Source organism: Amphiprion ocellaris, chromosome 13 (genome assembly GCF_022539595.1).
Source record: "Amphiprion ocellaris isolate individual 3 ecotype Okinawa chromosome 13, ASM2253959v1, whole genome shotgun sequence".
NCBI lineage: Eukaryota > Metazoa > Chordata > Actinopteri > Pomacentridae > Amphiprion > Amphiprion ocellaris.
The window spans coordinates 5,543,559-5,615,647 of record NC_072778.1 but is presented as its reverse complement, the minus strand read 5'-3'; the positions used below and the strand labels follow the sequence as shown (position 1 = coordinate 5,615,647).

The following is a 72,089-nucleotide window of genomic DNA, read 5'->3' as shown; positions in this document are numbered from 1 at the left end:
CAGTTAAAGGTCAGCCTGTTTAGTTAGTAAAGGGAAAAGATGCTTTCCAGACACTGTAAAATCCAAGCGTTGGAGTACTTGTTAATGCTTTTTCCTGCTCGATGGCCACAGTGCTGCGTTGGTTAGCGCTGTCGCCTCACAGCTAGAAGGTCCTCGGTTCAAATCTTGATCTTGGATCTTTCTGTTTGGAGTTTGTATGTTCTGCCTGTACCTCTCACCTCCCACAGTTCAAAGACATGCTGAGGTTAACTGGTGATTCTAAATTGTCCATAGCTGTGAATGTGAGTGTGCTGGCTTGTCCGTCTCTGTCACCCTGTCAAGTTAGCTGAGATACTGTAATTGCATGCAGAACCATTGGATGAAGTAGCGTGCCATTAATGTAGCTACACTTATGCAATAATCAAACTAAGAGATCTCCGTTTGTGTTTTGTTCAGAGCCACTATAGAGTCTTAACCACAATATTTAAACTAGTTTGACCAAATATGTTTGTTAATTTTTACTGGATAGCACATTGGTGCACTGGCTGTTGATTTAAATGTGTATAAATAACGGCAACTTGACTTTTGTCTTATCTTTACCATACCTTCTTTGCCATGTGCACACATAGCTCACTAAATTAAACATTCTGGCCTCATCACAGGTTAAACAAAAGCGGTCTGATATCAGTGTCAGTCCAAATCAAAAGGATTAACAGTATTCCAAAACAGGACATAAAACAGTGGAGGTAGAACTTTTAGATCCATTTCAGCTAAAAGTTGTGACTAAGAGCATTTGATGCTGAAATTCAGCCCAGTGTGAAAACAGTGGAAGATAATACCAAAAGTGACCGTGAGAAGTTGGAGCTGAAATTTACAATCATGTGACAACAAAGTCAACAGCAATGGCAGCATCACAGAGATAAACTATGAATTTATATGTGTATGTTACGGCTTCTGGTGACCTCTATGTGGGAAGATAATTGCATGAAACGGATCCTAGCTGGCTGAGGATCATGCTCCAGACCCCACCTGGGGGACATCAGATGGTTAATCTGGAGCTCCAGACCTGCTCTCCAGCCCTCGTCCTTCTCCTCTTCTGGCCGATTGGTCCACAACCTGGTTTCCTCCTCCAACAGGACTGCAGCAATCCCCACACCTGCACACCTGGCTATAAATCTATATCCAACATGGCAGTCAGGTTGGCTGGGGTTTAACATGAACAGTTCACCCTGGTGCCGTTTGTGTCTTTGTGTGCAAGTTGTAACTTTGGTTGGCTGCTGTGAACTTAGTGGGGAAGTCATTTGTGCATGAAGATGTAACTTCTGTTGGCAGTTGTTTAGTTAAGTGTAATTTAGCGTGGAAGTTACCTGTGTCTTGGTGAAGACTGGAACTTCAGTTAGCAGCTATTTAACTCAGTTTAGGAGTTACTTGTTGTCAGTCGGGGGGTATGTATTTTGAGGCATCTGTTTGTCTAATTTCTTTTGTAGGTTATGGGTGTTGCTGTTTTATTTAAGTTTGACTGAAGTTGTTTGGTTTTTGTCCAGCTGGTTTTAATGAAGTCTGTTTGCCTTAATTTGGTTTTATTTGGTTCATTGATTTTAGCAATACCAACTAGCTTGGTTTTCTTTGTATCATCACCGTTTTGTTTGTTAATTTTGTCACTAAGCAATGAAATGAATTTTCTTTAACCAATAACACCTGTTCTTTTGTTACACCTGGCTGACACTAGAGGCTTGGTTGTAACTTAAAATGTGTCACTACTGTGTTGACTGGTTCATGTGTATATATGCTGCTGAATCAATTACATCAGCTAATCCATGCTGGTTTTATTGTAGAACAGTCTTCGTAGTGGGATTTAAGCCAGAAGGGGAGATCCACAGTCAGGGGGCAATTGGTTAGATGGAGCAGTTTACTTTGACTTTTAGCTTGACTATTGTACTCGTCTGCTCAGGGGAGCTGAAAGTGAGAAGAAAGAAGTGCAGGAAGAGGGTTGTTTGTTTTTAAATCTGGAATTTCCCCCCTCACATTTTCCAGATTTGTCTGCTGCTTTAAGTTCAACACTTGGATAATTAGGACAGATCGTAGGTGTGATCAGATGATCACCTACTGAGAGCAGGTGGCCACGAGGAGGCACATTCAAAGACAAAAGAGAAGACTGAAAAAAGAATAATGGCAGGACGACAGCTGGAGTTTAATGAAAAACCATTGTTCCCATATCTGACACACTTATTGAAGCATTTTTAGATGGAAGTGAAGGCTCAGCAGACATTAATCCAACACATTTGAATGTGACAAATGCAACTGTCAACATGAACTGACGTGAGCTAGAGTCATAATAAATCATTTTAACATTTGTGTTCATTTGTAGTGATTATCTGGTTGAAAAACAGGAGTGTGAGCACTGTTTTCATTTTAAACTACTGATAATGTATAGTACAATAGCAGCGCACATATAAAAGCTGGAAAGTTGGGATTATGATACAAAAACCTCATTTATACATAAATAAAAGTCTAAATACTAATCTGCAAATTAAAAATATATATTTTATAAATAGACCATGTGTGATAAAATAAATATTTTAGTTGCAACATCTTTAAGGTTTTCGTTTTTTGAATGTTTAATACTGCTGTGTTTAATGTGTAGATTCTGTGATGTTTATGCTGTCATTTTGAAAAGCATTTTCTTGTAAGAGAAGCAAAAAGCACAGCAAAAAATTCAGTTGTGCTAAAAGCATTGAGAAATCAACACTCCTGTGCATCACAACAGTCTGGTTTTTAACTTGTCAAGCATCAGTGTGGGTGAAGATCTTAACCGAAGCAGCAGACAATATGGCCTGACGAGTGAGTCAGCAGCCTCTATGCTGATAAAGTACCCTGCAACAAAGGCATAATCAAGTTCAGAGGTACTTTATGGTGGATTTGGCTGGTTGTCCTGACTCTGGGGAGGGAACAAGGGCGCCTGGTTTGATCCATCTGTCTCTGGATCAGGTCATCCAACAAATCTGAGTGAAAGATGGAGGATGAGCCGGTAGGAAAAGAGGAATGGTGGGGAGGGAGGCGGGCTTTACTGGCTGCCAACTTGGCTGAACACAGCAGCACTGCAGAGAAACACATCTGTGTATCCATGTGGTCATCTTTATTGCTTTAGTGTGATGGCAAGAGGAGGATAATCAGCAGTGCTTGGGTTTTCACTCCTCCATTCTACTTGAGTTCTTGGTCGTAACAAAACCCAATTTTGTTGAGCTGCGCTGGGGATTAGCGAATCATTTGAATATTAAATATAGATGAGATTGTTAATGCATATGCTTCCTGTTTCTGAGTGAGGGCTCCATTAATTAACCCCCCCTGTTTGCAAGTGTATTGGCTGCTGGTGGGTGTTGAGTTGCAGATGGCAGGGGAGACATCGAGAATCCGATGTGGGCTATTTGGAGCTGCTGCGTTGGCGAATTTACACTCTCACTTCGTACCCAGGTCTTCAGGAAAGCTGTAAATCTTCACAAGGAAGCAATAAACAGGTGCCACATGTACAGTAGAAGCGAGCTGGGCTTGAAATTTCTATAGAAACGACTGCAAAAGAGGTTGATTTCTGTATATTAAGCATTTATGTAGCTGTCATTCATGCAGGACCTTTTCTAATAAAGCTGAGTCTCCAAACCTCCAGATGGCTTTTAACCTCAATGTTCTCAAGGGAATCTCTGTGTAGAGACTCTAGTGATATTCTGACTTTCTGTCAAATGCACAAACTAAATGTAGACAAAACTTTGTGTGAGACATTATATCCGACTGTCCACAGATGTATGTGTGCTAATAAGCTGCATTCATATTTCAAGGATCCTACGTTAAACTTTTTTAACCTACAGAGTTATTAAACTCTCCATGAAACAAGCTGCTGTGTGTTCTTTGCTGTGTTGAGACTTTACAGTTCAGAAAGCAGAGGGTTGGAATATTTTTCAGTGAGAAGAGCACTGCGCTTCAAATGAGAGCAATTGTATCCATGGCCAGAAATTCCCACATGCATCCGTGGAGCGTTTTGAGCTATACGAAAGAGGTTTCCGCTAGTTTCAAGGCTTATTGAACCTCAGTGGCTCCATCAATTGAGCAGAGACCTTCAGTATTGCAGGGTTCCGCTTCTTAAACTCCCACTGAGATGTCAGCTTTACATCTGGGGCCATTTCTGCATTAAGACCTGATGTAGATGAGAGCGCTTGGAAACTTCTGATGCTGAATAATTAGCTGGTAATATGTAACGCTGCAGTGTTGGCAATATATTTCCTGTCATGCTGAAAAAATGGAGTGTGGAGTTTAATATACAGAGGAGAGTTTTAAAGAGGATATTGCGCAGACACTGATGTTTGGCATCCTGGGAGCTGGGCAGCAAGTCGGTGTTGGTCAAAGGGAGTCTCGGCCTTCTGCTACAAACTTACATAACACCATTAATGACACGCCGCTGCTCCATGTGCTCTTATGTCGTTGGGGGTCACTCTGTCATGAACTGTTAGGCAGCAGGAATGTACTGCCGCTTGTACCTGCTGTTTTACTGCCTGTCTCCATGTGACCTGGTCAAAGCTGCTGTGGGTGGAGGGCATGTGTTTTGCGTTGCATCATTGCATTGTCTTGCAGTTGCTGTTTAGCTATTATATTATAGGTTTAACAGGTTTTAAGCTTCTGCTCCATCTTTGGGTTATCAGGATAATGAGTTCCACCCTGTTTAATATACTGTATGATTGGCTGGCTGTCAAGGAGTGACATTAAAGCAATAAACGACAAAGATGCATATTTGCAATATGGCACAAGTATTATGAGAATGCAGTTTAATTGCATACAAAAGTAGCTGATGTGAGACAAAGTCTTTGCTTGGTGCATTGACTTTAAATCAAAATTGTATTTTAGAAAATGTGTTCATGTTCTACAGATATGTGGGTGGTTCTGTGGTTGGATGGTGAATGAGTAGGGTGAAGTCAGTTTGTAAGGAAAGAGAGCATGCTCAGTGCATTGTTTGTCGTGCTGACATCGTTTGGCGCTTTGTGCTATTTTCAATTAATTAAAATTTTATTTATATAGCATCCATTCGTAACATCTATCCTCTGATGGAATGTAAGATAGTGAGGTGAAGACCTTACAAGTTTTAAACAGAGACCCGAATAATCTGAAGTTCCTTTTGAGCAAGCAGTCATTGACAGTGGGAAGGAATCAATACCTCCCCATTAACGGGAATGAAACATATAAAAACGTTGACAGAACCAGGCTGAGGGACGGCGGCCATCTGCCTCAGCAGGAAGGCAATGATGGGGTTGGCGATATCAGAATAGCAGATGGAGAACAGACAAGCAATATAAAAGAACAATGAACATGTCTGCTGTCCTGTCAATAAAGCCAAAAAAGGCCAAAAAAAGAGTAAAATTGGATGTAAAGTGCAGGACTTTGTCACCAGAGTCCTGCATGTGCTTAATTTAAGGCAGCAAAACTACATCAATTAGGATTAAGAAAATACTGTGGCTCTGAAATAAATACGTCTTGTCTCATGCTTAAAGTCACAGACTTCAGTATTTAACCAAAACCACACTCCTTTTCCAAATACCGTAATTGCCAAACCATAAAATGCTTCATTTGCTGCAGTATCAAATCAAGAAATAAAATTTGAGTGAATGTTTTGTAGAAATGTTGTGTAAAAATATAAGTATGCTGCTTGAAAACGTCTCCTCCACATATGATTAAGTCTTAGATAAGAGTCTCTACATTCATGATAGACTGAGACACTTTACTGAAAAGCTAAATATGCTTGAAAATAAAAAGGCATCAGTAGATCACCAAAGTGATTGGGATTCATCTACAAGGCAGGAGAATACAGAATTTATAGGTGACAGGGGGATGGTTTATGTGTCAAACATGCTGTAGAGTTTAGTAAGTGTTTAGGATGCTGCACAAACTCATCAACAGCATTGATTCAACCGATATCTCTTAGTGTGTCTCTAATTTAAGCCTCCGTTTGTCCCCCCGTCTTCTGTTGGAATCCATTTTCAGCACCACTGTGCAAACAGCTGTGATTCACAAGCTGGGTGGTCTGAAAAAAATGAAAGGAAACATCTCCCAGCATTGTGTTGCCGGGCAGAATGCAATTAGCGACAAGGATGCTAAACATAATTGGGTGTGACACATGTTAATAGCCTTTCATTTAGACAATTTTGGATCTACAGTCTACAGCTGGACGCGAGGGCAGAAATCGGAGTGGATGCTCTTGGAAAACAACAAGTCATTATGCTGCTGTGCGAGCGCCTGCTGCCAAACGTGTGTGAAGTCACAGCCAAAGGAGCTCGCAGCCTGATTGCTGCCTTGCAAAAATATGAACCAGGCTGTTAGCAGTGCACCTGCATCTCTGAGTCAACGCTTGGAAACTGCATTCATTTAAAATGTGAACGGAGCACTCGATGAACAGCTATACTTTGTTGGAGTGAAACCAGCGGAGGTTTGATGAATGAAGCTTTTATAGGATAAACTGCAGAAACATTTAGTGAGTCAACACCAGAAATAAATTATCTCTATTCAGTGGAGCAGAGCAGCAAACGGATCGTCTTAAAAAGCAGGTGAACTTTTCCCAGGAGCTGAGCAAGCAAAACAAAACGCATCTATTATGCTTTAAAGGTGAACATTGCGGCAGGAGAATGTGACGAATCCTACATCACGCTCCCCTTTGACAGCAGTTTATGGAGGAAGTCAAAAACTTCTCATACAAAAAAAAAGTCCTGGAGAGAATATAGAGCTGAACGTGTGGAATCTGCTTTAAGATTCATGCTGTAGCAGTGTTTCATGTCCACTCACGCTGTGCTGGAAAATGATGTGTCTGACCCAGTGAGGCTCTGTGCATAGGGAGCAGCAATAAAGGCAGTCCAGTCTCTCTCCTGACTCCATCCACACAGGGAACATTCATCTTTACATAGAGATTTCCCCATCCTCTCATCTCCTGCATGTCATAGATATGAAGCTTGTTTCTCCAACAGAGAAGATGTCACTTAAGCCACGCAGGCAGGTTTGAACTCTGGGTCAAGCTGATTTGATGAGATAAAGGAAGACCTCAGTTCATTGCTGAAGGCAAAGTGGATGATGATAAAGAGAATGACTTGATAAAGTGACAGGCAGATTGAAAAAAATGTCTGCTACTGAATGACATGAAGACTTTCATACTACAACCTTTGAGATTGATGCAATATGTAGCATTTGATTGGCTGCGATACAAACTGATCACAGAAAATTTGTTCTAACTTAGCGTAGAACTGGACAACAAGGTTTCTAGCATGTTTGATTTGACTTTATGGTGAGATGAGACAACAGGTGTCACATTGAAATCGCTCAATCTTAAGACAGGATTTGAAAACACTCAACAACTTAAAAGTAAAGAGGACATATGAGCAACATCATTATCATCCGAATCCACCCAACAGTCCTTTTTCTTGTTTTCCATAATTTCAGCACTTCAAAATAGTGTTTACAATGAGCGAGCTTAAAGTTTTGTCCATTATGTCCCTCTTTAAAAGATTACAGATCATATGCTGAAGTAATACCAATAAACAAATAATAAAGGCAGCCAATTTAACAAGCATTTTTTAAGGGGATTTAGATACTGACTTGCTGCTCTGAAGAGCTGCTGAAGTAGAAAATTAGTAAGAAATGTATTTTACCCATAGAGGTAATATATCTGAAATGGAAAAACACACTTTTTACTGTATCTAATCTCTGTGGAGTATGAAATGGCCAGATAAGAAACCAGAAACTGGATTATATACAGTTTTGTAAGTGAGTTATGGAAGTTATGTTATGAAGTTGAGTTTCACATAAAACTTTTGGGGCTAATTAGAACTACAAACATATTTCAAACAGCTTTATGGAGAGAAATGTATGAGTAGAGAGTCACTGCCTTTTGCTTTAACATGCATAGTATTTAATCTGTCCTCTAACACACTTCACCACACATTCATCTGATGATCACTTCTAAGACACATCACTAATTGATTATAATGGGTTTTGGACACTGCCCCTATAGTGCTAATGTGCTGTCGCAATCACGTTCTCACCACTAGTCCCGGGTTTATGATTTGAGGACGGAGGCCAAATTGTCTTTTCTCTGTGCAGGAAAGTGTGAGCCAAATTGTTATTGCTGCATCTCACACTGTGTCGAAGGTAACGCGACGTAACAGCTGCTGTTTTCTGCAGCAGTTGAGAAAGTTCCTTCTGGAGTTTTGCAGCCTTAAAGCCAGAGCTCTGTGAAACAAAGACATCAAATATTCATGTAAACCTTGACTCCAGGGTCAGCTGTAGTCAGTTTATAGCAGCTTTCTGCTCTGGTTTGGAGCAAAATATCTCATTTCTAAGCTGCACTTGATAGACTTTAATAAGTTATATAGCACCATTCACTTCAAAGGAAGGTTGCAAAGAATCGAGAGATAATACAAACAGCACTGAATAGAAAAAAAAACTGGCCGCAGAGACAAAACATTTTAAACCATGTTATTGTATTAACTTTTTCGATAACAGCACAAAACAAGTAAAACTACAGAGCTGACATCTGTGTGCCCAATCAATAGGCCATCATTATTAAAAAATACAACAATGAACAAAAAAAGCAAGCAGACACACTAAAATACATGCTCTTTACTCTCTCTTTTAATGACCTTTTTTGTACAGTAGAAACAAAACTTGAGCAGAAAAGAAAGAACAAGAACAGCACTCAGAGAACGCAGTACTCCACCAAAGCTGTCTTTGAATCATTTCGGACGGATGAAATCTTTAATAAAAAATGACACTGCGCTGAGCACAGGCGTGTGTTATGCATGTATACGTTATGTACGGATACTGAACCACGTGACCTAAATATGTAGCAGGCGGCGGGAATTGATCGGACTCAGAAACACCCCCACAATTTAATCAGCTGTTCCTTGTATCATTTCTGATACGTCCTGGTGGATTTGTAGTAGGATCGCAATCGTGATCATCAGCAGGCATGTAGTGTTCACTTGTTGTCATAGTTACAGTGACGCCGTGCTGCTATCTGGCAATGATACAGAAATCTTTAGCAAATCCATGGATCCAGACTACAAGCCGCATCACTGTCAAAGCTTTGGTGCCACCAGCATCCATATTAAATGTGATAGACATTTGGGAGTTTTTTTCATTTTAAAAGAGCCTCATAAGAGGCTACAGCATACTGGGAGCATAAGGTAGACGATTTCCAACCAGAAAATTTAAGTTCTGTGTAATTTTTGTTCACTTTCTCATCTAACTTTGTGACCTAAAAGTTGTTTTCACTCACTGTTTGTTTTCATTTTCACTTGCTGTTTGGTCCAGTTTAAGCACCAAAAATTGCTTGGTTAGGTTTAGGGTAAAGATTGATCTTCAGTGATGATACCAGCAGCTATGCACTACTGGTTTCTGTTTTTGAAGTTCAGGGATTTTTTTAGATCTATTGAACTGTCGGTATTTTGGAAAATAACACTAATATGTACTCAATGTGTTCAAGTGAGATGCTAAAGGTTCCTGAATAGGCAGTTGTAAGTGGTGAGCCCAGGCTTGTAGGCTTTTTTTTTTTTTATCAAGCTTTCTCCTTGGCCACGGTTTCTATGCCACTAAACAGATCAGTTGACTGGTCATAAAGTGTGTCCTCACTAAGAATAAACTTTGAAGCCTTGATTATTTTTCTAAATCAATCGTCTAGTAGAGGTTAGACAGACATACTGGCTATGTGCTGCAATATTCTTGTGTAAATCCACTCTGAATACAAAGCAAGAAGCAAAAAAAAAAAAAAAACAGACTATGGAGCTGCGGGAGGCTAAAAGAAGCAGGTAATATGATCTGTGGCAGCTTGTAGCAAAATAGCAGAGTCTGAATCGAGTGTATAGTTAGCCACAGCATGTAAAATACTACCTGGATACTATGAACAAAAGCTCAACACAGTTCAAGGGGCCTTTTGACAGCAGCCACTTGGGAAATCAGATCTTGGTATTGTACTCAAACGGAGGTTTCCAGGGTGGAGGAGCACAACGCCAACTATATCACCACACTGTGAAGTGGTTTTTAAGTCTGCTCAGCGACAAAAGGATGGCGTATTTAATCATAAAACAGTCATCGTTTAGCCAAAAGACACGTTTCCTTTATAGTTTTTTCTTTTGCTCCAATTGGCTGCCTCACTTGTGTAGGAGGCTGTCCTGTTGTGCTAATGATGTTGTATTAATTCCTGCCGGCCCGATAGAGGCCACAGATCACATAAATCCCCTTAAAAACAGGATCCGTACTGTATTTACAGGAGCAACCTCAGGGAGAACAACAACCACATGTTTGCTGGCCGTGTAGCTCTACCACAGTTTGCCTCTGAGCAGCTCCTCCAAACCGATTGGGAATAAGTGGATGAAACGCACATTAAACACGGTAGTTTCCTTTCATGCTTGTTGCTCGGCATTAAAAATAATTACAACCAGTGATTATTTTCCTCAGCCTTCATGCGATCTCAGCGTCTGCGGAACAGGCTCAATGCACATAAATTAAATGCATTCACACGGAGATGCTCAGTTCAGCAGCGGTCCTCTCAGTGCTAGTAGCAACGTATCTCACAACACCAGCGTCTGCAGCCAAGAATTTAAATGTAATGCTGGCATGTTGGGATTTGCTTCCCTCAGCTGAAAAGACATTGAAAGTTTCTGCTCAAAAAAAGAGACAGGCAGTAAAAATGCTCTGTTGGTTACAATGGATCGAATGATGTTTATTATGATGAAATTAATAGTGATAAATTGAGCTTTGAGTGCTTCCAGTTTTGCAGGTATCAGAATGTTTCAATAACATTAATGGAACTTTGAATCTGTTTAACTGGTTATTCTCACTCGACTGCAGCAAATAGTCGTGCTGCTGATTTCACTCCAACCTCAGCTCACCTGCAACCCAGACTCGTTGTAAAAAAGACACTGTAGGTGTTCAAAATTATTGAGTAAACCTCGAGGGTCACTCCAGACCTATTATTGCTTTTTGTACTGTGGATTTCATTAAGATTTAATATTTCCCAGGTTAAGGTAAGCAGCTTTCATTGCTGAATGGATGAGTGCTATCTTGACCTGCAGTATAAAGTTATATAATTCTTTCATGACTGCCCTGTTGAACCATTTAATTCCAGTGCAAGTGGTAGAGTGATATTCACACAGCAGGAGGGAAGGTGGATGGTTCTCCAGGGCAGCAGACTGCAGCACTCGGCCTCGTCTCATGCCAGAAGTCACATTTGCAAATTTAAATATGACCCACACAGACTTGAACCAAATTGCGAGCTTGACTTGTCTTGCTTTAATCCAACTTCAGGTCCCACAGTAGTTTCCATTACTGGTGGATATTATACGTACCAGAAAGTGAAAATAAGTATTGTGAATGCAGATGAGGTGACAAATTAAAGGAAAAATTTGGACACTTGACTCCTACAGTGCAAGGATCCGGTGCCTCTGTTATGTTGTTGGGGTCATTTTGCTGATATGATGTGGGTCCACCACTGAAATCTTACTAGGTCAAACTTTATAAGACTTACAGATTAGTTGCATTAGTGGTTGGCACACAGGTTCGAGGAATGGCATTGTGCTGGAGGAACAAGAATAACAAGAATATTTTGTCATTTGTGGGTTCTCAGATGAGTTCTTCTGTAGTAGTTGAAAACAAAAAGTGACTGAACCTTTGAAAAACTTAACAAAACACCAAAGTGTTGATGTTGCAACTCTGAGTTTCGTGTGTTAAATCAGCAAAACAGACTCGTGTTTAATTTTTATTCAGCTTTATTTTCTCTCAGCCGTCCTTCCATCTGCTTTACTTTTCTTCAATATTTTTTCTCATCTGCTGCTACAACAACAATTGATCATCCTCTGTGTTCTTAAGCAGCCTCGTAACAGTGCTATGGGGAGTTGCATAAACACGGAGCTTCAATCAAGCAGTTGCAGGTTCTGTTGTTTAATTTCTCTCAAAATATGAATTATTCCTTTTCTCCTGTGCTGCTGTATTACTCAGTTTTATTTTTAAGTCACTTCAAACATGTCATGTTGCTCAGAAACCGAGAATCCATCAAAAGTAATTAAATAGGTGGAAAAATGTCAGTGTTTGATCCACAGGTGACCTTTACAAAGTTCACGAAAACAACCAGACTTAAAACTACCAAGTTAAAAATAGAAATTGAAAGACTTTGCTTCATTTTAGAACAGTAGAGCTTTTCTGAAATGCAGCACAAAGCAAAAAAACAAACAACAAAAAAACAAGCTGGAAGTTTCTTGCTTGGCATAATCTTGTTCATTCCAGAGAGCTGGCTTTCTGTGAAACACGAAAACTGATCCTCTCATTATCAGCGAACACAGTGGGACTGCTTTCCTCACGCTGGCTGACATTTTGATTTGAGGGGGAATAATGAAAGCAATCAGAAGCTCACCCTGGATCTCCCACTGGGCTCACAACCCATTTGTGACATGTTTACCCTGGGCTTTGAAGACCTCCATGCTTCTGTTTGGCCTTTTGTCTGCTCCCACGTCTGTCACCATCGCCACCATCACTAAGATAAAAACAGCCGTTAAAGTAGTGTGAAAGGTCATATTAGCCGTAGCTTCCCTCATGTTTGTCAGTGTTAAACGGTGCCTGGACTCCGTTCACCTTGTTAACCATCAACCAGTTATGACTCTACCATCAGTTATTAATGCACTGTCAACTGTTTTCTCATTATTCTTTCATCGCTTTACACAATAAATATTAAAGACACTGTCAGCTGAAGACTAGTACATAGAAAAAAGAGACAAACAAGCAAAACAAAGGAGATTGTTGCATGTAAAACATAAACTGTGAATGATGAGGTGACATGGTACAGCCTAACATTCATAAAGGACTGTTAATGAACATTATGTGGCCAAATAACTTTAGATTTGCATTCAAATAAGTCCAGAAAAATTTGAGGGAAAAATTAAAAGCATATACAGTGCTTATAAAATATATTTGACCACCTGTTGTAAAAGTGAGAAAACACAAATATTTTAGAAATCTGTCAAAAACTTGTTTCAAATGAAAAATTCTATTGTTATTTATTGGACAAATAACAAACTGGAAAATCTAAATAGTCCTAATTCACATATATTAACCAAAAATCTTAATATTTTGTTTGACTTCATTTGGACCTGATAACAGTGTACATTCTTGCTGCCATTGTTTTTATGTATGTCTTTTGTTATTCAGTTCCAGATAATTTCCAGCTGTTCCAGAGACTTGCTCTGGATGATGCTTTTGGACGATCTATTTTTGAATTCAATAATTCTCAGATCTCTTCAAAAGAATTCAATCTGATCTTTAATAAAACTGCAATGTGGAACTTCAAGGAGCCCCGTGTGTTTTTCAGTGTTCAATAAAAGGAGCAAGGCAACTGAGCGTCGCAGATTAATGTGTAGCTATTACAGTATGAATAGAGCCACGTGCACTTTGCCGTCCACTTTCAAAGTCAAAGGCATCAAGCTGCACACAGAGATGCACGGACCATGAATTGGCCATAATGGAAGAGGCTGTATCAACTATTGTTTGTTCTTTGTTTGCTTGCCAACAGAAAAATAGATCACATTTCACCGGAAACAATGGATTTCTTTTGCTTGTGTTCAAATGATCCCAAAAGGTGCATCAGTGGCCTTTAGATTTTTCTTTCTACAGCATCAGTGCAGGTCAGTGAGCTGTGATGATTATTGTGGTACAGCAGCCAGTGTGTTCATCTGCTTCACATCTGCTTTACTCCTCAGTCACAAGCTTGAGTGTTTACGTTTGAGCATGATATTAGATTGTGTTAAAAAATACTGGGAGTACTGCGGTTTGTGAAGGTATTTTTCTAATCCTAGCTTGTTTGTTCAGTATTCATATTAAAGCATTTGGCTCAAATACTTGCATGATGGTTAGTGGCGTGATTGTGAAAGAAAGGCCTCGACAGTGGAAGGTATCGCTGCAAACATGTGCAGCTCTATGACTGAACAATGTTACATGCTAATAGTCAACAGAAGACGTGTTCCTAAATTAAAATTCCTGATAAACCTGATAGTACTGAACACACAGCCGTTCTAGCAGCTGCTCGCTGACTGCAAGTGATACACGCTTGCCTCTAGCGGCATCAATCACATGCATGTGCTTCTTAAAAAGGCATTTACTACTGCACTGGCATGTACATACACAAGCAAAACAACCGACACATAAACAAATGGGAATTTCCTGGTGTGTTCAAAGTGATGCAGAGATAGCTGCAGGGCTGTCCACATGAAATAGAAACCAATCACTCTTAGCAGGATAACATGTCAGACAGAACAGTCGTAGCTGTGATTTTCACTGCTGCTTGGTTCTACATTGAGGGATGTCAGCTGATAAGGAATATTATTAGAGAGACGCTTGATGCGGTTGACAGATGGAGGTTCTCTCTGTTTGGCATCGACGTGAGGATGTAGAAAAAAAGGGAAAAACCCAGGTCTTTCCGATGCTTGTCATTTAACAGATGAGGATATGTTGCAGTGAAAGTTTGCCTGCATTGTGACAGAGAGATTCTGATTGGTTCGAGGCAATTTTCATCTGTGTATAAAAGCAAACTAGCAGCAGAAGCGTTTTATCACCAGCGGTCCCTGAAATGAGTTCTTTAACGGCTAGAGGATAATTTACAATTTCTCTGATGCTATCAACAAATAGTTAAAGCATTAAATGTTCAAATTATCGCGTGCCGGTTTAGTCACTGAAAGACGGGCACAGAAAGACTTGGAGCGCAGCCCACACATCACACAATGTGGTTCTTCACCGAGTCCATGATCGCTAACAGGGCCAGCAGGGAGGACTTGAAAAGGCTCTCAAGAGCTGAAAGGGGGAAACGAGACAGAGTGAACCTGTCAAGTGGAACTAAGCTCCCAAAACACGATACATTGCTGCGTCAGGAATCTTGTGAATTCGAGCCAATTCAATTATGATTAAGAAGGCAACGTGGTTAGTTTACATCAGAGTGGGAGCAGATGATTAATGTGTAGCCATGTTTGGGTTTGTTTTGGTTTATCCTGTGTTGCACATTCAGTGGGAGAGCCTACAGTCACAGCTCTCTCATTAATATGAGGATATTATTGGCATAATCTACTTAAGGCCTCATTTTGTAATAGAGTTTTGGCATTTGCAGAGTGGTTTCTAGTAGTTACAGGGGACGTGTAGCCATGTTGGAAGAAAACAAAAGTGTGGCAGCATGTCCAGTGACAGCAGTGGCGGAGCAGACAGTAGCCTCCGGTGTTCATTATTTCCATTTTGTGTTGTTCATTTAGTTAATTTGCTTTCTCCGTCCTTGTTGCTAAGCTTTAATTGTGGTGACGTTTCTTTCTGTAGGTGGTGCTGCTTTGTCTGCACAGTCATGCTGGTTATTGTTTCTGCAAACTTCTTAGTTCTGCTGCGTATTCTGGACAAACAGCAGACTTTAATGCTGCATTCACACATACAGGCTCAAAGCAGCAGCTCTCTCTCGCCTGTCAGAGGCCTTGAAGTTTTCACACGTTTACTGTTGTGTTCATAATTTACATTCTCTGCTTTGGTTGTCTGCTTGACAAAACATGAAAGCAGGGGTCTGGGTGTCCTCTCCCAGGAAATTTGGAGTATCAAGCTCTTAAATTCCACCATTCTATTGATTTGTACGCACTGATTTGTACCCTTTCTCCATCAGTTTATGGTAGAAATAAAAAATAAAAAGTATGGAAGCAAATAAAAATGTTACGGCTAGAAAAAAGAAGAGATGAAGAAAAGAAGAAATTTTGTTTGTGCTGTTTCCATAGAAGTGCACAACTTTAAACTGCAGTGAAAAATTAGCCCCAGCTCAAATGTTATCTGGTTCTGAAGTATGATTTTAGTATTTTATATGTAGTTTATGTTGTTTTTGCTTACTGATGGTCAGGTATGACAAGAAAGATAAATTACGACAAAGTCAGTCATTTGTTCGAATTTAAATGTACTTTCTTGTCTGCACCTTAAATATATCCAGTGGTTCATAGAATTGTTTTTGCCTATCAGAAGCAATGGTGGAAGTAGTGTGACCTCGCAGGAGGAGGTCAGGGTGGATGGACAGGTCAACAAAGTGTCCCAATTACTCACATGCTGCCTCCTACTAACAGCAACAACTTGTTTTATAACCATGATGTTTCCTGAGCCTCGACCGAGTAGTTTGTCGTCCAAACCGAACTTTAACTATAGGAAAAATGGTCATATAAGTAGTTTTTGTACTGACGAGACACACTTTGGCTGTTATGATCAGACCTGATTTGCTGTTTCACTTGCAGAACTTGTCCATTGTTTTGTTGTTGCAGCTTCGGCGTCAACTGAGGAATAAATGTTTCCTAGTTGAAGAGTCAAAAGTAGCAAAAAGCTTCTTCGCAGGACACTTGCAAAAATGTGAAACTAAGATAACTGAACAACTTGGTTTTGTTTCTGCTACGAGGCGGCAGCTGTTTAGGTGCAGCTGCACAGCGGCCAGCAGCAGAAGGCTGGTGTTGTGTACTGGGCAGCTCCCTGTGAGTTTAATTACATGAATGTACAGCTACAGGATTACAAAAAGAGCTGTAAACCGTGTAGTCAGCAAACCTTCCCTCATAAAAAAATACATAAAGGCTTGGGAAAAGAATAATAACTGTTTGTAATAATGTTTAATACCGAGCAGCCCGCATGAGAGAAACAAATGTATTTAATGTGCTTTCCTTCCATTTATTCCCCATTGGTTTAGAAGAGCAGCTCGGTGCAAAACTATTCACTCCAGCAGCCGTTCATCCCCCATGATGCTGCTGTAAATAGGAGTGTTAAAGGGGTTTTATGTGATCTCTGAGTTTGATAATAACAGCAGGAATTACAACACTATCAGCTGAGTCTCCACCTGAATGGCAGATAAAGTTAACACACATATTGGTTTACATGGGAGACGGACTATGCCACAGTATTACAGTAATGTGTACGATAAGAAAAAAAAAACAAGCACCCTTTGTTTCTGGATATATGGACAGAAAAGAAAGAAATATTACTCATCCCAGCTGTTCCATTCTTCGATTCCCTATGCCAATACTATGAGACCCTAAAGAGTAAACTCAAACATATTTTTCCCCTTGATATAAAGGCTAATGCAATATGTTAATGTAAGCATTATATGAAGAGATGGAAGGTCTGGGTAGAATAATGACAACGATAACAGCTCAAAAGTAAAGGTAGTAAAATGTTCCTGAAAATGGCCTACACTCTAAGACACATGTGTAGGCACTACAAAATAAAAGAATTACAAATTAATGCACAAACAGTTGGCTAACATTTCAATATGAAAGTTAAATGTGAGTTTTTAGTCCAGATAGATGCTTAGATATTTATATTCAGAGACTCTCTTAGTATTTAAATTGCCTTCAAGGGAATTCTCTGGCTCTTGAGAAAAGCATGCATTTAGTCTTTTTAGCATTGATGTTTAGTTTTAACTGAAACAGTGCATTTTGTGATTGCTCAGAAGCTTGTTGCAGAGATTGAATGGCCGACTGTGCAGTATCAGAAAAGCAGTACAGAGTTGTGTCATCTGCGTATAGATGGGAAGAAAATTTTGTTACAGTGGATGAGATATTATTGTGTAAACTGCGTCAAAAGCTGTTGGGGTGGGACAAAAGGGATCTACATACATAATTTAGGGCAGGTGGTTTTAATGTTGTAGCTGGTTGGCGTAGTGCACAAACCAGCGTGATTTATGATACCCCCCCCCCCCCCGGCACTTATAAACACACACACACACGCACGCACGCACGCACGCACGCACGCACGCACGCACGCACGCACGCACGCACGCACGCACGCACGCACACACACACACACACACACACACACACACACACACACACACACACACACACACACCAGGCCATCACCACAATACATGGTTCCCATCCAAGATCATGAATGTAAATTAAAGCCATTTGACAGCGTTCCCATCAAGCGGGGCGCCGGATAATTAGTGGCTATAATTCAGAACCAATGATGTGGACTCCAGCTGCCCACGATGGCCTCGAGGCACCGCGAAGGACAAGATGAACGGCCGTGTTCACCCGCTCCATGCAGCCAACAGCACCCATGGGTGAAGTCCAGAACCCCTTGTGACGGATGTGCTTTTTTATTAAGCGCCAGGCAGCTACAGGCTCCCTGTAGCACGAACGGATCCTGACACCTCGTTACTCATCAGGTATGGGGTGGTAACTGATTAATATGCTGGGACATTAATCATTTTGTAATGAAATGCAATTTGTGTGTTAATTGAATGGAAGAAACGTTGGCCACCAAAGTGGAACAAAACTACCAAACGTAACCAATAATGCTGATCAAATGGGGTTTAGTATTGCATACAAATAAATGCTTTATGTAGAATACTTTAATCTGACTTGACATGTTCCCTGTTTTTCCTCCTTTCATTTTCACCCATTGTCATTTCACCTATAATTTAAATATGATGTCTTTTGGATGTTTTATGCTTTAATTTAGTGGTGTCAGAGGAGAGAGACAGTAAACCAAATGCAGTCTGCAGCCTAATCACATGGTTACTGGGTTTCCCCATTCTACCTCTGGACAGGTCGCCAGTCTATCGCAGGGCTACACATAGAGACATTAACACCTACAGACAATTTAGACTTCTCAATTAACCTGAGCATGTTTTTTGGACTATGGGAGGAAGTCGGAGTACCTGGAGAAAACCTACCCATGCACAGGGAGAACATGCAAACTCCATGCAGAAAGATCCCAGGAAAGCGGGGCCACGGACTGGGGATTTTCTAGCTGCAAGGGGAAAGTGTTAACCACCAAGCCACTGTGCATCGCATTTAATCCTGACTGAACGGACAAATGTATGTGGATAATAATTGCTGATGCTCGATATACACATATGTGATTGATGCACAGTTTATTCAAACACCATAGTCATCGCTTTTCTGTCTCCACACTTCTGCTTCCAAGCTTCTACCAGCTTTTAGAACCTCATTGCTGGAATTTGATGATATCAGGCTCAAAACTGCTGTTCCAGTTCATCCCAAAGGTAGTCAGACTCCCCCAGAGTCTAAATCTGTCGTTTCTGCCATGCATTTCATGTGGCATACTTGTCCCCTTCTGCTATCTGCATGTTACTGGCTTTCAAAATCCCCTTTTGCTACACGAAACAGCAACAACAACCTCTAAGCCAGCAACCTACATGCTGAGAACATCTGGATTGTGCAACATGGCAAACTTGCTTGTTTCTTTTCATAAATTTGCCATTTTAATTGCCATTTAATCTCCTCCCTGCATGCAAACATTCTACCAAAACAATCACTGTTTTGCAGAAACACTGTCATTGGATCCTGCGTTTAGCTCCATCCAAGATGATTTTGGTTTAAAGAAATAATGTTTTTTTTTTTCAATATAGAAGAATGAGGTGCAGTCAGAACATTCTCCAATTCTGACCTGGTGCTATAGCGATCAGTCTGGATATGTTCAAATCCCTGTATCACTATATGCTATAGTATTAAGATTTAGTTTAAATGGAACTAAAGGTACTTATCCTCGAAAAATAGCTCTGCTTTGCAGCCTTTGTACTATGTGTCATAAAAGGACACATAATAAAAATCATACAGTAAGCAAAGTGTGTCCACATCATCTTGACCATAAAGGTATTTCTGCCTTAGCTATAATAACAATGATCATACTACTACTACTACTACTACTAATAATAATAATAATGATAATAACTTTATATAACACCCTTAAGAACAGCATTCACAAAGTGCATTATGCAGTGGAAGATAATTGGATTCCATTTGTAGTACTGAGAAATAAATGGCTGCTAAATACAACTTTAAGTTATTAAGAAATCATGTGTTTCATAATTAGGTAAAGTGATCCATCTGTAATACCTGAAATGCAAAATACACTTGAATTCTACTGGTTGTCCTGCATTTGTAATTGCTTTAAAATTGCTTTTGCAAATCTCAGTTGGAAACTTGTCATCCCTGAAATAAATCTTAAATCATAAATGACAAGAATGATGCCAAATCTATGAAAATACAATACAGATATATCAAAAATATATTTTTCTTTGATTAACAGTCCTCCAGAAGGTTTCCTAGCAACAGCAGTTCAGATAAAGCTGTCTACTGGATGGAGCCATGATTTTATTTCTCACACACACACTGATGCTCACAGCATCCCGCAAAGGACTGAAGTGTCTTCTCAGTGATGTGCTGAAGTTGAAGAGGTGTCACTCTGTCAGTGTATTCTTCCTGACAAATAAACAAAAGTTCTGCAGCGTTTTCCTCCTGGAGATAAACAAAGAAGATTTGGGAGGGCTGCCTGAGTGACGGCTGACAACACCTGAGAGTGGCGGAAGCGGTGAAGACAGACCGGACACACAGATCACTGGGAGCTGCTTCACATAAGTGGTTAAATCATTTGTGTGTGCAGCCATCTGTGTATGAACACCTCAGCACAAAACACATTAATAATAAAAGACAGCAGCTCACAGCATCATTTTTCATGTTTCTTTTTTTCTCTGGAGACTCCAGGACATTTGACAACCAGTTTTCAGGCTTGTGCTGCTGTATGGTGTTTTAGTTTAATCTAAGAAATTCTTCCTTTCAGGCCATGCCAGTGCACACGTGCAAAGCTTTTTTCTGGATGGCCAATGTTACCACTTGTGGAGGAGACAGAGGGGTCAGATATAGATTGAAATGATCAATTTTTGCAATCATTGTCATGTTTTATAAAGGTCACTGCTCAGTGACCGTTATAAAAGCCAGAGCCAGACACTGGAATCATGTGGATGGAATCTCTGTCAGTAAGGCAGAGTATACAGATACTGTATATTGTGTTTTCTTACTATGACAACACGACAATCAGCTACCTTACAGAAAACAGGATCCTGAAACTACAGCAACTGAAATTCAGAAAATTCACTCAGTTATTTTATTTTATAAACCTTTATTTCCTTAGTGCATATTGTTTTAATTATGAAAAATAAGTGGAGGATTCCTGTTTCTGTGTTTGAAATGGCCAAAATCTTCCATGAAACTCCATCACAGTACAGTCAAAACATGCTCACTTTCTTCCACTGGTGCAACTGATTTGAATGTTATTAGCCCAGTAAATGGTTAAGGTTGAACAAACTGCACCTACTAGTGTGTGTCCTCCATCATGATCATCAATAATCATAAAGTAACCCAGATTATGAAGGCAAACTCTTGCAGTCATTTAAATTAGTGCATGGAGACTTGTGCAATAGGCCTCGTGGGATACTGCAGGATACTGTGTCAATGCCACACTGGAAAAAAAAATCTGCAATAAACTTGTGAAACTCTGGTAGCAAGTGGTCCAGAAAATACTGTAATGTTCAAAAACCTTGCTAGTAAAAGGTTGGACGCACTGTTACCTTCAGAACTGCCTTAATTCTTGGTGGCGTACTTTCAACAAGGGGTTGGAAACATTCCTCAGAGATTTTGGTCCATGTTGACATGATAGCACCATGCAGTTACTGCAGATTTGTCCATTATGTGAATCCCCCATTCCACCACATCCCAAGGGTGCTCTGTTGGATTGGGATCTGGTAACTGTGGAGGCCGATGGAGTATATTTCTAGAAACCAGTTTGAGATGATTTGAGCTTTGTAACAACCCAGTGTGGTGGTTGTAGCCCGTCTTCTCCAAGGTTGGACATGTTCAGAGATGGTATTCTGCATTCCTTGGTTGTAACCAGTGGTTATTTGAGTTACTGTTGCCTTTCTGTCATCTCCAACCAGTCTGTTCATTCTCCTCTCACCTCTCACATCAACAAGGCATTTTGGTCCACAGATTTCTCACTGGATATTTTCTCTTTTTCGGACCGTTCTCTGTAAACCCTAGAGATGTTTGTATGTGAAAATCCCAGTAGATCAGCAGTTTGTGAAATATTCAGACCAGCCCATCTGGCACCAACAACCATGCAGCGTTCAAAGTCACTTAAATCCCCTTTCTTCCCCATTGTGATGCTCGATTTGAACTTCAGCAAGTTGTCTTGACCACATCTACATGCCATGTGATTGACTGATGAGCTATTTGTATTAATAATCAATTAAACTTGTGTACCTAATAGAGTGGCTGCTGAGTGTATGTTCAAGTTGTAGTTAGAGTCATTAAAACTCATAAAAACATAAACATGTGAACTCTTTGTACCTAAAAAAGTCAGCCGCAGACTCAGGAGATGTCAGTATATCACAGCGTGCACAGGCAGAGTGAACATCGTTGCATGTGGATGTTGGGAGTTTTAAAGAAAGCTTTTATCCAAGTTCAGAGACGTGCATGGTTAGAAACTTTGCCGTCAGTTTCCAGAGTGAATCACTGTGTGTTACATCAGGCTGATCCACGAGCTAAAAGCAAACAGACTGAGTGAGCTGTGTGATCTGACAGTTGGAAAGTGAGTCATATATTTTCTGTAGAAGTTTTTCACAAGTTCTATTTATTTCTTGGTATTTTTACATTTGTAACTATTTTGATTCTTTGTTTCTGCCTTCTAATTAACAGTTTTGGGTCTTTACATGAAAAGTACACAGATGGTTTCTATTTTTTAGTATTATTTGAAAACATACTGGCTGCTTTGTAAGCTGTTGAGGACGACATAAAGCATGTAGAACATAATGCTAAAATCCAATAATTACAGTCCTCATTATAGAAAAAGGATAGATTGTTTTCTGACAGGATGACTCAAGAAACGTGAAGAACCATTTGATGTTAACTTCATTCATCTCATTGGCTGCACAGGAGGTGTTTGAACAGCAATGTCAGAGTTGAGCGGCCTAATTCAATTAAGATGTTATCTCTTATTCATAGTCAATTAAATCGACACAGAGTTGTCACCAGGCAGCGGACTGCTCCACTGGCTGCCTGCCAGATAACCCTGGAAGCCACCTTCAGAGGAAAACAATCAACACATGGTGGCGTTCACTGCAGCATGGCAGTGTCGGGTGGAGGTGACTGACAAGTCCTGCTGGGTGTCAGACTGACCTTTGTGGGAGGGTTCAGCGTGGGTCGCACCTCATGAGTTGAGAACACATTTTGTTTTGCATCGACCTGGGCCAGGCCTGACTATGCTGCTCTATTTCATCACACAAATTAACAGATAATACACAAGACTGCCTTGTGCATTTAGTTTTTTTTTCTATGCTTTTAATTAGTTCTGTTTATCCTGTTTATGTTCATATCGTACCACAAACCAAAGTGCATTCAACCACAAAACAAATGTATGGCTCTTCTAGCTCCCTGAGCAGATGTACTCTCTGTAAACATCCATTTGTCACTGAGGATGAGACATTCTACTTAAAAGCATACTCATAAGTTGACTTTAAAGCATTATGACTATAGCCATGTTGCAGGAACTGAATCATATTAGACAACCTGGTATCAAATAATACCTAAGAATGAACTTTATATTTTGATGGGCTCATTTTTGATGAAACTGGAAGTAAAAGTCCCGCATGGAAAATATTGCTTTAGTCAAAGCACATACACTACTGCTCAAAAGTTTTTGGTCATTTAGAAATGTCCTTATTTTTGAGAGAAAAGCAGTTTTTTTTAAATTAAATGAATCAGAAATCCAGTCTAGACATTGTTAATGTGGTAAATGACTATTCTAGCTGGAAACAGCTGATTTTTAATGGAATATCTCCATAGAGGTACAGAGGAACATTTCCAGCAACCATCACTCCTGTGTTCTAATGCTACATTGTGTTAGCTAATGGTGTTGGAAGGCTAATTGATGATTAGAAAACCCTTGTGCAGTTATGTTAGCACATGGATAAAAGTGTAAGTTTTCATGGAAAACATGAAATTGCGTGGGTGACCCCAAACTTTTGGATGGCACTGTATGTATTAGCAGCAAATTGTTATTAAAGTATTTAAGTAAAAGTACTAGTTAATCTCTCTGACTGACATTGTATTGTAAATAAAAACGTCAGATTAGATTATTTTTAGTGTCAGCAGCAGGTTTCTGATGCAGCAGCTGCAGGTTTGAACTGCTGTATAGTCAGTTTTATATCCAGGAACAGAAGATCAATCTGTAGGGCATCATATGATTAATGGGAAATGGAAGAAAAAAGACAAGATATCTAGTGAGTTATCGGATCATTGGAACATTTACAGAAATGAAACCATGGGAGAACTTGAGCAAATGTACTTCTGTGGTTACTTTGCACCAGTGGAGAGGCCTATAGCCACACCTACAAATGGTTGCTCCATTTTCTATATTTTTGATTAGTCTGTTTATGCATACATCAAGCTCTGCGAGTTCAAACCAACTGCACTTCTGACTAAATTGCACTCATGGATTTACTCAACAGTATCTTTGAAGCAGGGTGTTTTTATCCAGTACAAAACAAAGATACTGATCAATAATCTAAATTAGGAGGCACCAAACACGTCGAAATGAGGCCCAAGTTCACGTATATCGATATTTTTCTATGTATTGATGCAATCTGATGGGTTTTGTGAGGGGTTTATGAGCCCAAGATCCATATATTGTCTGTAAGATATTGATTGGACTGAAATAAAGTGACAAATCAAATCTAGAAAACATAAATTCTTACAGTGATGCACAGTTAAGTGATAATATAAAAAGCTTTGTCTCTGTAATAAAACATTACTATTTCTGATTGTACAGGAGTGAGAGTGAAATGAGCAGATATTGTGGTTTGGTTTCTGTATTTTAATACATTTTCTGACACATTTGCTCTTTTAAGTTGCTGCGCAGCCGACAAGTGACAAAATACCAGCGATTCTCCCAAATATTTGCAGTGGATGTTCAGAAGTACCGGCTGCCTCAGGCCTCGACAGCACATCCACTTCTGTAAGTTCTCCTTCCAAGTTTAACCACTTGACACTGAAAACTGTGCTGAAATACTGAGCAGCAGTTTTCCTATATCCCCAACCCCCCTGCACGCACAGAAAAAGTTAAAGTTAGAACAAAGGCGGTCTATTCGGATTGAAGTTTCGTGCCACAGAGCTCGTTTTAAAATGACTGCTTTGAAAACTGCACACAGCCCTGGTTGGTTGTGAAGCGAAACAGAATAAACAGACATGCATTTATTGTAGAGGCTTTAATTCTCCTCTTGCAGAATGAGTTCATCGGCATGTTGCTTTATTTAGAAACAAATAAACAGACGTCTGCCCTCCTGGAGACCTCAGTTCCCCACAGAAAGCCCAGATGTAATATGTTAATGTGATCACACACTTCCTCTGAAAAAAGTAGCGCTGTGCCCCAAAGACTCTTCAGAACTATTTAAACTTCTCATTTGTATAAATCCCTCCAGCCACTTTGGCGACTCCAAACAATACTCCCTCATTCCGGATTCTCTTTTGAGTTTTTAACTGTTATGAATGCACTGTTTACGCCCAGATTTGTCTGCTTTAGCACCTAGTCAAACGTTACAAAGCTGCCCTGTCAGCTGCAGAGATTTGGGACATGCAGGAGGCCCCACTGGTGCCGATCCGCAGCACCCACAACACGTATGAATTATTAAAAGGAGGTTGTGCTTTGATGTTGCCGTGCGACAGTCTGATGACTCTCCCCGCACATTTCCCACAGGGATGGAGAACCTCTTCCCATCCAGCTGTGGCTGTAACCTGGAACAACCCGGCGCTTTCATGTGCTTGTAGCCATCAGACCAGAACATCACCACAGTCTGGGTCTGGGTCCTGAAAGCAGTGTCAGGATGTGATCTACATTTTTACAACCGCCTAAAACGTACAGTGCAGTTAATCTAAAATTACAATATGCACACTGTGTACTACCAAAGCAGAACAAACCAATACATGCAGTACTAAGAAGGCAAGAAGTTTACTGAATGTACATGTACACTACCGTACATCACAGTATTTTGCTGTGTAACATATTCCTTTCTGCCACCCTTGCTGCCCGATTTTTGTGGTATATTTTATGGAATTGTTTTTTTACAGTGCAGCTATAAAATCGCTACTCTCTAACCATTTCTGGAGGCAATAGGCTGGGTGTTTGGAGGGAAGATGGAGCAATGAATTCTGCAGCTCTTTATAAGTATTCTGTGATTTTATTTCAAAATGAATGTAGCCTGCTTAACACTGGAGGGGAACACGATAATTAGAAGAGGGTAGACAGGGGACAAAGATCCTTTTATAGGTTAGGGCTTCTTATTAAATACCTCAGAGACGATTTCAGCAGCTTTGCTGAGCTGCAGAAGTTGCTCTCATCTAATTTTGCCAGTAAGTGGACAAAATTCCCTAAATCTGAAAGCTTCATGTCACTCATTTGTTAATTCTTTTTCATTTTAGCATCATAAAATGCAAACAGATTTCTTCAAATTGCAGGATAAGTACTGTAAAGTTGTGACTGTTTACAAAACGTATACCTGTGTTTTGTACATTCTGTATTAGTACAAAACCTAACAATGCGAATTAGGATCATTTTAACCGCAATGTAGGCTGTGATCTAAAGCTTTAATAAAGTGTTGCTTGCAATCTTTACACTACATCATCTACACAAAATAGATACAAGAAAGCAATAAAATAGAATAAAACAGATAAAATGCTTAAGAAACACCAAACAAAAGGTTGCAGTTGTCAGGGGCCCCCTCCCTGGTCCCTTCATCTGCCCCCACCTGACCTCCCTTTATTCTCCGTCTGTCCTTTTTCTGTTTTTCTCCTATTCCACCTCTTCATTCTCCCTCTCTCTATGCCTCTCTCTCTCTCGTGTTCTGTTTCTGTCTTGCTCCACTGTGCTGCTGTCTGCAGCAGCTGCAACAAATCAGTCATCAGCTCATCAGCAGAACTCCGTGCAGCTGTGGTGCAGCACACCTGTCATCTCCTCCTCTGCAATAAAAGCCGGTTCCACACTCCACACCCTGCCAGATTGTAGCTTCAGCTCTGACAGTCAGTTTGGCCTCTGCACCTTTTACTCCTGTGGTTCCTGTGCTCTTGCTAATGTTTATGTCTGTTTGCAGTCACCTGCCAGCCCGGTGCTGCATCCCTGCCCTGCTTTACATCTGGACCCCCAGCCTTGCCCAGGATTACCCTGATCCCCCCTCTCTGGATTCTACCCAGCCTCGCTCTGTGGACCAGTTCCCCGCCCCCGGACGTTCTCCAGACCACCATAGCCACTCTCTGCCACCACCCACACCACCGGTGCTGTGCTCCTGACCGGTCGGTCTCCGGCAGCCTGTCCCCCCTCCTCGTCCAGCCCCGTTTGTGAGTCTCAGTTAGTTTATTCCTGGCTTCAGTTTCATAGTTATTCTCCCCTTCAGTTTAGTTCTTCATTTCCCCCCTTGGTTCTTCCTGTTTGATATAATTCGTGTTTAACTAAGTCCTGATTTTTCCACCTAGTCCTGCCGTGAGTCTGTGTGTTCTCAGATCGGGTTCACCCCTTCTTCGTGACAGCAGTAGGGTTTACAAAGTAGGTTTACTTTGACTCAATACAATATTTCATGAAATTATTATTTATTATAATTATCATTTAACCTAAGACCATTCTATTCAAAGTGTTTTCTTTGGTAAAACTGGGGTTCTGGGGAATCGGTGTAACTCCTCCACTATCCCTGGAGTTGGAGGAAGCATACAAACACGCTACACACTAATAATAGGCCCATCTAAACACACAGTGAATTCCCTTTGAGCTGTGACCTGATTATACAGTTTGAACTGGGAGTCCACTTGCCCTAAATGTAGGAGTAAACTGGTAACAAGTGGGTGAACGGTTTGTTCTCAAGGCAGCACAATGCAGCACTGAACTGTCATTGCTCACGGTTATTGTTTGAAGGCTTTTCTGTGTTATTTTTGGTTTTTTGTTTGTTTGTTTTTTTTTAATCTTTTTGGAGACTTCTAATAAGGAGACTGCAAATAAATGGCTTCCTAATGTTTTGTTCTCCACATGCCTCATCATGACCCCACACCTCTACACAGAACAGGAACAATTTATTCATAAAGGTTAATAGAAAAATAGAATAAGAACTTTAACCAAAAGCAAAGAAAATTATGAGCAGAATTAGGAATGAACCCATTTTGTTTGGCAGAAAAGATGGGAAAAATGCTGAGTCAAGGATTTTTTTTTTTTCATCTTTGTTATCCCCAAAAAGGCAAATCGCTGTACAGAAATCAGTAACCACATTATAATAATAAATGAAAAATAAATACTATCTAAAAAATTATTTTGGATTTTTTTAAGACTCCAGTGGACAAAAGTCTGTTTGTCCTGCAGAACTGGAACCAGACAGAAACTCTTTTTTCAGATGGTGACTAAGATCAGCTAGAAGTGACTTGTCCTTTCTTAAATTTCTATGTATAGAAAGAAAAGATCATTCAAAGTCATAATTAGAATTTTGCTGCTCACTTTCACGATACCTTGCCATCTGTCTGTATTTTTAAGGGCAAATGGCCCATAACAGCTGATCAAAACAGAATATGAGGGCTGATTTGATCACACAGGAGTAACCAAAAAATGCTTTAGAAAGACATTAAAACTTCAAAGCTTATGATAACAGTGCATGTGCTGATGGGATTTTCTATCCACATGAGGCCTGCAGGTCAGCTTATTATTGATTGAACTGCCAGGACATTCACACTGCTGCACAGCCTCAGTGGCCTGATCTTTAATCACCACAGAAGAGATGGATTCTCTCTAAAAATCAATTATCATCTCTTTAGCTTTGGACACATTCATGTCCAGGAAGGATGATGTTTATTATATCTTAATACATGTGCATTTTTTTCAAGTTTCTTCTCAGGCAAGTTTTTGACAGTACAAGCAAAACTATTTCATTATGAATGGAAATACATGGATGAAGACACAGTGCTGGTGTCGGCTGCCCTGTTGGCTTCAGTAAGGTTTTCAAAATTCTTACAAATTATTTAGGTTGGCTCCAAAATGACCTTAAATCTGGTTTTTACTCAGCTGCATGGTTCGGTGTTCTCCCAGAGAGATGCATTTTTTAAATGGAGCAAAGGAAGACTAAAGCCGCTGCCAAATAAAGACAGTAAAATGCCATTTTGGAGGACTATTCATTGAAAGCCACTTGGCTGAAGTAAACAGTTTGACAATATGCTTGGCACGTAATCAGATAAACACACTGGTTTGACTGTGCTGATGAAATGTCACATGGGATGTATTTTCAAGTGGAAATCAGCTGGTGTTTTTCCGCAACGCTTAAACGCTGACCTTTAATTGTTATTTCTGCTTTCACTGCAGTTTTCCGAGCTCCTTCTTTCTTGACTCCAGTTCAAATTCAGGAAACTCAGCGGTGGACTGCATGTGATTTAAATCATTGACCCTGAGGAGCAAATCAATACTCTCAAGGGTACTGATAACAGGAAATACAAAGGCTCCAAGCCAGTAGTTCCTGTGTACTGTACACAGACCACATCCTGTGAACTTGCAGCCTGACAGAACCCCAAGATGAATGTTTATAGATGCTCTGCTGCTTTGAGTAGCACAGTTATTTGTTTTTTTGACGTATCCAATAGAAAGTTTAGTTTCGTATGAGGTAGAACATGTACTTCCCTCAAGTGCTATTTGAATAAACTTTATTATTCAATTAGTAAGAGATTGGGGGGAGCATTAAACAAAACATGTTGCAGGCAGGATTTACACTGTGCAATCTAAAAAGTAGGTGAAGGGAACTATTGCCACTTTTTAAATGCATCATTGTAAGATTGTATATATGTATATATTGCATATTGTGTGTGTGTCTGTGTGTATACACTGCTGTTGAAAAGTTTGGGGTCACACAAACAATTTCATGTTGTCCATGAAAACTCACACTTTTATTCATGTGCTAACATAACTGCACAAGGGTTTTCTTGAAAATTCATGATGATTTTTTTTCAAAGAAAACCTTACCATAGTGTTTTTCACGGCCTCCTTTACATTATTTCATCATATGGCACGTTTTGACAACATGTTGAAAAATCTCATTTTTTTGTCGACAGTATAGTAAGGCGTTTTTTTGCGCCAAAATTCATGATGATTTTTTTTTCAAAGAAAACCTTTCTGGAGTGTTTTTCACGGCCTCCTTTACATTATTTCATCATATGGCACGTTTTGACAACATGTTGAAAAATCTCATTTTTTTGTCGACATAGTATAGTAAGGCGTTTTTTTGCGCCAAAATTCATGATGATTTTTTTTTCAAAGAAAACCTTTCTGGAGTGTTTTTCACGGCCTCCTTTACATTATTTCATCATATGGCACGTTTTGACAACATGTTGAAAAATCTCATTTTTTTTTCGACATAGTATAGTAAGGCGTTTTTTTGCGCCAAAATTCATGATTTTTTTTTCAAAGAAAACCTTTCTGGAGTGTTTTTCACGGCCTCCTTTACATTATTTCATCATATGGCACGTTTTGACAACATGTTGAAAAATCTCATTTTTTTTCGACATAGTATAGTAAGGCGTTTTTTTGCGCCAAAATTCATGATGATTTTTTTTTCAAAGAAAACCTTTCTGGAGTGTTTTTCACGGCCTCCTTTACATTATTTCATCATATGGCACGTTTTGACAACATGTTGAAAAATCTCATTTTGTTTTCGACATAGTATAGTAAGGCGTTTTTTTGCGCCAAAATTCATGATGATTTTTTTTTCAAAGAAAACCTTTCTGGAGTGTTTTTCACGGCCTCCTTTACATTATTTCATCATATGGCACGTTTTGACAACATGTTGAAAAATCTCATTTTTTTTTCGACATAGTATACTATCGCGTTTTTTTGCGCCAAAATTCATGATGATTTCTTTTTCAAAGAAAACCTTACCATAGTGTTTTTCACGGCCTCCTTTACATTATTTCATCATATGGCACGTTTTGACAACATGTTGAAAAATCTCATTTTTTTGTCGACATAGTATAGTAAGGCGTTTTTTTGCGCCAAAATTCATGATGATTTTTTTTTCAAAGAAAACATTTCTGGAGTGTTTTTCACTGCCTCCTTTACATTATTTCATCATATGGCACGTTTTTACAACATGTTGAAAAATCGCAATTTTTTTTCGACATAGTATACTATGGCGTTTTTTTGCGCCAAAGTTCATGATGATTTTTTTTTCAAAGAAAACCTTTCTGGAGTGTTTTTCACGGCCTCCTTTACATTATTTCATCATATGGCACGTTTTTACAACATGTTGAAAAATCTCATTTTTTTGTCGACATAGTATAGTAAGGCGTTTTTTTGCGCCAAAATTCATGATGATTTTTTTTTCCAAAGAAAACCTTTCTGGAGTGTTTTTCACGGCCTCCTTTACATTATTTCATCATATGGCACGTTTTGACAACATGTTGAAAAATCTCATTTTTTTTTCGACATAGTATAGTAAGGCGTTTTTTTGCGCCAAAATTCATGATGATTTTTTTTTCAAAGAAAACCTTTCTGGAGTGTTTTTCACGGCCTCCTTTACATTATTTCATCATATGGCACGTTTTGACAACATGTTGAAAAATCTCATTTTTTTTTCGACATAGTATAGTAAGGCGTTTTTTTGCGCCAAAATTCATGATGATTTTTTTTTCAAAGAAAACCTTTCTGGAGTGTTTTTCACGGCCTCCTTGAAATTATTTCATCATATGGCACGTTTTGACAACATGTTGAAAAATCTCATTTTTTTTTCGACATAGTATAGTAAGGCGTTTTTTTGCGCCAAAATTCATGATGATTTTTTTTTCAAAGAAAACCTTTCTGGAGGGTTTTTTTCATGGCCTCCTTTAAACTATTTCATCATATGGCACGTTTTGACAACATGTTGAAAAATCTCATTTTTTTTCGACATAGTATAGTAAGGCGTTTTTTTGCGCCAAAATTCATGATGATTTTTTTTTCAAAGAAAACCTTTCTGGAGTGTTTTTCATGGCCTCCTTTACATTATTTCATGATATGGCACGTTTTGACAACATGTTGAAAAATCTCATTTTTTTGTCGACATAGTATAGTAAGGCGTTTTTTTGCGCCAAAATTCATGATGATTTTTTTTTCAAAGAAAACATTTCTGGAGTGTTTTTCACTGCCTCCTTTACATTATTTCATCATATGGCACGTTTTGACAACATGTTGAAAAATCGCAATTTTTTTTCGACATAGTATACTATGGCGTTTTTTTGCGCCAAAGTTCATGATGATTTTTTTTTCAAAGAAAACCTTTCTGGAGTGTTTTTCACGGCCTCCTTTACATTATTTCATCATATGGCACGTTTTTACAACATGTTGAAAAATCTCATTTTTTTGTCGACATAGTATAGTAAGGCGTTTTTTTGCGCCAAAATTCATGATGATTTTTTTTTCCAAAGAAAACCTTTCTGGAGTGTTTTTCACGGCCTCCTTTACATTATTTCATCATATGGCACGTTTTGACAACATGTTGAAAAATCTCATTTTTTTTTCGACATAGTATAGTAAGGCGTTTTTTTGCGCCAAAATTCATGATGATTTTTTTTTCCAAAGAAAACCTTTCTGGAGTGTTTTTCATGGCCTCCTTTACATTATTTCATGATATGGCACGTTTTGACAACATGTTGAAAAATCTCATTTTTTTTCGACATAGTATACTATCACGTTTTTTTGCGCCAAAATTCATGATGATTTCTTTTTCAAAGGAAACCTTACCATAGTGTTTTTCACGGCCTCCTTTACATTATTTCATCATATGGCACGTTTTGACAACATGTTGAAAAATCTCATTTTTTTGTCGACATACTATAGTAAGGCGTTTTTTTGCGCCAAAATTCATGATGATTTTTTTTTCAAAGAAAACATTTCTGGAGTGTTTTTCACTGCCTCCTTTACATTATTTCATCATATGGCACGTTTTTACAACATGTTGAAAAATCGCAATTTTTTTTCGACATAGTATACTATGGCGTTTTTTTGCGCCAAAGTTCATGATGATTTTTTTTTCAAAGAAAACCTTTCTGGAGTGTTTTTCACGGCCTCCTTTACATTATTTCATCATATGGCACGTTTTGACAACATGTTGAAAAATCTCATTTTTTTTTCGACATAGTATAGTAAGGCGTTTTTTTGCGCCAAAATTCATGATTTTTTTTTTCAAAGAAAACCTTTCTGGAGTGTTTTTCACGGCCTCCTTTACATTATTTCATCATATGGCACGTTTTGACAACATGTTGAAAAATCTCATTTTTTTTTCGACATAGTATACTATGGCGTTTTTTTTGCGCCAAAATTCATGATGATTTCTTTTTCAAAGAAAACCTTACCATAGTGTTTTTCACGGCCTCCTTTACATTATTTCATCATATGGCACGTTTTGACAACATGTTGAAAAATCTCATTTTTTTTTCGACATAGTATAGTAAGGCGTTTTTTTGCGCCAAAATTCATGATGATTTTTTTTTCAAAGAAAACCTTTCTGGAGTGTTTTTCACGGCCTCCTTTACATTATTTCATCATATGGCACGTTTTGACAAGATGTTGAAAAATCTCATTTTTTTTCGACATAGTATAGTAAGGCGTTTTTTTGCGCCAAAATTCATGATGATTTTTTTTTTCCAAAGAAAACCTTTCTGGAGTGTTTTTCACGGCCTCCTTTACATTATTTCATCATATGGCACGTTTTGACAACATGTTGAAAAATCTCATTTTTTTTTCGACATAGTATAGTAAGGCGTTTTTTTGCGCCAAAATTCATGATTTTTTTTTCAAAGAAAACCTTTCTGGAGTGTTTTTCACGGCCTCCTTTACATTATTTCATCATATGGCACGTTTTGACAACATGTTGAAAAATCTCATTTTTTTGTCGACATAGTATAGTAAGGCGTTTTTTTGCGCCAAAATTCATGATGATTTTTTTTTCAAAGAAAACCTTTCTGGAGTGTTTTTCACGGCCTCCTTTACATTATTTCATCATATGGCACGTTTTGACAACATGTTGAAAAATCTCATTTTTTTTTCGACATAGTATAGTAAGGCGTTTTTTTGCGCCAAAATTCATGATGATTTTTTTTTCAAAGAAAACCTTTCTGGAGTGTTTTTCACGGCCTCCTTTACATTATTTCATCATATGGCACGTTTTGACAACATGTTGAAAAATCTCATTTTTTTTTCGACATAGTATAGTAAGGCGTTTTTTTGCGCCAAAATTCATGATGATTTTTTTTTCAAAGAAAACCTTTCTGGAGGGTTTTTTTCATGGCCTCCTTTACATTATTTCATCATATGGCACGTTTTGACAACATGTTGAAAAATCTCATTTTTTTTTCGACATAGTATAGTAAGGCGTTTTTTTGCGCCAAAGTTCATGATGATTTTTTTTTCAAAGAAAACCTTTCTGGAGTGTTTTTTCACGGCCTCCTTTACATTATTTCATCATATGGCACGTTTTGACAACATGTTGAAAAATCTCATTTTTTTTTCGACATAGTATAGTAAGGCGTTTTTTTGCGCCAAAGTTCATGATGATTTTTTTTTCAAAGAAAACCTTTCTGGAGTGTTTTTCACGGCCTCCTTTACATTATTTCATCATATGGCACGTTTTTACAACATGTTGAAAAATCGCAATTTTTTTTCGACATAGTATACTATGGCGTTTTTTTGCGCCAAAATTCATGATGATTTCTTTTTCAAAGAAAACCTTACCATAGTGTTTTTCACGGCCTCCTTTACATTATTTCATCATATGGCACGTTTTGACAACATGTTGAAAAATCGCAATTTTTTTCGACATAGTATACTATGGCGTTTTTTTGCGCCAAAATTCATGATGATTTCTATTTCAAAGAAAACCTTTCTGGAGTGTTTTTCACGGCCTCCTTTACATTATTTCATCATATGGCACGTTTTGACAACATGTTGAAAAATCTCATTTTTTTTTCGACATAGTATAGTAAGGCGTTTTTTTGCGCCAAAATTCATGATGATTTTTTTTTCAAAGAAAACCTTTCTGGAGTGTTTTTCACGGCCTCCTTTACATTATTTCATCATATGGCACGTTTTGACAACATGTTGAAAAATCTCATTTTTTTTTCGACATAGTATAGTAAGGCGTTTTTTTGCGCCAAAATTCATGATGATTTTTTTTTCAAAGAAAACCTTTCTGGAGTGTTTTTTCACGGCCTCCTTTACATTATTTCATCATATGGCACGTTTTGACAACATGTTGAAAAATCTCATTTTTTTTTCGACATAGTATAGTAAGGCGTTTTTTTGCGCCAAAATTCATGATGATTTTTTTTTCAAAGAAAACCTTTCTGGAGTGTTTTTCACGGCCTCCTTTACATTATTTCATCATATGGCACGTTTTGACAACATGTTGAAAAATCTCATTTTTTTTCGACATAGTATACTATCGCGTTTTTTTGCGCCAAAATTCATGATGATTTCTTTTTCAAAGAAAACCTTACCATAATGTTTTTCACGGCCTCCTTTACATTATTTCATCATATGGCACGTTTTGACAACATGTTGAAAAATCTCATTTTTTTGTCGACATAGTATAGTAAGGCGTTTTTTTGCGCCAAAATTCATGATGATTTTTTTTTCAAAGAAAACATTTCTGGAGTGCTTTTCACTGCCTCCTTTACATTATTTCATCATATGGCACGTTTTTACAACATGTTGAAAAATCTCAATTTTTTTGTCGACATAGTATAGTAAGGCGTTTTTTTGCGCCAAAGTTCATGATGATTTTTTTTTCAAAGAAAAGCTTTCTGGAGTGTTTTTCACGGCCTCCTTTACATTATTTCATCATATGGCACGTTTTGACAACATGTTGAAAAATCTCATTTTTTTTTCGACATAGTATAGTAAGGCGTTTTTTTTCGCCAAAATTCATGATGATTTTTTTTTCAAAGAAAACCTTTCTGGAGTGTTTTTCACGGCCTCCTTTACATTATTTCATCATATGGCACGTTTTGACAACATGTTGAAAAATCTCATTTTTTTTTCGACATAGTATACTATGGCGTTTTTTTGCGCCAAAGTTCATGATGATTTTTTTTTCAAAGAAAACCTTTCTGGAGTGTTTTTCACGGCCTCCTTTACATTATTTCATCATATGGCACGTTTTTACATGTTGAAAAATTGCAATTTTTTTCGACATAGTATACTATGGCGTTTTTTTGCGCCAAAATTCATGATGATTTCTTTTTCAAAGAAAACCTTACCATAGTGTTTTTCACGGCCTCCTTTACATTATTTCATCATATGGCACGTTTTGACAACATGTTGAAAAATCTCATTTTTTTGTCGACATAGTATAGTAAGGCGTTTTTTTGCGCCAAAATTCATGATGATTTTTTTTTCAAAGAAAACCTTTCTGGAGTGTTTTTCATGGCCTCCTTTACATTATTTCATCATATGGCACGTTTTGACAACATGTTGAAAAATCTAATTTTTTTTTCGACATAGTATAGTAAGGCTTTTTTTTGCGCCAAAATTCATGATGATTTTTTTTTCAAAGAAAACCTTTCTGGAGTGTTTTTCACGGCCTCCTTTACATTATTTCATCATATGGCACGTTTTGACAACATGTTGAAAAATCTCTTTTTTTTTCGACATAGTATAGTAAGGCGATTTTTTGCACCAAAATTCATGATGATTTTTTTTTTTCAAAGGAAACCTTTCTGGAGTGTTTTTCACGGCCTCCTTTACATTATTTCATCATATGGCACGCTTTTACAACATGTTGAAAAATCTCATTTTTTTGTCGACATAGTATAGTAAGGCGTTTTTTTGCGCCAAAATTCATGATGATTTTTTTTTCAAAGAAAACCTTTCTGGAGTGTTTTTCACGGCCTCCTTTACATTATTTCATCATATGGCACGTTTTGACAACATGTTGAAAAATCTCATTTTTTTTCGACATAGTATAGTAAGGCGTTTTTTTGCGCCAAAATTCATGATGATTTTTTTTTCAAAGAAAACCTTTCTGGAGTGTTTTTCACGGCCTCCTTTACATTATTTCATCATATGGCACATTTTGACAACATGTTGAAAAATCTCAATTTTTTTTTCGACATAGTATAGTAAGGCGTCTTTTTGCGCCAAAATTCGTGATGATTTTTTTTTCAAAGAAAACCTTTCTGGAGTGATTTTCACTGCGTCCTTTACATTATTTCATCATATGGCACGTTTTTACAACATGTTGAAAAATCGCAATTTTTTTCCGACATAGTATACTATGGCGTTTTTTGCGCCAAAATTCATGATGAGTATACTATGTTGAAAAATGTCATTCTCAACATGTTGTGAAAACATGCCATATGATGAAATAATGTAAAGTAGGCTGTGAAAAACACTCAAGAAAGGTTTTCATTAAAAAAGAAAAAAAATCATGAATTTTGGCGCCAAAAAAATTCATAGTATACTATGTCGAACAAAAAAAATGCGATTTTTCAACATGTTGTAAAAACGTGCCATATGATGAAATAATGTAAAGGAGGCCGTGATAAACACTCCAGAAAAATTTTCTTTGAAAAAAAGAATCATCATGAATTTTGGCGCAAAAAATGTTCATGCGTTCTTTGTGTAAAAACTCAGAGATTTCAGGGATCAGAAGGTGGTTTTCAACTTTCTTTGTGAACTTTCTGCCTCAACTTTAAACTAAATTTCCTTCACTAACCCAGCCCTCTGGACTTCCAGTAAGCTGTGTTCCTATTGGCTGTCCAGGTGGCTGCTTGGTATTATCAGGAACACCTGAGCAGCTCAGTGTCTTCCTGCTTGATTTGGCTACAGCAAACATTTCCTCTGCTTCTCTACACCACTGAACTGGGTTTGGCTCCGTTGCTTTAGTTTGTTCTTTAGGCGTTGGTTTGCAGCTTCCAGCAGTAAAATCGTCCTTAATGTGTTTCTTGGTGTGTTTCAGGGCTTTGTACCAGATAGTTGTCTTGGTAAATGTGGTTCTTTAGCCACAGTTAGCACATGGTGCTAGTGAGTGCAGTGATTAGTGGATTTGGTACAGCTGAGTTGTGTCTTTATCTTGGCTGTAGTGAGTCTTTAGAGGTTTTTGGTCAGACACATTCTGTATTCTTGTTTGTGAACCAGCATTGGTTGTCCAGAAGGTAAGAGTTCCTGTCCTGATTCTCTGTTCTCAGAGGTTCTCTGGTAGGCTGCAGGAGAGTTTATCGTTTGGGTTGTGCTAGTTTGGTTTTTGTATGGTTTCATTTGGATGACTATCTTGAGGCCCCTCCATGTGGTTTAGTGAGGTTTTCTGCAACAGTTCTACAAAGCAACCTGCAGCAGAAGAGACTTTGAGAGTTTTTAGGAAGTTCTGGAGACCAGACTTTAGAGCAGCAGAAACATTTGTCAGCAGTTTGAGCAGGAGAAAGTGAGCTTCAGAGTAGAAATGAGGAGAAGGAAACCTTCTTGACCCGTGTGGTGAGGTCCTGTACCAAGAGTTTGAGCAGGTTGTGAAGAGTCTGTAGTTCTTTGGTCTGAAAGCACAAGAAGAGTCGACTCATTAAAGGAGAAAACAGGAGATATTGTTGGTTCTTCTGTCACTCTGCAGTTTCCAGTTTCCTTAGACTGAATATCAAGTTTATATGTTAAATGATTTACCATGTGTGCCCAAGAAGACTTCAGTAAACTCCCTCCATCCCCTGGACACAACATATTTTATTACCATGTTAAATCTTTTTTTTGTTTGTTTTAAATGTTTTTGAGTTTGAATCCTAGTTTTAGCATAGTTTTTTCTCTTTGCTTGTTTAGTTTTGTCATCTGTGTGAAAGGTGCTAAACAAATAAAGTTGAACTGATAAACTGAATAACTGACTAACTCATGATTGTGACAACAGAAGCATTTTTGTTGTGATTTAAGGGTTTATTTAATTTTTAAGGTTGGGGTTAAAATCTTGACAGAAAAAGAAGATTAAAGAAATAAACTACATAACAAAAAGCAATTAAATCAAAGGGAAAAAAATTTAATACAGTAAAACTTTAAAAGAAATGTTTTTGTTTAAAAAGTATTTTTTAAATGTTTAATTATGTAAAATATTTTCTCTGTAATTTTTAATAATTTTATCTTAAAAATTTAGTTTAATTTCATACTTACATGTTTTGTATCGTGTTTAATTATCTCATTCAATATTTTGTCAGTTTAATGTCATTTAATTGCATTTAATGTTTAACTTCATTAAACTGACAAAATATTGAATGAGAAAATTAAACACAATACAAAACATGTAAGTATGAAATTAAACAAAATTTTTAAAATAAAATTATTAAAAATTACAGAGAAAATATTTTACATAATCAAACATTTAAAAAATGCTTTTTAAACAAGAATAATATTAAACATTTAAAAAAATACAAAACATTAAATTAGATTATTAAACCTTTAAAAAGAAAAAACATTTAATTAAAAAATTCAATGTTTAATTAGAAAATTAAATCTTAAAGACAATAAAACTTTAAATATGAATTAAACAGAAAATACAATGAAGCATTTAAAAAGAAAATTAAACATTAAAAAGTGGTAAAACATTTAAAAAGAAAAACATTAAAGATTTAATCGAAAAATGAAATATTGGGAAAGAAAAAAAAATCCAAACAAGCCGAAAAAAATGACATTTTTTTTCTCGACATAGTATACGATGTCGAAAACTGTCATTTTTCAACATGTAAAAATGTGCCATATGATGAAATAATGTAAAGGAGGCCGTGAAAAACACTCCAGAAAGGTTTTCTTTGAAAAAAAAATCATCATGAATTTTGGTGTAAAAAAACGCCATAGTATACTATGTCAAAAAAAAAATGTCATTTTTCAAGATGTTGTAAAAACGTGCCATATGATGAAATAATGTAAAAGAGGCCGTGAAAAACACTATGGTAAGGTGTTCTTTAACATCTGTAAACAAATCAAAAACGTATCAACAAAGTTTTCTGTTAGTTTGTGTTCTTCTGAGTTTAACTCCAAGATTTTAAATACTGTCATTTACTGCAAATGAATATCTACTCCAAATGTCTCACAAATAATCATTATCAGCCTTAAAAACACACAGAACACCCCTCTATACTCGACCACACTTAGTGTAGTCCGGTTCCCCCTTCTATAAATCTGCTTGGAATCTTCCACTTCCTGTTTGTCAAAGTGGCCTTCTACCTGGACAGGTTTTGTTGGAGCTCATGCAACAAACATTTTAAGTAAGTGCACTTTAATATGGATGAATGACACTGAATTAGAGTCTGTTTTAATGAGACTGAGTTAAGATGTGTAGCTCTGTCATTAAATAGGAAATTATTTCCCAGAATTCACAGAGGAAAGTCTGAAATGTTTGCTAGGTTAGCGTCCTACATGTTCTTTGGCTCAGCTAAAGCTAACTCGCTCCAACTTCTGGGTCTCTTGAGTTGCTTGTTGTTAAAATATCTTGCTAGAGGTGCTGAAGCTCAGAAAGTCTGAGATGTTTGTTCAAAATAAGCTCATTCTCAAGTCTTATCTGAACTGTCCTCTTTTGTTTGAACTTTCCCTAAACTTAGCAGTTAATGGCAGAGCAGCACATCCAGACTCAGTCTCATTTATGTAGAGATTAAACTTCATTGTCATTCATCGATGTTAAAGTGCAGTTTTTCCAAATGTTTGTTGCACATGCTCACGACCAAAGCAGTCCAGGTGGAAGACGATGTGAAGAGAAAGCTCCAGAGGATGAATATCACACATTTACATTGGAAATAAATGTCCTTTAATGAGACATTGTCATGCAAAAGTTGAATTTCCCTTTGTTGAGTGCTTTGTTGATGTTGGTTTCTAAATGTTTTCTGACACTCGGCCCCAAAGATTAAAACCTTCTATGGCTCACAAGCTGCAACAATTCACACATTATCAACTATCTTTCTGACTAAACTAAGATAAAAAGTGAAAAACTGCCTGATTCCCACATCATGAATGTAAATCTTTTTGGTTTTTATGACAGTAAACTGAATATATTTGGGTTTGACATTTTATAATCCAAAACAAGAAATGAATTCCTGGAGAAAACAACAGATTAATGCACAAAGAAAATGTGTTTTCCAACATATATGGCTGAATTACTCCAACGTTGCAAGATACATACAATTTTAATTCAATTTTATTTATATAGCGCCAATTACGGGTCAAATTGTCTCAAGATGCTTTATTTTTATATTTTTTTGTCATATTTAAAATATGACAAAGTAAGAAATTTAAACCTCTTGGCTAATCCAATTTATTATTTGTTTTTTAAGAGACTAATGGACAATTAAAATAACTTTCTCCACTAAAACTAATAAACATGGGGGTCAAATAGAAGGAAGAGTTTTCATACTGCAGTCTCACGACGACAAGAATAAAGTTTCTCAACAAAAACTAAATCTGCTGCTGGATTCCATTAAAGTCGTAAGAAATGATAATAAAGTGTGATACTAAAGGTTTGTGGTGCTAAAAATGTCAAAGATATCAAGTTGAACATCTGGATGGAGGTTGATAAAAGTTGACCCTCCTTCATTTCTCTGGAGAGACTCCATGGATTTTATGGATGGTGGTTAAAGACCTGCTCTTCTAGTGGTCTTCCTTCTAGTCGCTGTAAAAAGTCAGTCCATCCTGGCCGACTTCAACACCTCTTCATGACAACTTGTTCTGCCTCCGACCTCGTGGAAACTCCAGAAACTCGGGAAAACCCGTGGAGACTCGAAGAACTCGTGGAGACTCGAAGAACTCGTCGGGCGGGGGAAGGTGTGGTGGGTGGCGGGGGGAGGTGGGGGAGTAGAGGGGGGAGGCCGCCACCCACCTCCCCGCCTACTCTCCGCCCTGACTCCACCCAGACTCCGCCTTTGCTCCACCCATGTGGTGACTTCAGAAACTACGATGCCAAAGGGACGACGAAATTATTTCTTTGTATCTGATCTGTAGCTCAGTGAGTTAAGGATTTGCCTATGGAGCTGCAGGTCACTGGTTCAAGACCAGACCCTTCTTAAGTTTTATCAAAATCCTGACAAAGACAAAGAAAGAAAACTGCCAGTGGCGGGTCTTGAACCTGCGACCCTCCACTTGGTAGTCCTCTTCTTATCCCCCTGAGCTACTCGCTCAGATACTAAATCTTCTCGTTTTTGCGCATTTATCATCTATTTTTTGCCATTTTCGAGTTTTTTTTTTAACTTGAGTCTCGACTCGACCGTTTTTCTCAGGAGGTTGGACTTCAGCCTTTGTGCTGGAGGGTTGAACCCTCAGTTCCAAGACTTTCCAAGCCTCCAGACCTCCCGAGTCCTCAGGACCTGAGCTTTCACACAGTCTGAGGGCTGAAGTTGTAAAAGTTTCCCAGTACTTCTCTGTTAGTTTGAACCTTTCGACAGTCTGAGGACTGAAAACCTAAAAGTTCTTGAGCAGTTCTCTGTTAGTTTGAACCTTCAGACAGTCTGAGGACTGAAATCTTTAAAGTTTCTCAGTACTTCTCTGTTTGTTTGAACTTTCTGGTTAACAGAAGCCTTAAAACTTGTGACCATGAGTCTTGATTTCACATTTAGACCATCCATCTGAGTTCTTCTCAGACCTTCACCTGTGGGTTCTATAAAATCCTGAACAAACTTTGATTCTCTTCATTGAACAGTAAAGTTTGTGAAGATCAGAAGGTAACATTAGTTTGATCGATGCCTTCAACTACTAGTAGACTTTATCCGGAAAGCAGTTTTCTGAAATGAACACTTAGTAAATCTGTCCACAATCAAACCAAGAACATAGAAAGAGGAAATGTTTGAAGAAACAACTCGATGTTTTCATTTCAGACTAGAAAACGCTTTAAGACTTATCTGTTTTTGCTGTTTTTGATCGTTTTATTGTCTCTTCTGTTTAATTTGATCTTCTAAAGTTTAACTGGTGTCTTTTCAAATGTTTTGTCTTTAGTTTGATTCTTCTTAAATGTGTAGTTTTGCTCTATTCTCACCTTTTATTCTTTTCTAATGTCTGATTTGATTTCGAAATGTTTTCTTTTTAATGTTTAATTGTTTTTTCAAATGTTTTATCGGCTTGTTTGGATTTTTTTCTTTCCCAATATTTCATTTTTCAATTAAATCTTTAATGTTTTTCTTTTTAAATGTTTTACCACTTTTTAATGTTTAATTTTCTTTTTAAATGCTTCATTGTATTTTCTGTTTAATTCATATTTAAAGTTTTATTGTCTTTAAGATTTAATTTTCTAATTAAACATTGAATTTTTTAATTAAATGTTTTGTCTTTTTAAAGGTTTAATAATCTAATTAAATGTTTTGTATTTTACATGTTTTGTATTGTGTTTAATTTTCTCATTCAATATTTTGTTAGTTTAATGTCATTTAATTGCATTTAATGTTTAATTTCATTAAACTGACAAAATATTGAATGAGATAATTAAACGATACAAAACATGTATGAAATTAAACAAAATTTTTAAAATAAAATTATTAAAAATTACAGAGAAAATATTTTACATAATTAAATTTAAAAAATACTTTTTAAACAAAACATTTCTTTTAAAGTTTTACTGTATTAAATTTTTTTCCCTTTGATTTAATTGCTTTTTGTTATGTAGTTTATTTCTTTAATCTTCTTTTTCTGTCAAGATTTTAACCCCAACCTTAAAAATTAAATAAACCCTTAAATCACAACGAAAATGCTTCTGTTGTCACAATCATGAGTTAGTCAGTTATTCAGTTTATCAATTCAACTTTATTTGTTTAGCACCTTTCACACAGATGACAAAACTAAACAAGCAAAGTGAAAAAACTATGCTAAAACTAGGATTCAAACTCAAAAACATTTAAAACAAACAAACAAAAAAGATTTAACATGGTAATAAAATATGTTGTGTCCAGGGGATGGAGGGAGTTTATTGAAGTCTTCTTGGGCACACATAGTAAATCATTTAACATATAAACTTGATATTCAGTCTAAGGAAACTGGAAACTGCAGAGTGAAAGAAGAACCAACAATATCTCCTGTTTTCTCTCCTGCTTTCAGACCAGAGAACTACAGACTCTTCACAACCTGCTCAAACTCTTGGTACAGGACCTCACCACACGGGTCAAGAAGGTTTCCATCTCATTTCTACTCTGAAGCTCACCTTCTCCTGCTCAAACTGCTGACAAATGTTTCTGCTGCTCTAAAGTCTGGTCTCCAGAACTTACTAAAAACTCTCAAAGTCTCTTCTGCTGCAGGTTGCTTTGTAGAACTGTTCCAGAAAACCTTACTGAACCACATGGAGGGGCCTCAAGATAGTCATCCAAATGAAACCATACAAAAACCAAACTAGCATAACCCAAATGATAAACTCTCCTGTAGCCTACCAGAGAACCTCTGAGAACAGAGAATCAGGACAGGAACTCTTACCTTCTGGACAACCAACGCTGGTTCACAAACAAGAATACAGAACGTGTCTGACCAAAAACCTCTAAAGACTCACTACAGCCAAGATAAAGACACAACTCAGCTGCACCAAATCCACTAATCACTGCACACATTAGCACCATGTGCTAACTGTGGCTAAAGAACCACATTTACTAAGACAACTATCTGGTACAAAGCCCTGAAACACACCAAGAAACACATTAAAGACGATTTTACTGCTGGAAGCTGCAAGCCAACGCCTAAAGAACAAAGTAAAGCAACGGAGCCAAACCCGGTTCAGTGGTGAAGAGAAACAGAGGAAATGTTTGTCTGCAGCTAAATAAAGCAGGAAGACACTGAGCTGCTCAGGTGTTCCTGATAATACCAAGCAGCCACCTGGACAGCCAATAGGAACACAGCTTACTGGAAGTCCAGAGGGCTGGCTTAGTGAAGGAAATTTAGTTTAAAGTTGAAGCAGAAAGTTAACAAAGAAAGTTGAAAACCACCTTCTGATACCTGAAATCTCTGAGTTTTTACACAAAGAACGCATGAACATTTTTTGCGCCAAAAGTCATGATGATTTTTTTTTTCAAAGAAAACCTTTCTGGGGTGTTTTTCACGGCCTCCTTTACATTATTTCATCATATGGCACGTTTTTACAACATGTTGAAAAATGACATTTTTCGACATACATGTACATATACCAAGAAGTCAGTGTAAAGGAAATGTAGACCTAAAAGGATTGTTTAAAGGAATATTTAAACGATTATTTTCATTATTTAATAATCTGTTATCAGTCAGAACCCTGGCAAACTTATTTTCACCAGTTTTTTAGTGGAAGTTACAGATAAAGGAGCTCTTGGTTTTTCCTGGCGTTACTGAGTCCAAAGCTGCTGTTTCAACACAGAACGTTCACATGCATCCACAAACCTCTCAGCACTCAAACACCCACAGACAGGAGGCCGGCTGGGCCGAGGCTCGGCGGTGTCCTCAGACCCACAAGTCGGGGAGTCGGTGAACTTGTTGGTCCAGTTTGAAGGCCTCCGTGTGGTCCAGTAGAAGTCCATGTAGTCGGTGTTGGCTTTGAACCACAGCGACTGGCCTCCATCAGGTGGACCGGCTCGTCCTCGTAGGGCTCCTCCTGTAGCCTTGAGGGAACCACAGGAACATTCAGTAGCTGTTGGAGTTCTTCCTGTCAGGTTTGTGGTAGAAGAATCTTGTACTTGTCTTATCTGGAACAATCTAACAGCCTAAACTGTTAACAGCGGTGTAAAGAAGCAAACACACAGGCATAGATTAGGACTCAAACTAGATTTATTTTAGAAAACAAATCAACTCAGAGGCATTTGTTCGCACATGTGGCTGAATAGGAGGCCGTCCAATCAGATTAGAGGTCTTCACTCTGTAGGTTGTTTGTTTGGTGAGACTCTTGGACCTCCATCAGCTGACGTGGATGTTTGATGGTCTTCCTCTCTAGTGCCAGATGATTCATCCATGAATTCAGCAGCTACAGACTGAAATGAAGCTCATGCTGCAGTTATTGAATTCCTGTTCCAGATCAAATGTTCAGAGCTCACCTTGAATGCAGCCGTCTGCTGTCTGATAGTTTTTCTCATTGTAGTCTTCAATCAAGTCTTTTTCCTCATGTCAGGATGTGGTGAGACTCTTTCTCAGTCTCTGCAGACGTCCCTCATTGTGCATCTCCAGAGAAGAAACAGAAAAACTGGTCACTGCTTCAGCATCAAACGCTCTCCAGCATTGAGAGTGTTTTAGGAATTAATTCATTGTGTTGTGAACTTTGAAGGAGCAGAAACTTTACAGCTGCCAAAGATATGAGCTCCAATTCTGGATGTTTTAGGAAATGAAGTTCATCAAATGAACACTTGATTTTTGCTGATAACTCTCATTAAATTACTGAATGAATCCAACATAAAAACCTGTAAACTCTCAGGCAGCTTTTGTTAAAGTTTGTCTATAATTCTATCATCATGTTCTGGAACCAGGACTCTGCAGAAGTTCCTTCAATAAGATACTTGTGCGTTTCTCTATTTAAGGCCTCAGGTTTGAACGTAGAGCAGAGGATTAGAAAGGAGTGATTTTAATATTTAAATCAGTCCAGTAAATGTTTGGAGTAAAAATGATTAAAATTTTGATTTAGATAGATTTGTGTCAAATAATATTGTAGAGTCTCACCTAAATATATCCAAATTAGTTCAGTTTATTTACATTTTATAGAATATTTGATTTCTTAATCTCAATACTGTAGGGTCTGACCCTAAATATTATAATAATGACGTAAATTTAAATTAATATTGCAGTGCAGAGTCAAACTTTAATCAGCTAAACTTACATAATAAATATCACTGCACAGTCTTAACCTGAACATTCATATTATTGAGGTAAATTTACATAAATCCTGATATTCTAGAGTCTGAACTGGTATATGTCCAACATGTGCTGATAAACAACAATAATCCCACTTTCAGATAAAATTGTCTGTGATTGTGAGACTAAATTCCTCCACATTCTAGAATGTGACCTGCAGCAGCTGAATGAACAAAAAAACAGAATCTGCTCATTTCCACATTATGCACATTTATTACTCTTAATATCTCAGACTGAATGGTAGCTGGCATTAAAAACAAACTCATCTGCTGGACTGAATTTCCCAAAATGGAAACATGGACAGAATTTAACACTCGTGTATCCATGACAACACTAAAGTTGCTGCTTTGTAGTATCTGATCTGATACTTGTCGCTTATCATATGGAATTTGGGATGCGTGGGTCATCACAATGGAATGTGTTCTTCTGTTGGAGGAACCCTTATAAGGGTGCCTATGTCCAAAGATATGGATGCAGCTCTTTAGGAGCTGTAGAGTCTAGGGGGGTTGGTTGAAGATGCTCCCTGCTTCCCTATATGGTATGTACCAGAGAACCATATGTTGTGACTCCCTACATGTCTAAAACCTATAAAAACTGATCGCTGGCCATTGTTCTGTGGGATTTTCACATTGGCTCTGAAGTCTCCATGGTGCCTGAACAGATGCTGTCTTTATTATATAATAAAATCATATTATATTAAGCAACAGTGTCAACAGGCGTTTCTTCTTCACCTGCACATCATGGACATCAGAGAAACCACGACAGCTTCTTACCAAAGTTCACAACACAAGTAAAGATTTTAATGTAAAACTTCAGGGTTGACTGCTAACCATAAGTATTCTGATCAGTACTTCATGATCAATATCAGGACAGATGTTACAATTCCAGCTGTTACATTAGACTGCAGTTATTCACAGAGAAATTAAAACATCACATTCCTCATAAAAACTAGATGGGACTTTTATTAAATAAAGTGTTGGTGAATAAACAGTGTAAAAAGTGCAAAGCAGCTCCATTAAATCAGGAGATGTGAGATTTCCACAGCATGGATCACCATCTGCTGTGTTGATTCATAGCTGAATGTCAGAATGAACCGAGATAGAAAAGCTGCTTTGAGCTGCAACATTACAGTCTGACAATCCAACACCATCACAGTTTTCATCTGGTTGTTTTGCTCCAACATGCTGTGAAGTTCAGTTTTTACCTGAATCAATACAGAGATTCTATTTCCAACTAAGACTGGAATAAAAATTAGAATGTTATGAGGTTATTAATGCAACTAAATCCTTTCAGATGGAAGGATTTACTTCTAAGTTCTAATTCAAGTTTCAGTTGGAGCACATTACATTCACAAAGTTAAACAGCGAAACCTTCATAGCAACATTTAATAAACCTAAAGCTTCCCTGTTGGCTCATTGGTGGAGTTTGTTACTGAGTATCTGAACCTTAAATCCAGTGAGACGACCATCTTCAGTCGAGGCCAGTCAGAGAACTTCAAGACCTTCCATCAGCTGGACCAGATGTGGCATCATCTCCCTCTGAACATCTGGATGACAGGAGAAAAGACAGAAATCAAACACAGATCACAGAAATACAATTTATTCACTTTAATCATGTTAGAAAAGTAGCATGAACTTTATTAAAACTTGACAACATCAGTAATGAAAGTAAATGTTTTTATCTCATGTTGAAGCTAAATTTAAAGTCAATTTTAATGACAGTTTATCCTGAGAGAAGTGAGAATGGAGCTTTTCTTTCCTTTTTACAATATTCCCTCAAAATATTCTGTTTATTATTGGCTTTAGAAGCATTTTTCTTTACTTATTTTTAGATACCTCAGACTGATGCACTTTGCTGGTTTGCAGATAATTCCATGTACATCGACAATAAAGATCTTCTATTATAACATTGTACTAAAACAAGAACTGCAAACCTTCTCAACCATCTCTCAGTCTGCAAAATTCCAACTGCGACAAAAAATTATCTGATATATTTATTATTATAATCTTTACTGAACCAGCCCTGGAATTAATAAAAATCTGTATATGGATATGATTTTCTCTGATGGGACCACTAAAACTGCATACAATAAAGTAAATCTCTTCTGTACTGCACACATACTACACTTTTGTATAACTCTGGATGTCAGAGTAAAGGCAGACAGATCCACCGATCAGCCACAACATTCTGACTACTGACAGCTGAAGAGAACAACATCCATCATCTTGTTCTAATGCAACGTTCTGCTGGGAAACCTTGACGTTCATGTGGATGTTTGACATGTACCACCACCTAAACACTGCAGGACAAACAACCCCCTAGTCTCCATGGCAACAGCAGTCCTTGATGCCAGCTGCCACCCTCAGCAGGACAAACTAAAACTTCTCAGGAGTGGTCCGAGGAACACGACAGAGCTCAGCTGTTCACCTGGGTTCCACACTCCCCACATCCAGATCTGATTGAGCATCTGTGGGATGGTCCAGGATCAGCCTGGTCTAGGTAGGATCCACCCTGCAACCCACAGGATCCACAGAATCCACAGGACATCCCCAGAGGTTCTGATGAACCACTGGGTCAGAGGAGTTTTAGCAGCATAAAGGGACCAACACAGTATTAGTCAGGTGGTCAGAATGTTATACTGTTATATTGTCATGCTGATTATATGATCAGTAAATGTTACCATCAATTATAATGTCCACATTGATCAGGAAAAAAATAAACTATCAGTTCATTCAGAAACTGTGGGGTTAAACCTAAAAACACAGACCTCAACAGCAGTTTGTTTCAAAGCAGAACACCAGCCGGTTTTCACTGAAGAAGCTTTCAGAGCAACAATTAAATGACAGTTTTGTTCTCATTAAGTTCACAGAGTCAGAGTCAGCCAAAAATAATGTACACACATCAGGAAAAGAAAAACTTTTATAAATATTTCATTTGTATAAGTACTTCTATACATATAGATACCTCTTTCTAAGTTTGATCAAATCACAATAACTCTGTGTCCTGTTGTACGATGTTTTCCCAACAGATGGCGCTACCCTCATGAATGGAGCATCAACAAGTGACGTCTACAACACAACAGAAATGTCTGGAAGCCAGTGGCCACCACTTTGAGCACCTCTTGTAATTGTAGAGGCCAAATATAACTTTTATTAATCTTGTGATGTCTGAATAAATTTGGTATTTAAATATTTATAAAAGTTTTTCTTTTCCTGATGTGTGTAAACATTATTTTGGCTGACTCTGTATAATGGGTTTCTGACAGGTCACCAGGCAACATCTTTTTATAGTAATGACAAACATAGCTGCATTCTACAGGAGTGATTTTCCTCATGTGCAGGTAAAGATGTGTGAGGAGCTTAGAGATGACAGGAGCAGGAGTCTTCCTCACTAATTCAGTTTCCACCTAGAAACAGAAACACCACAAACAAACACTGATAAACTCTCAAACGTTCAACCTCACAGCCTCAAAATATCTGTTTAGGAAGTGTTGTGTTTCTAAATTCTGCTGAAAGCATTGACAGACATTCTCTTACAAGGTTGTGTAAAAAGCAGCCTGTCCTCTGAGCTACTGAGAAATCTTCCTGAACAAAGTTTCTACGTGTAAATCAGCTCAACAAAAACTAAAGCCTCAGTCAGAGATAACGGGTATCGCAAATTATAAACAACTTTCTTTGTTAACTCAGACTTTCTGCTTCAACCTCACATAAAAAGGGGAGTTTAACTCGTCAGGTGACTGAAAATTAACAGCTTGTGCAGTTCTAGATCCAAAAGTAGGATGTTTCATCTCATGTTTTACTACAAATACATGCAATAATAAATAAACACAATGGCTGGTTGTTCGTTTATTCACTATTAATGTTACTTTATATACTGGATTGAACTTGAGCAGTGGAAGAGAGAAGAAATTAAATGAAATTATGGAGTTTCAGAGAAGTAATGTTACTCAATGTTAAGCGTGGTTTTATTCAAACCAGCTGGATGTTAAACTTCAGTGCACCTGAACAGGTTTCAGTTAACCTAAAGTAAAATAACTTTCTTAAAAGCTAAAATGCACAGCAGAGAAATACAAGTTGAGAAGTTCATTCTAATTGTAAAACCTGACACCCCCGGTCAAGTTTCACAGAAAAACAGACAACCGGGAATATACATGGTTAATATTTATTGTTCACGATACAAATAAAAGATCACAATCCCCTTGTCTGAACAGAGTCCAAATCTTCTCCCCTTGAGGTCGATCACATATGAGCCCGATGAACCAAAGGTGAAAAACAAATCACTGTACTCTAAAATGTAACTGCATCTCCAATAGCACTGCATTCCATTTATACGTGCCTAAACACCATCACACTTTATGTCGGGTTTCACAGTAATCGGGTCAAGGCTGATTCTTATCTTAATCAGATCTACATAGGGAAGTGAAATGAAACAAACCCCCCCAAAAAAGAAAATTAACAAAATAGAAAAGTTAGTCCGCTCTCACACAATGCACCCAGGTCTTTTAGTGTTCGGCCCTGCAAAGCCGAGCGGACTCACTAAACAAAACAGAACCTACAAACAACCCCCCCAACCCCCAAAAAAACTAACAAAAAAAACAAGCAGGAGACAGTTTAACCTCGATGAACCATCTCTGCAAAAACAAACAAAAATGCAGTTTATTAATTAAATGAATAACTAAACAGGTCCAAGCTGACGAAAACTTCATTTAATAAACAACTTTTTAAAACCGCATACCTGCTATGCCGGCATCTCAGTCGCAGCAGGAGCTCCCTCACCCCATAAAACAGTGGTCACACTGCAATATTTAAAAAACAACTATTTCAAAAGGCGCATCTTAAGTTCTGTTAAGAAACTACCCCTAAAAGATAGAAAAACAGGCATCTTACCACGAGTTACCGGTGACGCCTCGTGTCGGTCTGGCCTCTCACAGAAAATCACCTGCACCTGCCTACTCACCTGACACACTTTATCACTGCCTGCCCCAATCAGAGGCAGACAACGGAGTACCACCAGGTGCCACTGGTTACATAATAATGACGGACAGCTGCGGCAGCAACTAACACAGGTGTTCAGCGGTAAGTTAGCCACCTGTGTTAATTAGCCCGCTAGCTAACTTAGCCGCTTAGCTAGCTAACGCGTCCGGACCAACTGCTCAAACACGACAAAACACAACTCTTCATAAGTCGCTGACTGAACGCACAACAAAACAACGCTACTGGTTAGACGTAGTTATCTTCTTACCGTGTTTTACTCCAAAAGCGGGGTCAACAGCAGCCAGAGATGCTATCAGACGTACAGACCATAGATATATATATAGCAGACTAGCTCCGCTAGCGCGCTACCTTCTATATACATCTATGGTCTGACCAATCACTGCTCTCTGGCTCTCAGTCAGTCTGACCAATCACTGCTCTCTGGCTCCGCCCTCTGAGAATCTTGTTGTCGTTTGACTCCGCACTTGCTGATGACCACTTCCGGTCTCAGAAAATGGAAAAACGGACCTTTTTTCGTTTCTGTCTCTTATTGATTTGATTTTATTTTATTTTTTTGTTATTATAAATATAAAATGAAAATCAAAGCATTTTTTAAATTTCGTATATCTCTTTTTGATCATGAAAAGGAAAAATGCCTTGTATTTCAATTTTATTTTTTGTATTTTAAAACGAAAATCAATTAACCACTCGTTTTTTGTTTTTCAATACCCGTTTCAGAACGGAAAATCCAATTGCCAAAATATACATGGACCGTGGAGCAACAGCGCTATCTAAAATGACACCGACTGACCCAATAATTGCACCGATTGATTTTGGCTGTAAGGACAGGTCAAATAATTTAATGCCATTATGATTAAAAAAACAACAACAACAACAACAAAAAAAAACACTATGTAAAAGTATACATGGTGCGTGTTCTGCCTTTCGTCTGGATAAAAGAAGAAATCATTGCCGCTCTACCACCTTCTCTTATGAAGCCTGCTGTTTGAGGACACCTCTGATGGAGGATGGAAATGTTACATAAGACTTGCACAATGGCTGCCAGAGGTACAATAAAGTCATTCTTCCGAGTGTCAAAAGGCTAAAACATGCTTTGTATTTTCATTAAAATCTGACAAACGGTAACAAAATGTATTCAGTTTTAAGTCTGTTCTGCTGGATACACATTTCTAACATAACAAATGGCTGTAAGTGCTGTGTATGGACCCATGTGCAGACCAGGTGATGCACATTGCAGATGTTCACTGCTGGGGGTTGATTTCCAAACCGCTAAATATCAAATTTGTCATTTTCTCCTCCTAGATCAGCTTGCCGTGGCAAAATGTTTTAAATGTCAGCATGATTGCAGAAAGCGCTTTCATTTCATGCTAGCAGTCGTTTCATACAAAAAGGGAATATATCCATTTTTTTCCTCCCCAAAGATGGAACTCTCATTTGCAATGAATGAATCACATAAGCTAGTGACACCCATGGGTCTTCATCTTGTTATGAGAAGCACAGGTGCATCATGCCTGCGGTATCACCCCTCCTCATCCATTGGTCGTCCACAGGCCGGTCGCCACTGGCAGCAGAGTGCGACAGGAGCAATCAGACAGAAAAAAACTAAAAAAATGGGGTTTATTGTGACAGTGTGGCTGTTCAATCGGAACACAGCTTTGGAACGAGCCTCTGATGGGCTACACAGCTCCTGTGTTTAGCCATCCCTTTGTAAATGTCATAGACAAAGCAGAAATGCCAGGCTTTGTGTTTTTCTGGCTGCCTCGTGTCCTGCAGCAGAACAAAAGGCAATATTTCCATAAACTCGGTGCTGATGTCCGTCACGCATGTGGCTTGGCAGGACAGACCATGTGTGACAGGAAAACAATTGCTTGATGGATTTGTCATGGTTTAAAAGGCATATGTTCGCCACTTAAATATCCCTGTCATCACAGGTTATCTAGTCTCTTATTATCGGTTACATTCATCTGTTCTAGCTTTGTACTGCTGATGGCTGCTGCCCTGCTGGCTGTTATACAGCTTTGTTTGAAATATACTGAAGTGCATCTTAAGGTGCTTGACTATAGTACATTTAGATGCAGCTCTTCTCACCAGATGTGAGGTTTATGTGTAAACAATAAGCTGTCTGGAGCTCGGTTTGGTTTTTGTCATTCTGAATCCTCTGAATTTGTACTTTTTGGCTTTGCACTTCAATTTTGAAGCCAGTCTATGCATGGAGTGGCCTTGGTGCTGAATTTAAATTCATTGCTAACATCTGCATTTTTTGTTTGTAACATTATTATGGAAATGTGGGTGGTGCAGAAAAACTTCAGTGGATGAGGTACAAGTATTTTTCCATTTTCAGCTTCTGTAAACACAAAACCAAACCAAACGTAAAACTGAAAATTGGGCAGTCAGGTGGAAGTTTCTCCGACAAACCAAGGCTGGTTCATGAACAAGAACAATGATGAAGTTCAAAATCTGTATCTTTTATGCCCTCATTGATATCCACTCACTTAGGGTCATGATTTCAGGTGTTCTTTTATTTTGTCACCTCGAGTTTATCAATATTTTATGTCTAACCATCTGAAATCAAATTGCGACAAATCCCTGCTTATTCAACAAATACAATAAAATTCAATAAAATGTTGTTACATAAGCACAGTTCCAGGTCTCTTCTGTAAAAAATTATACTTACCCAGCTGGTCAATTTCTCAGGTTTGGATGTAATTGTCAATTCTCGGACTAATTTTGCAGATCCACTGTTTGTTTTAGATCAGATGTCCTCATAAAAACTACATTGACAATATCAGATTTCACTGTGAACTGGTAACAGTCCTGAGGTCACCTGTGTGCAGGTGAAACGAGACAAAACATGCGTGAAAGCAGCACGGAGTTCACTAAGCACTGCACTTGGTGTGGAGGAAGTTTTGTATAGGGTATCACAACTTGATACTCATATGTAGGAGTTAGCATAATTAGCAGTTTTTGACTTGTAAATACCAATAACATCAACGTGCTCGTAGTCACTACAACTGCTGCAAAGGCCACATGCTGTGAGTGTGGAAGAAAAGTGGGAAATGCATGACTGTTCAAAATAGTAAAAATCTCATTTGTACTTGGATCATTTGTATTTGTAATTGGACCTGACTGTTAATCAGCCTCATAATAGACTTGACTCTGAGTAGTTTTCTCTTATTTTGTTATGCTATGTGATTACGTTGTGACCAGCGTCAAGCACCAAGGTCTAATAATACCGAGACCGTGAGACTCGTCAGCAGAGTAGCCTCTGTTGTCTTCAAGAGAAAAGCAAAGCTGTGCCATGTGAAGGACAGATGCTATTATAAGTTTGCATTCCTTTGAATCGTGGCCCAACCTCTGAACACGAGCCTGGTGTTCGAGCTCTTGCCTTTCAGCTGGAATATTCTCTTCTTTATTTATTCATCCTTACCCCTTTTATTCTTGAATAAATTACAAAGACAAGTACTGTTGCACCTTGACTGTTTTTACAACAGCTCAGTCAGATTTTCCACTGCAGTTTAAAAGGTAAATGGATATTAAACTGTCTACGGAGGGATCTCAGGTTGCATGTGGCTGGTACTGGTGTTACAGTCCACCTCCTCTATGTAGAGATGGCTTTTCGATTTCGATGTGTTAGTTCAAAATGGCCAAAATGTGCACAAACTAAATGTCCCTGACCTGAGAACCTGGCTCATGAAGTAGCTGTTTCATCTTCTCGATTTACAGGTCTTTGTGCTCTACAATGCATTGTGAGTCCTAACTAACAACAGGAAACTGGATCGTATCACACTGGTCCTCAGATCACTACACCGGCTTCCTGTTAGTCAAAGGATAGAGCTCAAAATCTTTCTCCTGGTCCACAAAACACTGAATGGTCTCGGACCAAAACACATCCTGGACTTATTAGTTCCCTATGAAACATCCAGAACTATCAGGTCATCAGGGACAGGTTTACTGTGTGTTCCCAGAACCAGAACCAAAAATAGTGAAGCAGCATTCAGCTATGATGCTCCTCACCTGTGGAACAAACTTCCTGAACACCTGAGGTCTGCTCAAACTGTCGACTCTTTAAATCAGGCCTGAAAACCACATTGTTTACTGCAGCTTTCTCTTAGATGCTCAGTCTGTTTTCTTGTCTTTTAATGCACTTTCATGATCTTGTTGTCTACTTTTATGTTCATTTCTATGATTTTAATGTGTCTACCTTTAAATAATTTTCTGAATTTATTACTTTGCCCTCGTAAAGCTCTTTGAACTGCCTTGTGTATGAATTGTGCTATACTAATAAACTTTCCTTGCCATTGAACTGTGCAGACTATGTCTCTCTGCTTAGGCCTTAGTGTTTGTTCCTCAAGGTGGACGAGCTCTTGCCTCAGCATGTAGCTGATCCTGAAGTGCTAAGGGATAGTACTTGTTAAAGATTTTTTTTCAGACACTCCCACAATGTAAAGAATAGCAATGTTGTAGTGGCACAGCTTGAATTCTATTATAAATCTCTTACAAAACGGCTTCTCCTCCCCAGGTTGATGAGCCCACGAACAAGCCTTTGTTCCCAAAAGCCCCGTTTAGAGCTGGTTAGGCTTTGGAGATCAGACTGTTCAGAAGAAGATAGAGCCTTATTCAGTATTATACACTGCTGACAGAATCGATTATCCACAGCTACTGTATAAGAGGCCACCTTGGAGGGAAGCGCTTTTGTTGTAAATGCTTCTGTGTATCAGCTTTCTGAAGGACATCTGTTATAAGTTGAAACGATGTGAGCTCTTTTAATGTTCCAGTTGAGCAAGATGGAGAAAGCACCATATTTTGGAAGATAAAGCACTCTAGGTGTATTGATTGATACAACAGTTGGCACTGGTTTGAATCAAAAGCTATAGTTTAAATGTTGCAAAACTTCTGAAAGAGGAAAATCACTGATTTAATTTGTCTCAGAAGTATACAAATTCAAGGAATGCTTTCGATTCTGGATGGTTTCCAGTCTGAATTTTTGGGCAGACTGATGAACCCATGAGGAGAAATGGATGAAAAATGCTTTCTTCTCTCTTTTCCATCCCTGTCCTCTTTCTCTCACGTCTGATGATTTAAGTCGGTACTGAAAATATTTATAGTCAGACAGCATGTGGTATTACTGATGACATCAATACTGCATGCTTGATTTAATTGACAACATACTAGCAAGTACCGGTTCAAAACTCTATTGATCTGGAAAAAAAGCAAAAACCTTGAAAACCAACATTTTCTTTATTAAGCCGAATGAGTAGATATATTACAAAGAAGGGGACTGTTGATTTGAAGTTGATTTTCTACTTTGGAATTCACACAGGCTGATAAAGGCATAGCTTCCTCCAGAATCAGTTTGCTCCTTTAAAACTAATCTGTAATCAGTTTCATTGTTGCATTGGCTACTAGAACAACAAAAGGGATGATCAATATTTTATTTTTCTGGTTAGTTCTGTTTGTAATGATCGTGCAAATTCATGTGCAACAGCCCATGTAAAACCTTTCTGTCAATTAGCATAATCACATCAACTGTAACCATGACAATAAAGAGTACTGGCTATAAACCCGAACCATAACATAGTACTTTACTTTGGAGAACTCACTGATGTATTACTTTTCCAATCGTATGATCTCCTTTCTTTTTTTTTATACAATTCCCTTTCTGTGAACACATTTATAAAAACTTGCTGACAATTTGTCCTCCTATAAAGAAAGAAACAAGGCAGATTTGATGCAAACAAAATCCTAAGTCCAAGAAAATGCATATACAGAGGCAGTAAAGTTACATTATTTTTTGGCATTTTAGCCTAAAGTTTAGCAAATACAGCCATATATTAAAAACTAAAGTTAAGTTATTAACATGTGTCAGAGCCTTATGGAGCTTTAAATCATAAATGCCCTGCAAAGTAGCTCTTTAATAATAAGATGTCCAATACAGGAGCAGACATCATATAACTACAGTAATGGCTGGAAAATACATCAGGGAAGGTTTCATTGATCCAGAAGTAGTGAGCAAATCAATCCTTTTTATAAATACTGTAATAGAAGTCAGTGGAACAGAGGAAGGCCACAAGAAGCAAATAAAAAGGTAAGTTTAGCGCAAAATAGCCACAAGAGAGCAGATGTTCATGTGAGGAAGACTGAAAAGTAAGGTGAAATACTTCGGGGGGGAGAAAAAAAAATCGAGGAAAAGCATATTTGCATTGGCCGGGAATCGAACCCGGGCCTCCCGCGTGGCAGGCGAGAATTCTACCACTGAACCACCAATGCTTACAGCACACCCTGTCGGATATGTGAAGTGAACACTTAACTATCCGCGAGTGCAGCGGAGTAACTGCACATTTTGATATTTTGAGTGAATGGTGTGAGGGAAGATAGAAACAGGAAAGCTCCATTTGTTGCCGGTCGTGTTGCAGTCTGCAGGTTATCAAGCTTTAACAGTCTGCAATGGTCTGATTGCAGCTGCATAGACGACTGAAGTGACTCGCAGTAACATGTAGTGTACACAGGTACATGAAGATTTCCATGTGGAGCCTGAGGGGGGATTTAATACAGGCTCACGTTGTTGGACTGATAGCAGGAAAATGATTGCATACTGAGCAACAAAGCATATATTGTAATTATATATATGAATATATATGAGAAACATGCTATCAGATGGCTTCGTCCATGTAAACACACTGCAGATGTTTTGTTTAGACACAATATATGCACACTATGCTAAAAAAAGTCAAGGATTGTGATCATGTTTTGTGCAGTTTTTTGTGAGATATACAGATTTTTTTCAAGCCAATCTCCACCTCACACCACAGCATCAGCAGATATAGAAGTTCCCTTGAGTGCTTTTATTGAGAAGTTGCTGTAACTAATAAAATATTTATGTCACCATCCAGTTAGAAATGATGAATGCAAATTGCATTTTTAACAATTGTTCCTGAGAATGTGACAGCGAAGCAGGGCGGACTGGCAGCACAAATAATTCCAAATTGATTTACTAAACATGTCTGTCATTTAATAAGTCATTAGTCAAAAAAAATACTTGATTGACCTCCAACTTGATCACATGAATAATGTATTGATCTCTAATTTACATTTAATACTTCATCTCTGATTGGATCTGAGCTGGTTCCTGCTGCTTCCTCCTCCATCCATGTCCATTTACTTGTTCAGTCATGTTCCTTTTGTTTGTGTAGAGCATTTAACAAATTACAGGGCTGGTCAGCAATTTATTATATCCCTGTTGGGCTTAATGTGAAATTGATTAAAAGTCTGTAAGAAATCAGATCAATCAAATTTACATGTTTATTTCACTCATTTACAGTTGAAGTTGACAACCATCTTTTTAAACACTTTACTCTGATAGAACTCTAAAATTCCAAGGTTAACAAAAACGCTTAGTTCGTTTAACTATTTAACAGCATGTAAACATGATGAGGCAGCTGCTCTGTAGTGTAGGTAGACAAGGATGTAAGTTCAATATAGAACTGGAAAAGTTTTGTTCATCTTGTCCTCTCTTGTTCTGCAAACAATGATACAATGATGTTAAAAGTATCAGTAAGAATTGACAGCTCCCCAGCTAATAATTCAAGAATGTCATCATCAGAGAAATGATGGAATCAGCTGCTTATCCTAATGATTTAAATGGTCTTTGTATGTTTAGTTACGTTAGGCTTTTTAAAATTATCTTTTGAAAAGCAGCTTCTTGTGGCCATGCAAATAACGACAGTTTTCTTTTAGAAAAAAGGCTGAGGATGCTGACTTCGGTTTTTATCTCACTGTTAGCCAAGAGCTGCTTTAACTGTTTCAAGCGCTCATATAAATAACATGATATTATCATATGATAGAACTGTCATATGGGTTGTTTTGTGAGGCATAACATACAGACACGAGAACTCGTCGGAATTGTCTCCTTTTGTGGTGCAGAACTACTAAGAACTGAATGTCTGAGTGAACTAAAGTACTCACTACAACATGTGTGAACGCTAACTGGGACAATTCTTTCCACCGCCACCTTTCTAACTGACATGACATGAACATTTTACAATCAGCTCCTTTGTTTCTTGCTGAGGAACATCTAATTTTGCACCATTCTCTTTTCCAATATTGACTCTCTGTCTGTGCTCTTCAAAGGTAAACAGAGTAATTATTCTGTTCCTCATAGAAAGTCGATGATTTACTGCTTCACAGCTAACTATGCTTGTTTAAACCGCTGAAAAAACTCCAGTCAATAAGGTATTCTTGTTGGTAGTTATTTAGTTATATCTGCACAGATGTATGAAACATGAACTAAACCAAAAGTGGTTTCTCTCCTTAGCCAGTGTCCTTTATGGCTACAAAGTCAAGAGTTCAAATGCTTCACTAAAACCTGACATCTCTTTCATCTCCCTCTTCTTGCTCTGCCCTTGAAGTGAAGATGGTGGGCTTTTTCTTTTGGAAAGCCCACAAGGCAGGCATGCAACTTTGATGTTTTCTCTCTGTCTCACATCTGAGAGACCTCAAGTTCAGAGAAAATGGCTGGAGAGTTGACAGCTGAGATACGCAGAAAAGACAAGTTAAGAGTCCTGTCAATTGGATAGCACTGGACTTAAGATGTGAAATGAAATTTTAAATGAGAATTAATACACAAGTGGACCAACTCTAAAGATTACGGTGATTCATTGGAATCACAGTGAATTTTCTTAACAGACATAAGCATCATCTTAACAATGAGGGCTCCAGTTGAGGTTTATGTAATTTAACTAACCTAGCTTCATCTATGCCCCAAGTGCATAGTGTTCTGTCTGCAAAACAGACAGAACAAGAAATCTCTGTTTTAGCTTTGTCTATGCATTCTACCTGCTGGTTAATAGAAAAAATAGGATTCTAACTTCTATTCCTGTTGCAAGGACTTCTATGCAGCTTTCCATATGAAGTAGGATCCATCACTTTGGTCACCATGACACTTGTGGATGTGACAAAACTACAAGTAGAAACAACTGGACACAACTCTAGTGTTCTGAGCATGTAGGTAAAAGAATAGAGGGCTGAAGTTGGCTTACATCACTGCTACTATGATGAGGATATCAAAAGGACAGGAAAATGGCACTTGTTATGATTTCTGAATGTAACCAATCAGCATTTGTGTCCTCCACATTTTAAACTACATCAACTACTACATCGACTTGTATAGATTGATTTTCTAGAGATGTAAGGATCAAGAATGTGTCTAAAATGTGTTCATACCTGTTATGAATGGCCACATTTAGAGGAAAGCCTGCCATCATAGTCTCATCAAGGCAGCATCACTCTTCCTCCCTGATCTCTCATCAAGAGTCGCCTGCCTTTGTTGCCTCAAAACGGTAAATTGCTGAAATGTGGATAATGGCACACACTTTTAGAGGGTCTCCGGGGTATTAGAGGAATTGCACTTGTAGAAGAAGTTGTATAAAAACTGGAGAAAAGTAGAACCTAAGAGAAACGTCCAAAACATATTTACAAGTGTTATACATCTATGGGGTTATTGTTGTAAAGCTATTCAAAGAAAGCATGCAGACCTATTTTCCAAAGTTTCAGATGTTGTTTGTTAGGACTGTCATCGTCATCGTCATTGTCGTCGTCGTAGACGGAGGTTTTCACTTCAAAAGAGCCACAAAGTCTGCATGAGTGTAATGAAAAGTTTGCTGTGGGATTTCAAGTTTCAATAACAACAATATACATAAAATACAACGTGACAGCAAAATATAAAACCTCCAGTCATCATCTTTCAATTCAAGTTATATCAGTAACATCTCCACCCTCCATTGGAGGCGAGTTCCTACAGTATCAAACTGCTTTTGTTTATATATTATGATAAATAAATGGAACACACACTCTTCCTATTCATCACCAGTCTTGTTCCTCAGTGAATTCATAACCATGAACAGACAATCCATCATGCCTCCCATCCGGCTGAGGTCTCCTGAGAAATTTGCAGCTTTGCACTTGATTGGTCATCCTCTCTTTGTGTATTCGTGTATCATTACGTTGGCTAGAAAATACAGCTGCATGTGCAAAATAAATGTGTTCTCAGTGAATGCATATTCGTTTAAGCATTGTGTGAGTGTTTGTGTAAAGTCTCATTGTTCTCAGCCTTTTGTCTGTGATAATGAGCCGTTTTGTTCTCAGTGTTTTTGTCATCAGTCATCCATCAGCCCTGTCTCCTACCTAATAATTCATATCTGGTGTTGTTTCCATCAAAAAACAGACAGCGATGCCTATTCATTGGGCAGCATTTACATTACAAACACCACGCTGTCTTTGAGGTAGCTTCGTGGCACTAAATCCCCAAATCCTTTCAAATTTATTAGAAAGAGTCTTATTGTTTTTCCTAGATTAGTGGCAACTCATCTCAGACTTCATCCAGATCTGAAATTAAGACTAACAACTAAACAGAGACCAGATTAAGCATTGTACTAGAAGGGATTCATGATCAAGTAAAATCTTTTCCTTCAATGTATGATTGAGCATTGAGTAATTTGAAGTTTAATTTGATTATTTGCATAAATTATACCTTTTGAGCAAAAAAATTCAGCTGTTTTGTTTGTGAAAATTTATATTTTTGTCATGATACCCCCCTATAAATGTGAACAGCATCTCCCTGGAGCCTGGTTGTTGTGCTGTGTACATGTTGTGGGCAGAAGCAGGCAGCTCTGCAGTGGAGAACACTCTCAGCACGGAGGTGGCAGAAAGGCAGAGCACTATTTGGCAAGAACATAACGTCTCTGGGTACGCTTCAGGGTACTCTGCTACCAGTGGAGCAGCTTCTGGCTGAGTGGTGTAAATGAAAAGATTTTTAGTTCAGCGTATTCCATATCACACAAGGCACAGCAAGGTTGTTTGTTTATCATCCATTTAACAAGGCAAATTGAAATGGAATCGCTTTCAAGATATTAGGTGTGTAAATCATCAAGACAGGTTGTAAAAAATGCAATATATTCGGTTTTTATTGCCACAGTGGCAGCTATATGCTGTATTGACACTGACATTGCCACATAAGCCCTTGAAACATAGCAAGGGCTATAAAGGTGGAGATTAACTCCCTCAGCTTGAATGGTTTATCTTTTATTGGGACTGTTTTGGTTTTCAGACCACAGCTACAGTTTAATCAACTGGTCATGCCAGTGTTGACAAACCTGACCTCGTTCCCAGTACATCAAATACTGTCACGTTGTCAAAGCCGCTGGGTTCCGAGAGATATGCACAAAAAATATACAGAATATATCCTATTTGCACCCTACAAGTTGTGTCCTTTTCCACAGTGTAAGCTGTTCCATTCCCAGTGATGCTATTCCAAACACCCCAGTGTTTGGAATAGCATCCCCATCGTCCTGGCATGATATCCCTATTTTCCGAACTGGAATTCTGAATGGATGGCTGGTTTTAGTCTTTTGAGAATCAAGAGAAAGAATGACCTGACTGGCTCTATGGGCAGCCAAAAAAGACACTGCAACTGGGCAATGTTCGCAGCCATCCTACATTGTGCTTTGGCTTTGATGGCAATATGAGGCCAACAGACATGTAGGAGGTTCTCTAGATTGAAAGAGTCCCATATGGAGAGTGGAGGGGATGAGACAGCATAAGTTGTAAGACATTTACTCAAGAGATGAAAAGTCATGCCCTGTTTTGGACCAATATTTTAGTTTAGCTTCATCTTGTGACTCACATTTCATTTTCACTTGCTGTTTTGTGAAGTTGAAGCATCAAAACTAGTCAGTAAAAGACTGTGGTTTGGATTAAAATACAGCCTTTCACAACATTAACCCCATCTTACAAGGAGAGGCAGTGACAACACCATCATTTGGCAACAGATTTGTAATGTCTATTTCTGATGTTCAGTGAATTTAAAGGTCTATGAACAGCCCTGCAAGTTAAATAAATTATCAAGCGTGTTCAAATGGGCAAACAAAGGGGTCCTGACAAAGCGGCTGTATGAGACCCAACCTGCAAGCCTCATCTGCCAGGTAGATCGGTAGATTACTTGGGTAAGAAAAGATAAACATTTTTGCTCATCAAAAATAAAAATATGCCCACATTGAAAAAAAAAAACACAACCATTTTTTTCCCAGTTGTATTTGGAGAAACATTTTTAAGATTCTAAAACTGTTCAAGTTGGAATAGACTAGCTACTATTTTTTTTGTTGTTGTTTTTGTGGTACATCTTGTCATACCTGCTTATGAAAGATACATGAAAATAACTAAATGTTTTATATTAGGCTATTCCCTGAAAGTAAAGACAAATATATAAGAATATGTTGCAACACTAGTTCAAATCAGAACAGTTAGACCTTAATTTAAGTTACTCTACAGAATAATAGGTCTTGGGAAGAATGTGGTCTCTGTCTGCTCCTCTGAAGCTCCCTGTATAAACTCTTATGTCTTTGTAAAGGTAGACTGTTTTTCATTCCACATTTCTACATTAATGTATTCTCCCTGAACAATTACTTTTATCTGCACGCGGCGCAGACAGCAAACCTCACTCACAGCTTCTACTTTTTGTTCTTCCTACTTTTTCCCGCTGAGGGAAAGCTGGAAAAGCAGCTGTGACTTCAAACACCACATTCATGCTCAGAAGTAAAGAGGAGGGTGGTTAAATGAGAAAAAAAATAAGAAGAGCACAGTTCTGAAGTTGGGGGGGAAATAAATTGAGAATAGACGTGGCTAACTATCACCGAAGCCTATCAGTGTTCAAACTCAATGTGTTCACCACCTTTGTTTCATTCTAAACACTTGAATATGTCAAAACAGGGGGTGTTTTGAAGTAAGAACCTTGTTAAAGCTCAGTTTTCATGTACTGTGTGTAATGAGGGAAAGACGATCACCTGTTTGTGGCTCTAAAAACTGAAATAAAGAGGTAAATAAAGGGAGCTTTGTCCAGGTTTGACAGGAACCCACCAAACATAAGCGTATACTCAAACAACATATAGCGTGTACAAGCGCTGCTAAATGGCTAGAGTGTTGTGCAATAACACTGTTTGACGTGCTGCAGGGCCTGGCTGGTTGACCGAAGGTAATGGCTTCAGAAGCGTACAGAATATGGAGGTACGGTTGCTGGTAATCCCGTCGGGAATTGGAGCCATTATGGAGATGTAGGCGGCAGTGCCCTTGGCCAGCTCTGCAATGTGGCGAGTGACCTCTAAGCGCAGTCAAGGCAATTAATAGCAAATGAAATCCACGGAAAGGAGCTGATTGGATTATTTTGGTCGCCTCTGCATTGAGGGGTTTTTTTTTTTTTGGCAGGGTGAAATGAGAAGAGAGATATGGCTTGGGGAGCTGCAGCGCACATAGAGGGAAACCTATTTTTGCCCCAATTACTGTGCTGTTACTGTCTGTGTCTTTTACTAGACAGACGGGAGGGAATACACCATGATATAGCTCTCAAGGTAAGCACACAGACTCGCTGTGTTGTCCTCCGTCTGTAGGCTTTATGCTACTAAAACATCAAACCATCATCAGACTTCAAAAGGTCTGTGTTGTCATCAGAGAGAATTCCTCGCCAGGTGTACTGACTCCGACTCCCTCTCATGTGCCCTCTTATGCCGTCACCTGAACATCCCCTTCAAATCTAATCCTCCTTTATCTCGAGCAAAAACAAAATAATAAAGCCTAAAATGTGACACATTCACCCATTTTGGCTGAAACTAAAGCCACTCTGCGTACAAACACAACCCAATGCAGCTCATGTGACATTGGCAGAATGATCAGGGTCAACACTTACAGCCTCCCTCCTGTTTTCCATCTGTAGCTTCTTCTCAAAATTCCCCCTTACTTAGTTTAAAGAGTTCATCTTTGAAATATTTATGCTGCCTTTAGTTAGGGGTGCATCTTAAGGGCATTTATTCAAACCCCTACTGAGCTAAACTTCAAAAGCATGCATATGTAGCATGTTATTTACTTTTACAAACCTATTTGCATATGCTTCCGTATATTTATTTAGCATTAGATTCCAATATAGCAGTATGTTTTGCATTTCACTGGACTGGTGGTGGCTTTCACAAAGCAGGGAGGTTGAATGTACAGGTGGTGAATATTTCATGACTTGAATGCTGATGTAAATGAGTATATTTGTCTTTTTTACTATGAGATCATGCATGCTTCAAAGCCAAACACAGATGTTCAAATTTGCAGAGCCGGAATGACGTGCGGAATGTTATACAGTAAAAGCTGGGTACCTTGAATGTCACAGGAGATATATTCTAAATGATGACCATCATATTTAGCACGGCCGCTGGCCTCTCTGTGTTACTCTCTCGTTTGCATGGTGCATGCCTAGAAAGCCAATTCTGCTGAGGGGAAGCGCTTATGCTTCTGAAGTGGCTATTACTCAGTGCAGTGTTTAGAATCTCAAGATTAGATATGACAATGACAACAATGACTAGTTTTCAAATAACAGCAAGAGCTAAGGTTTGGTTAACAACTCTCCTCTGTTAGTGAGCATCCAGAGATTTACTCACTCTGTTTATACAGTAGGTGAGTATTGGATGACTCACTGCGTTTACACATATTCTACCAGTTGGTCCAGAGATTCACACTGGTGTTTGTCCAGGGAAAGATCATTTTGTGTTACCTTCAGAGCACAGCTGGCATTTGTGGGTCAAGAGCTGAGTGACTATTCCTGTAGAAATCCCTGAAGAGACACCCTCAGAGACAGTGGCCATCTGGATAAAGTAGAAAAGGAGGAGAACCCTGGTTGTGCTTTTTCAAAACAGTTACTCAAAAGCGTGTTTTAGTGCTTTTTTGACAGTACCTAGGGATGTAATATTGCTTCAACATGTCTTTTATATTAAAAATTCACGTTGTCCTCTAGCCTCTTGTAAACAGTGTTGCTATGTGCTTTTTAAATTGGGATATTTTTGAGTGGACTACTTATCAAGAAAATAATAACAGAGAATTTGGCAGGATATGTTGTGTCTCTGCATAAGCCTGTAAATAAAGCTACAAAATTATTGACAGATGGTATATAAAAGATGAACATAGCCACTGTAACACTAATCGCTGGCTTGTGGATGACATTTTTGAAGCCTTGATTTTGGAATTTGGCCATTGCTTTTTGAAATTGGACGTAGTCTGACTGAAAAACCTGAAGACAGTATGAATATGGCAGCAGTCTGTCAGTTACAAGGTATTCCCACCCTGAAACATGCCATGCTTTATTGTCTATTTTCTTCTAAATAGTACCGTAATGTATAAAATGAACATCATGCTGTATTTAAGGAGATATGAAACTATCAATCGAAACTAAAAACTAATTCTGAAAAAGTTTACAGAAGGAACAAATCAAGGAAGAAGCATGGCCAGTTTCTCATAGACTTCTATACAATTGGACTTCTTTTCTCAAACAGTGGAGTTGCCCCCTGCTGGCCATTAGAAAGAATGCAAGTTTAAGTCAATTCTGAATTGACTCGGAGGCTACGTTCATCTTTTATTACACAATGAACACAGCAAACACAACTGGGAATATTTCAACCCAGTCTCCACAAAATTACTTTCCTAAACAACTAAACTGCATTCTCAGTTATATTTTGAGAAAACACATGCTTTCTGTAATGTTTCACAAATACATTTCTAATCAACATATCTTTGATTTTACTGCTTCACTGCTCCTTCTTATCAGTCAGTCAATCATATCTTAGAATTGGTGGGACTTGTAACCCTGGTAACCCAGAAATTTAAGGAGACATGTAACGAAATGGTTGTATTTTGACCCAAACCATGACATTTTTTCGAACACAAACCACATAATTTTGGTGTCAGACCTAAACCACTCTTCTGGCTTGTAAAAGTGTCTAACAAAGCATGAAAGTTTTCTAAGCATAAACATGTGGTTTTTGTGCCTAAACCCAACCAGAAAGTGAGTGAAAACAAAAGTAAACGACCACATAATGGACTCAAGTCCATCACAGGACATAAACTCTTCTAGGTGAAAGTCTGGTCACTGGTTCATGCCACCATCTACCCTCCTACCTCCCAATCAGGGATTCTTACTTTTTCAAACTGGCCACCTTTCCCACCATGTGACAGTTTAGAAACTATGCTTATTTCAAGACAAAATTACATTTCCTCTCAAAACATATTTGAGAATGCTGTTTAGATGTAAAGGAATGTCCTGGCACTTGCTTAGAGAGGATCTGACCTGAGGTGAAGTGAATAATTATCTATGTCCTCATTATACACACACCCTAAACCATCTGTGGGGGTGAGAGTCACAAAAGCTAGCTGCATGAAGGCGTGTATTCCATCGTGAGAAGACAAAATGCAAAGAAATATACAACAGTTTGGGAGATTAAAAGCTCACATCAATGATTTACAAAAACAGGAAACAAACATTTTACAATGTGCAAGTTGTGTGTGAGCTGTGAATTACTAAGTTGTTGCAGTCTTGAAAGAGTAAACTTGTTAAGGCGTAGGAGGAAAGTTTAGGCGCATGCATCAGGGCTGTAATTATGTTTCTACAACTCATCAACACTCTGCATATAGCCTTGGGAGGAAGATGTGAGAAAACTGATGAAGGACTATCCCTCCCCAGTCACTTGTTCACTGCATACATTTGCATAAAGTTCTCTTTTACTCACTGTAACCCTCGAATGTTTAGCCTCAGAGTTTCATCTTTGAAATCAATAACAGTAGAAGGAAGTCAAGCATTCAATACCCATTTAGTTTTTCCTACAATCTGAAAGTCATGAAATAAGGGTTTGTGGATCACTTCGGCGTGATATTTCATACTGACAGTCTGAAATGAATATACCAAAAACAGACATAAACATCTTGGAATTAAGTTACTTTGCTGTTCTTCAGGACAGACAAATGGTTATGTTTCACTGCGACTGGTTGTTTTGAACAGACTAAATGTACATATCATAAAGCACGGATACAAACAGATTTTTGGCTTTAATTCCTGAAAAAATAAAAATAAACCTTCCTTTCGGTTCATGTTTAGTAGTGACAGTCAGAAGTTATTGAAGTGTGGGCGAATTAAAATAAACCAAATACAAAAACGTACTAATTTAGCAGCATTCTGCTATATTCTGGTGGGATTAATATTTCCAACATAAGTTTGGGAGTTTGAACTTTGATTACTCTAGGGACAACAAGCATTTACTTAAACATCACCGTGCAGAAACACATTACATTATTATTATAATTAGAGGGAAGCCTTAAAAAACGTAGTTTTAATATTAATATTGGTTCTGATGTGGTTAAAATAAAGCCATTACATTATTCACATCATCACTGGAAGTTTTGCTGATGAATATTTTATACCAAACTGAAAGTCAAACAATTTAGAGAGCGGGTGAAAAGGAACATACTAATTAAAGTACTTCAGCAATTCACTCAGCATTAATAGTAAATATATCAGATGGCAAATTAAGTTTTGCTCTCCATATTAACTGATTGATGTTTGTAACATGCTATTCTATTATTGTCAGAAATGAAAATTATGTGATTAAGGGACCAGACTAAGTCACCAGAAATAAAAATGCATCATGAAGGTAGTTTCAAACTGTAATCCACTTTGCTGCAGGTGTTTTAGTACCTTTAAATTTCTATACAGTTAGTGTAAATGAATGTGTTCAGAATTTATTATATAACTTTTTTTTAAAACACATTTTCAGGAGCTCTCATCTCATGTTGTGAAGTTGACCCTCTTACGGCAACAGCAGGGTGAGAATTACTTCTGTGAGCTCCTGCGTGAGATAAAGAAAAGCTAATTTTCATCATTAACTGTAATTTGTGTTTCATTCATTCTGACAGCTGGATGAGAATAAGGAGGTAGAGGCCCATAAATCAATCCACCTGGGAGGGTGTCTCAAGACAAACAGCGCTTTCATGGCCAATGCAGTCACAATGCTACATTGGTTGGATAAGGGACAAAGCCACAAGGAACATTTAGTCATTTTCATTCAGTCTGGAGTCTGGAATGATGGCAATAACACAACCTTGTACAGACCAAAACAGGCCTCACATCCAGATAAAGATGCTATTGATGGTGTTCAACTGCATCACTGCAGCACAGCAGCACAGATGCTGTTGTTACTGGAAATCATCAACAAATGCATAAGCCATTTGGGATTATATTGGTTTGGTGGTAAAGCAGTATATAGAAATGCATCACAATCATCAAATTACCAAAAAACAGACTGAACACTTGCAAGGATGACATCCATATCTTTTAATAAAATTATAGTATATCCACAATTATCAAAGATGTCATGTTCACGAGATGAGTGTTCTCATTATGAAACGCTAATCTTATAATTACAACACAAACAGCTATACAACTGAAGGCTTAAAATTGAGTCGAGGCTAAAGGATAGAAATAAAAGGATGTAAAAATTTAAATCAATGTTTTTTTAACTTATTTTGTGTATGTATATCTATCTATCTATCTATCTATCTATCTATCTATCTATCTATATATATATATATATATATATATATATATATATATATATATATATATATATATATATATATATATATATATGCAAAATGATAAGTCCTCCACAGGCTATGACAAGCCCTAAAGCAGGGCTATTCAATTAAAAATTGACTAGGGCCGGATTTTCCGACGAAGAACATGAGCTGGGCCGGATGTTTTTAGCAGACAGTGAGCAAAGTTAACCATTTAAAATAAACACAAACAGATAACAAACACACTGGATGTTTATAAACGTATTGCCACGTCCAAAAGGACATAAACACAATAGAAGAGCAGTACTTAAACTAAACCTGTGCTGAAATACTGCTTCTTTAAATTTTACATTTCAAACACACAACTTCAACACATTTTGATAGGTAAATATAAGCACAGGTTAAGGTGCATATGAACATAAAAACTAAGTGCTGATTAGAAACACCATCTTTTGTTTTGGTCACATCTCAAAGTGCATTAAAAAGTAACTTGCTTAACAGTAACTTTTCAGAACTTGAGACATTTTTCTTCTTTTGAAATAACAAAAAACAGAGTTTGTCCCTGTTCATATTTGGTCTCATCTGAGACAGTCACATCTTCAGTGCATATAATCAAAAAAATAAACAGTAGGCACAGTGATAGTTACTATCCCTTTGAAACGAAATAAAGCTGACATCAAAGTGCATAATAAAGTGCAACTAAGTGAAATAACTGTCAAAACAAAATGTCTTTCTTAAATATTAAACTTATCATAAGTGAACAGAAAATAGTCACATAAATACATAAAACTACCTTTAGTGTCTGCTACAGCACGCTGCTTTGTTGCACTTACCATGTCTCGAAGACATCTGTGGCGAGAATGTTTGACGTGTCAGACCTGTTTGATAGCAGATGTCACACTCGTCTTAACTTTATCGTCCGTTAAAACTTCATCCACGACAGCCAACATGCAGTCCTTCACAGTTTCTGAGTCTGTGAACGGCCTCTTTTTCGTGGTCCTTTCCTGAGCTGTGCAGGTCCGCTTCATTGTAGTACAGCTCCGGTTGTAAGATGCAGTAAAACTTTGAATTATAGCCGCTCTCTCATGACATCCCTCGGGAAAGTTTGTCCGAAACGCGGCATGTTTTTCCAACGTGGTGTCTTCGGACATTATAATCTTTCAGCGCTGCAAAGCACTCGTTGCAGAGTAAACACATTGGTTTGGCGTTCGGACTTGGTGGTAAATACATAAATACTTGTCAGTCCACGCAGGATTAAACCGACGGTTTTCCTCGCCGATTTGTCCTTTCAGGACAGAAAAAGACATGCTGCTATTTTCGCCTGTATAGAACCGCTAATGTTAACTTTTCAAACGCGTCTCCTCAACGCAAGGCATTGTGGGTTAGTTGCTAGGTTACGGTATGTGTTGCATTCAATGTTTGCAATAATGTTGGAATTTTTGTAAGAACTTGTCAGTGTTACTGAAAGATGTTTTTCTGTTCTTCTCGGACCCAAGTCCCAATCACTCGGCAGTTGCTTTAGGGCCACTCGAGGGTTGCTTTCGGGCCGCATGTGGCCCGCGGGCCGCTAATTGAATAGGGCTGCCCTAAAGGTTAAATTAAATTTCTCCACTCTATCGTTATTGTCTTAATAGGACACACAATTTGCATTGACCACTGTCTCCACATAACTGGACAAGAATGGTAAGTTAGAATTAGGAAGGAGATTATTTAGGTTGGATTTGTCAAGTTTAGGGTTTTTAATGAGAGAATGGACTATTGTGAGTTTTAAAAAGAAGGGAACAGTTACTTTTGAATTTTGCTCCCACAGTGTCCAATATGTGCTTTCGGAAGTGAGTGGGAGCAAAGTCCATGGAGATGGTGGACTTTGAATGAGTGATTGTGTTCTAAATGTGGGACAAAGGTACTGGCTGAAACTCATTAAGGCTGGCAGAGCAGACAGGCACCAGAGAGGTCTCGTGAGTGGGCGGTGAAGTTGTAGATCGTATGCGATCAATTTCAGATTTT

At 38.2% G+C, this 72,089-nt stretch overlaps 2 long non-coding RNA genes and 1 other non-coding gene across 3 annotated transcripts; all 3 read right to left on the bottom strand.

Annotated features, from left to right (window-relative positions):
- Positions 1–43,688: 43,688 nt before the first annotated feature.
- Positions 43,689–49,510, bottom strand: LOC129350301 (uncharacterized). The gene is made up of 3 exons (XR_008603654.1): positions 49,093–49,510; positions 48,111–48,211; positions 43,689–45,981 (listed from the first exon to the last, which is right to left on the bottom strand). It is a non-coding gene; the product is annotated as an uncharacterized LOC129350301 (long non-coding RNA).
- A 1,322-nt stretch (positions 49,511–50,832) lies between these two features.
- On the bottom strand, positions 50,833–51,586 carry LOC111564862 (uncharacterized). The gene is made up of 3 exons (XR_002745822.2): positions 51,552–51,586; positions 51,400–51,460; positions 50,833–51,295 (listed from the first exon to the last, which is right to left on the bottom strand). It is a non-coding gene; the product is annotated as an uncharacterized LOC111564862 (long non-coding RNA).
- A 6,269-nt stretch (positions 51,587–57,855) lies between these two features.
- On the bottom strand, positions 57,856–57,926 carry trnag-gcc (transfer RNA glycine (anticodon GCC)). Its single transcript has one exon. It is a non-coding gene; the product is annotated as a tRNA-Gly (tRNA).
- Positions 57,927–72,089: the final 14,163 nt, after the last annotated feature.